Raw genomic sequence first — 72,089 nt, 5'->3', positions numbered from 1 at the left:
ATTCTGTCACAATATCTGACGAACAGGGTATTATGACTGTCTTCCATTTTCTCACTAATAGACATTTGGCGGCGTTTAGAATATGTCGTACTACCGATCGTTTGTACGCCTTCAAAGACCACTCATTATGATGCAGCAGATAAAACTCTGGTGTAAATGGGGTGTCTCTTTCTGTTACGTGTCTAATAAGTCTCTCTATTTTGGCCCAGAAATCTTTAAGAAGCGGGCTTTCCCATAAGATGTGTAACAAGGTTCCAGTTGCCATCTGGCATCTCCAGCATTTGTCGTCTACATTTGGGAACTGTAATGATCAGTAATGGATCTGATAATCAGTACTAGCTTTTTCAGTACAGAAGTCAGTATTTTATTCAGAGTGTGATCACATGTGATTAGGTGCACCGTAATAATTCAGTAACTGAGTAAAGTGATAGCCCTAGTGGCAGGGGCTATCACTTTAGCAGAGAGTGGTCGTACGGTCCGAGTCGGTAACAGATCGATCATATAACAGTACAAAATCGTTAGGCAAAATCGTAGTGAGTATACAGGCAAGAGTCGGCAGCAGATCAGATAGGCAGAGGTACAGAATCGTAAGGCTAACTCAAAGTAGGTATTCAGGCAGGAGTCAGCAACAGATCAGATAGGTAAAGGTACAGAATCGTAAGGCAGAGAGTAATCAGAGGAACAGGCAAAAGGTCATACACATTCCTAATATTTGCCCACATATGCGATCTAGCTCCATACTGCACTGGCATGTTTGGGTTGTCCATTGGAGAGAACATAGGTGATGGCCAGGGAGATACATCTGGGAGTGAGCATAGTTTAAGAAAGATCTGTGCTGTATGTCTACACAGAGGAGGCAGATCAAAACCCGTTGGTAGGGACTTTGTAGACCAAAGCAAATTAGTTCATTTTCGTTTGGACATCTCTTGTGCCATAGTCGTCCATTGTTTATACTCCCCATGTCTACACCAGTCAATCACCCTCGTCAAAACTGCAGCGTAGCAATATAGCAATTGTAATACCAGTCCGACCATGCATACCTGTTCATGTGCGTGACAGCATGTAGTGTTAGATAATACCAGTCACTGCATAAGCTATACTAACGGTTCATGAATCATCCGGTTCTTTTTAATGAATCAGTTCTTTTTTAATGAATCGGCTCTTTTTTCTTTGAAACTTTGAAATAGATTTTCTGAAAAAGTATAGGGTCTTTTTGAAAAAAAAAATCTTCTTGTAGTCACTGCCCTCCTCTACATACCCTGCAAATTTGGTGTTTTTACTATGTAAGGGGACTTTGCTATTAACCGCTAAAGTTGGCGGGCATTAAAGTCTATGGGCGAACCAAACTTTTTTTGAAAAAAGTTCCTGGTTCACTGCTAACACGAACCACCGAAGTTCGTCGGGAACCGTTCGGGCCATCTCTATCCACTTGCAGTGGCAGAGAGATCTATAAAGGTAGGACTTTGCAGCCAAATCAAAACAAAACCGTGCAACACAGCACAGAATGCATTATAAAAAAACCTGTATATCAACAAACAAATAAAAACTTGCCTGCTCATTCAGAAGTTCCTCCGCGAATGACAGTTCATACAGCCCAGGCAGATATTTCTCACGAATTTCTGGACGCCCTTGGAGCTCTGAGACCATGCTCAGTGGATCCATGTGTTCCCCTCACAGCAATCTGCCTGGCCGTGCACGGGATTCTCCTTTTCTGGATCCTGTTTTGGCACTAACTGTGTGTACGGCACAGTTTCTGATGTCCTAGAGATTCGCCGCTGTATTACTCGAACTTCATTCCGTGCTCCGGGCTCCTTGTAGCCCCGCACTCACTTATCTTTCTTGATAAGCCTTCCAGCGGCTTCTCCGCTTTTTCTGCTGTAAAAGTCCTTGATATATCTGGCCCCGGACCTTTTCTGCCTTTTACTGCGAGACAGCACTGGGTTTCACAGCACCAATTGTAATAAATTAAATACTAACAGTCACACACACACACAAAAAAACAGATCAGAAGAATATTAGCTCTCAAAAGAGCTTTGGTGGGGTGATTTCAGCAACAACATTGAGCGAGGAGCAAGCTAACAAAAGCCTAACTAACGCTTTCCCTATCTCCAAATGTCTCTCCCTTCCTCTCACTATAGCAAGATCAGCAGTCTGAAAACATGGCCGACGCTGCTGCGTTTTTATAGGGGGGCGGGGGTCTGTGTGTGAGTGCAGCCTGATTGGCTGCCATGTGTCTGCTGACTGTGATGTAGAGGGTCAAAGTTAAACCCAATGAGGAGGTATAAGAAGTGGGTCGAACATGCTATTTGTCCACTACCCGCTGCGGGCGTTGGTAGCTGATATCCGCGCGGACTACCCGCCGGGTGAACCATATGAGCCATCTCTATAAATGAACAGCATAAGACATCTCATCTTTTATTTCTGCATAAAGCTAAATATGCGTTTAACATTAAATATGCCCGTCTTCCAGCACACTATGCCCCGGCTTTTCCAAGTGCCCTTTTCCAAATGCCAATCTAGTACACTTTGTATGGAACTGCTACATAATAGGCCACTTTTGGGACAAGGTAATTAGATATGCTAATAAGCAGTGGTGCTCAGCAGAGCTCGAATATTCGAGTAGCTCGAATATTCGAGCTCTTTTTCAGCTATCCGAGCTCGGTATTCGAGCTCCGAATAGCTGTAGCTATTCGAATGGGCTATCCGAGTACACTCGAATAGCCCATTCACTATTCGAGCTATTCGAGCAAACGGCGCTATTCGAGCTCGGTACCGAGCTCGAATAGCGTCATAGCCCAGATTGATGTCCTTAGAGCCAATCAGAGGGCTCCCAGGCCCTCTGACGGCAGCCAATCACAGAGGGGGACCCTGGCCAGCCCCTACCCTATAAATAGCGGCCGCCATGTTCCGTTTCTCCATGCTTGCCTGAGACTTGTACAGAGAGAGAGTTGCTCCTTTGTGCTTTGGCTTAGCAAGTGCTCTATTGTGATCATTTACCTAGCGTTTTTGCTCACCTACACCTGCCATATACACCTATATTGTTGTTAGTTAGATAGACATTGTATTTTAGTTAGTAGCTTGTGTGTTACATTAGAGACAGGCAGCTGCTGCAAGCTTACAGGTTTAGGCCTCAGGGGGGCCTTGCCTCTGTGGGCAGCTGTCCTCTGTTTATTTCTCTCATCTATACCAGTATTTCTGCTGTCCTTTACTAATAGTATTGTAGTTATACTGTACTAGGAGTAGGACACTCACTGACTGTCACTGTTTATAGGCTACTAGCTAGCTCCTGCGTGTGTGCACTCACTCACTGTCTGTCTACACACACTCTATTTCCTTCTGATTACTGATAGATTATTGTTAGTTAGTTGTACTTACTGTTACTACTTACTCTTACTGTACTAGGAGTCTAGGACACTCAGTCAGACAGTCACTGTGTTCATAGGCTACTAGCTCCTGCGTGCGGTCACTCACTGTCTGAGTGTACACACACCACCCACACTCCATTTCCTTCTGATCGCTGATTGATTATTGTAATTAGTTAGTTCTACTTACTGTTACTACTTACTCTTACTGTACTAGGAGTCTAGGACACTCAGTCACTGTGTTCATAGGCTACTAGCTCCTGCGTGCGGTCACTCACTGTCTGAGTGTACACACACCACCCACACTCCATTTCCTTCTGATCGCTGATTGATTATTGTAATTAGTTAGTTCTACTTACTGTTACTACTTACTCTTACTGTACTAGGAGTCTAGGACACTCAGTCACTGTGTTCATAGGCTACTAGCTCCTGCGTGCGGTCACTCACTGTCTGAGTGTACACACACCACCCACACTCCATTTCCTTCTGATCGCTGATTGATTATTGTAATTAGTTAGTTCTACTTACTGTTACTACTTACTCTTACTGTACTAGGAGTCTAGGACACTCAGTCACTGTGTGTTCATAGGCTACTAGCTCCTGCGTGCGGTCACTCACTGTCTGAGTGTACACACACCACCCACACTCCATTTCCTTCTGATCGCTGATTGATTATTGTAATTAGTTAGTTCTACTTACTGTTACTACTTACTCTTACTGTACTAGGAGTCTAGGACACTCAGTCACTGTGTTCATAGGCTACTAGCTCCTGCGTGCGGTCACTCACTGTCTGAGTGTACACACACCACCCACACTCCATTTCCTTCTGATCGCTGATTGATTATTGTAATTAGTTAGTTCTACTTACTGTTACTACTTACTCTTACTGTACTAGGAGTCTAGGACACTCAGTCACTGTGTGTTCATAGGCTACTAGCTCCTGCGTGCGGTCACTCACTGTCTGAGTGTACACACACCACCCACACTCCATTTCCTTCTGATCGCTGATTGATTATTGTAATTAGTTAGTTCTACTTACTGTTACTACTTACTCTTACTGTACTAGGAGTCTAGGACACTCAGTCACTGTGTTCATAGGCTACTAGCTCCTGCGTGCGGGCACTCACTGTCTGAGTGTACACACACCACCCACACTCCATTTCCTTCTGATCGCTGATTGATTATTGTAATTAGTTAGTTCTACTTACTGTTACTACTTACTCTTACTGTACTAGGAGTCTAGGACACTCAGTCACTGTGTGTTCATAGGCTACTAGCTCCTGCGTGCGGTCACTCACTGTCTGAGTGTACACACACCACCCACACTCCATTTCCTTCTGATCGCTGATTGATTATTGTAATTAGTTAGTTCTACTTACTGTTACTACTTACTCTTACTGTACTAGGAGTCTAGGACACTCAGTCACTGTGTTCATAGGCTACTAGCTCCTGCGTGCGGGCACTCACTGTCTGAGTGTACACACACCACCCACACTCCATTTCCTTCTGATCGCTGATTGATTATTGTAATTAGTTAGTTCTACTTACTGTTAATACTTACTCTTACTGTACTAGGAGTCTAGGACACTCAGTCACTGTGTTCATAGGCTACTAGCTCCTGCGTGCGGTCACTCACTGTCTGAGTGTACACACACCACCCGCACTCCATTTCCTTCTGATCGCTGATTGATTATTGTAATTAGTTAGTTCTACTTACTGTTACTACTTACTCTTACTGTACTAGGAGTCTAGGACACTCAGTCACTGTGTTCATAGGCTACTAGCTCCTGCGTGCGGTCACTCACTGTCTGAGTGTACACACACCACCCACACTCCATTTCCTTCTGATCGCTGATTGATTATTGTAATTAGTTAGTTCTACTTACTGTTACTACTTACTCTTACTGTACTAGGAGTCTAGGACACTCAGTCACTGTGTGTTCATAGGCTACTAGCTCCTGCGTGCGGTCACTCACTGTCTGAGTGTACACACACCACCCACACTCCATTTCCTTCTGATCGCTGATTGATTATTGTAATTAGTTAGTTCTACTTACTGTTACTACTTACTCTTACTGTACTAGGAGTCTAGGACACTCAGTCACTGTGTTCATAGGCTACTAGCTCCTGCGTGCGGGCACTCACTGTCTGAGTGTACACACACCACCCACACTCCATTTCCTTCTGATCGCTGATTGATTATTAGTTAGTTCTACTTACTGTTACTACTTACTCTTACTGTACTAGGAGTCTAGGACACTCAGTCACTGTGTTCATAGGCTACTAGCTCCTGCGTGCGGGCACTCACTGTCTGAGTGTACACACACTAAATTTACTTGTGATTACTACTGATTATTGTAACTGCTAGTTGTACTTCCTGACTGTTACTACTTACTTACTGTACTAGGGGACACTCACTCAGTCACCTCACCAACCAACCCACTCCATTAAAGTACCCCACTTTTCACCCGCCCTTTTAAAAAACTTTTGTCTATACGCCCAAAACATTGAAGATGTCTGGAAGTGGCAGCCAGCGCGGTTTGGGCAAGGGGAAGGGCAGCAAGGGAATCAGGAGGAGAGGGAGCAGCATTGTGGCAAGCCGCGGCCGCGGGCGCGCCACCATGCACAGTTCCGCAGCAGCAGCAGCAGCGTCAGTGGCTAACATTTCTCCCATAGCCACTGGCCGTGGACGCCTTGGGCGCCGCCCAGCAGGAGCATCTGCAACTCACGCTGCAGAGACACAGCAGCAGCAGCGTGTAGCACCTGCTCCCATTTTCCTCCAGCCGGGTCGGAAACGTCCCATTGAGGAAAAGGATGCAGACACTGTGGTGCAACTCATGACGGAGGATGAGCAGCCCGCCATCAGCTCTGCATCCGAGGCCTCCACCCTCACCACCACCACCACCCCTGTTCGCAGCAGCCGCCCAGCAGGGTCTGGGGAGGAGGCCAGTTCACCGTCACTCGCCGACCTGTCATTCAGCAGTCTTTTGACCCCAGGCATCATGAGTAAATTGTCTGCTGTTGTTGGCGATCTTGAGGAGGAGATGCTGATGGGCACTTTGGGGGATGAGGGATTGGACAGCAAGACTGTGGCGACAGTCAAGCAGCCCATCCATGCATCAGGAGAGGAGTTTGGGGGGTCCTCATCCCAGCAGGACATGTTTCAGGAGGGGGAGGATGATGATGACCCGGTGACAGACAGAGACTGGGTGCCACCACCTCCAGGGGATGTCGTCCTCAGCAGCTCTGAGGAGGAGGAGGAGGATGCGCTTGTGGGCCTTGCAAGTAGGCGCATCATTGCAAGCATTGGCAGCGTCCCACACCCTGCTGGTGTCTCAGGCTCAGCAGCAGCAGCATCAGCCAGTACCACCACCAGCCGCACCCAAGCCCCCCCCCCCCAACCACCACAGGGAGACAGGCAGCAGCGCTTCCATGCCGTAGGGGGATGTTTCTGTCACCAATCTGGCGCTTTTTCACCATGCCCACTGTGTACAGCAAGTACGCCACTTGCAACCACTGTCAGCGGAAGTTGAGCAGAGGTGCAGACCCCTTAAAGTTCAGCACCAGCTCGCTCATCAACCACCTTGCGGCTAAACATTTCCACCAGCATGAGGAGTTCCAGAGGCTGAAGGCATCTGGTGCTGGCAGTGGCACCACACCCATCACTGCACAGCCTTCAGCAGCAGCAGCAGCAACAGCAGCCACCCGCCCTCCTGCTCCTCCAGCAGCACCAGCAGGAGTGCGGAAACGCACTGCTCCTCCCCCCTCTGCAACTCCTGCCGCCGACACTGAGGCCTGTTCTGGCAGCCAGTCCTCAGTGGCCTCCTCTGCTGTGTCTGCTGATTCCCGTGTCAGCAAAAGGCCACGCCAGAGCCTTTTGAGCGAGTCCTTCCAGGGGGTGGTTAGGGCTCTGCCTCCCAGCAGCCGTCGCGTGCGGCAGCTGAACGGCTTGCTGGCACGGGCCATGTGCTCCCAACTCCTGCCGTACACGCTCGTGCAGGAGGGGAGCGACATTCGTGCGCTGCTTGCTTGCGCAGCCCCAGACTGGCAGCTCCCCAGCAGACACTTTTTCTCCCGCAAGGCCATTCCTGCACTGCACCGCTTTGTGATGGCCAATGTGGAGCGAGGGCTGGAGCACGCGGTTGGTGAAAGGGTCCACGTCACCATGGACTCCTGGAGCAGCCGCTTCGGGACAGGCCGCTACCTGTCCTTCACTGTCCACTGGGTCAGCTTGGTGGAAGGGGGTGAGGATGGGAGAGCAGCAGCGGGCACAGCAGCAGCAGCAACACAGTGGGTGGTGCCACCCCGCAGGGTCAGGGGAACTGCAGCAGGTTCCTCCGATCCTCTGCCATCCTCCGGCACACCTGGCCAAACCCCCCGCCTCAGCAGCAGCGTGAAGGCCCGCCACTGCCAAGCGCTGCTGCACTTGGTCAGCCTTGGGAAGACCAAGCTGACGGCAACTCATGTGTTGGCCAAACTCCAGGAGCAGGAGAGGATTTGGCTGACCCCCAGAGGCCTCAGAGTCGGAGAGGTGGTGGCCGACAATGGGGCCAATCTGGTTGCCGCAATACACAGGGGAAACCTGACCCACATCCCCTGTCTTGCCCACGTGCTGAACCTGGTGGTGCAGAAGTTCCTGCGCACCTACCAGGGGATGGGCGAACTGCTGGAAACGGCAAGGAATGTTGTGCGTCACTTCCGGCGCTCGGCTGCAGCCTGTGCGAGCCTGGAAGACGTGCAAAAGGAGCTGGATCTGCCACGCCATCGGCTGATCCTTGACGTTCCGACTCGCTGGAACTCCACCCTGGCGATGTTGGAGCGTCTGGTTGAACAGAGGCACGCTGTCAAACAGTACCTTGCCCTGGCCACTGTTTCCGCAGCTCTGAGAAGGGACAAGACCAGCAACTTCCCGTCCATCGTCCCCGATGATGACTGGAGGCACATGCAGCAGGTGTGCTTAGTGCTGGCTCCCTTCCTGCAGGCCACAAACATGGTGAGCAGGGACCATGCTATGGTCTGCGAGTGGGTGCCCCTGGTTTCTCTGCTGAACAGGGCCCTCGATGCTTTGCTGGAACAGGGAGCGGCAGCCTTGGACCAGCAGGAGCGGCAACCAGCTGCGCAGTCCACCTCTGAGGGGGAGGAGGAGGAGGACTTGGTGGAGGTCCCTGACCTGGCTGCTGATGAGGGGGATCAGCACAGCGCAGCTGAGTTGGTGCGGGGGTGGAGAGAGGATGAGGCGGCAGAGGAGGAGGATGAGGACAGCACTGACGTCGATGTGCCAGCAGACGTGGCCCGCCTCTTCCCAATGGCAGCGCACATGCTGACGTGCCTGCGCAGGGACCCCAGGGTGATCCAGATGAAGCAGAGGGAGGACATCTGGATCAGCATGATGTTGGACCCACGCCTCAAGGGGAAGTTGAGCCAGTTCCTGCCGCCTGCAGGAGGAGACCCAGCGCAACAAATAAGGAGCTTGCAGCAGCAGGCCCTTGTTGAGCGCTTGGAGGAGACTGACGTTTCTCAAGATGAACCAGGCGTGGGTGGAAGGCGAGTTCCTGGCCCCTGTTGTCGGCGAGAGGGGGACATGAACTGGCTGCCGGAACCATCGTTAATGTGCCTTACCACCCTTTACCACCTCCTGGCTCCTGCTCACTAAGCCAGCCTGGTTCACTTTGACTATTACGTCGCCTGCAGCCACACATTTTACACCTACAGTGGGCTGCTGTGTACTGCCCTTCTGCTGTCTGTCTGTGTTTCCCACTGCCAGGGTACACAGATGATTTACCTTCTGCTGCCACTCTGCCACCAGCTATTACGTCAAACAATAGCTATATTGGTTGCAAAACCAAAAACCAAAAAACCATAAAAAAAAAAAAAGGTTTAATTTTTCTGAGGTGCCCGGGTTGAAAACTGTGTTGTCCCAGTTGTGTATTGGACACAATGTGGGCTGCACGACCGCTGTCTGGGACCTCCTGTTGTGTTTATTTACAGCCCTGGTATCACCGCTAGGTACCAGGGCTATTATGTCACGCTGCCTACCTGCTGCCACACTCACACTGCTCCTCCATACCTCCTCCTGCTGCTGCTGCTGCTGCTGTCTGTCTGTGTTTCCCACTGCCAGGGTAAACAGATGATTTACCTTCTGCTGCCACTCTGCCACCAGCTATTACGTCAAACAATAGCTGCTCGCCTACTCCTCCATTCCTCCTCCTGCTGCTGCTGTCTGTCTGTGTTTCCCACTGCCAGGGTACACAGATGATTTACCTTCTGCTGCCACTCTGCCACCAGCTATTACGTCAAACAATAGCTATATTGGTTGCAAAACCAAAAACCAAAAAACCATAAAAAAAAAAAAGGTTTAATTTTTCTGAGGTGCCCGGGTTGAAAACTGTGTTGTCCCAGTTGTGTATTGGACACAATGTGGGCTGCACGACCGCTGTCTGGGACCTCCTGTTGTGTTTATTTACAGCCCTGGTATCACCGCTAGGTACCAGGGCTATTATGTCACGCTGCCTACCTGCTGCCACACTCACACTGCTCCTCCATACCTCCTCCTGCTGCTGCTGCTGCTGTCTGTCTGTGTTTCCCACTGCCAGGGTACACAGATGATTTACCTTCTGCTGCCACTCTGCCACCAGCTATTACGTCAAACAATAGCTGCTCGCCTACTCCTCCATTCCTCCTCCTGCTGCTGCTGTCTGTCTGTGTTTCCCACTGCCAGGGTACACAGATGATTTACCTTCTGCTGCCACTCTGCCACCAGCTATTACGTCAAACAATAGCTATATTGGTTGCAAAACCAAAAACCAAAAAACCATAAAAAAAAAAAAAAAAAGGTTTAATTTTTCTGAGGTGCCCGGGTTGAAAACTGTGTTGTCCCAGTTGTGTATTGGACACAATGTGGGCTGCACGACCGCTGTCTGGGACCTCCTGTTGTGTTTATTTACAGCCCTGGTATCACCGCTAGGTACCAGGGCTATTATGTCACGCTGCCTACCTGCTGCCACACTCACACTGCTCCTCCATACCTCCTCCTGCTGCTGCTGCTGCTGTCTGTCTGTGTTTCCCACTGCCAGGGTACACAGATGATTTACCTTCTGCTGCCACTCTGCCACCAGCTATTACGTCAAACAATAGCTGCTCGCCTACTCCTCCATTCCTCCTCCTGCTGCTGCTGTCTGTCTGTGTTTCCCACTGCCAGGGTACACAGATGATTTACCTTCTGCTGCCACTCTGCCACCAGCTATTACGTCAAACAATAGCTATATTGGTTGCAAAACCAAAACCAAACAAACCATTAAAAAAAAAAAAAAGGTTTAATTTTTCTGAGGTGCCCGGGTTGAAAACTGTGTTGTCCCAGTTGTGTATTGGACACAATGTGGGCTGCATGACCGCTGTCTGGGACCTCCTGTTGTGTTTATTTACAGCCCTGGTATCACCGCTAGGTACCAGGGCTATTATGTCACGGCGAGCTGCCTGCCTCATTGACTGCCTGCTGCCACACACTCATCCTCCTCCTCCTGCTGCTGAATTTACCTCCTGCTGTCTTTGTGTTTCCACTGCCAGGGAGCACATACAATGGCGCTTCCAACATGCGTGCGCCCACCAGCTATTTGTTACGCTCAAAAATAGCTGCATTTCTTTAAAAAAAAATTGAAAAGAGAAATACGTGAAGAAGAAGAAGACGATATTGAAAAGGAAGGAGAAGATGAAGAAGAAGAAGAAGAAGAAGAAGAAGAAGAAGAAGAAGAAGAAGAAGAAGAAGAAGAAGAAGAAGATATAGAAGAAGACGATATAGAAGAAGACGATATAGAAGAAGACGATATAGAAGAAGACGATATAGAAGAAGAAGATATAGAAGAAGAAGATATAGAAGAAGACGATATAGAAGAAGACGATATAGAAGAAGAAGAAGAAAGATAAAGAAGAAGAAGAACAAGTATATACAGTAACACTACTGAACAAAATTAAGGACACAACTTCTCTTTCCACATTTTTTTTTAAAGGAACATCCCCACATAATCACTTGCTGTTGTTACTTGGAAAAAAAGAGGTTTCTTGCATCATTCACCCTCAAAACAAGTGTTGGAAGCTATTTAAGGCCAATTCGAATAGTCAGCTCGAATAGTTAGCTCGAATACCGACTCGAATAGTGAGCTCGAAGTCCGAGGTCGAATCGAATAGTAAAAATTATTCGACTCGAATATTCGAATGACCTCGAATAATTTACTATTCGAATTCGACCAAACTCGAATTTTAAAAAGGGGTATTTGAGCACCACTACTAATAAGATGTATAACAAAAAAAATCAAGAAAGACTACCAATTATGTCTGTTCCACTATCACAATGGGCAAGGTAATGACAAACAGGAAAAACCATCAGCACTCTTCCATATTATTCTGGCTATGGCAAAGTGAATCATCTTTCAAGTCTGGATTCAGTCATATTTCCCCACACCGGATATGCTCCAGAATTTTTTTTAGCACTATTTACCTTGGAAATACTGCAAGTGTATCAGAATCTAGAGAAATAAAAAGGTTTTTAAAATCTGGAGGATATACATTTTAGAGACATTTACTCCCGCAGAAATCAATGACTTAAAGTGGACCCAAATTAAAAATACAAGATTTCAGAAATAAAATCTATTTTCTAAATTATAATGATAAATAGCAGCCTTTTTTTCAGCTGCATGATGACAAATATAAAATATTTTACATTTATTGGAGGAACCCCTCCCTTCCTTTCATATTTCCGGGATTTTTCCAGCAAACTGGTGGAGGAGATAAAAAACAAAAACAAAACACAGGCTGCTACTGATGATGTCACAGCAGAGGTGATCTCAGCTTGTGTGAGATTTCACATAGACGATGCCCCTGTGAGGGAGGGTAGCTGATGACAAACACACCCATGATCTAAAAACTCCGACTAAGCTCAGAAGTAATGGCTGCCACCTTTATAACCCTAGTTATAAAAAGAGGAGGGTGAAAAGTAGTGTTGGGCGAACACCTAGATGTTCGGGTTCGCGAACGTTCGCCGAACATCGCCGCGATGTTCGGGTGTTCGCGCCGAACTCCGAACATAATGGAAGTCAATGGGGACCCGAACTTTCGTGCTTTGTAAAGCTTCCTTACATGCTACATACCCCAAATTTGCAGGGTATGTGCACCTTGGGAGTGGGTACAAGAGGAAAAAAAATATTTGAAAAAGAGCTTATAGTTTTTGAGAAAATTGATTGTAAAGTTTCAAAGGAAAAACTGTCTTTTAAATGTGGAAAATGTCATGTTTCTTTGCACAGGTAACATGCTTTTTGTCGCCATGCAGTCATAAATGTAATACAGAGAAGAGGTTCCAGGAAAAGGGACCGGTAACGCTAACCCAGCACCAGCAGCAGCACACGTGATGGAACAGGAGGAGGAGGCGCAGGAGGAGAAGGCCACGCTTTTTGAGACACAACAACCCAGGCCTTGCATGAGGACAAGAAGCGTGCGGATAGCATGCTTTTTACCGCCATGCAGTCATAAATGTAATAAAGATGAGAGGTTCCATAAACAGGGACCGGCAACGCTAACCCAGCAGCAGCAGCAGCACACGTGATGGAACAGGAGGAGGCGCAGGAGGAGAAGGCCACGCTTTGAGACACAACAACCCAGGCCTTGCATGAGGACAAGAAGCGTGCGGATAGCATGCTTTGTACCGCCATGCAGTCATAAATGTAATAAAGATAAGAGGTTCAATAAACAGGGACCGGGCGGCAACGTTAACCCAGCAGCAGCAGACGTGATGGAATAGGAGGAGGCGCAGGAGGAGAAGGCCACGCTTTCAGGCGCAACTCAGGCCTTGCATGAGGACAAAAAAATGTGTGCGCAAAGCAATGCAATGAGTAGTTTTCAGGACACAATGGGCTATTCGGAGGAGCTATTCCCACCCCCACAATCTTCTACCTGTGAAAGGTCAATGGAACAGCCACAAATGTTGTGCCCGGATTCACAACCTTTTTCTGTGGAAAATGCACCTCGCACTGAAATGCAAGGCGAGGCCAAGGATGAACATGACGTCAACAACTCAACATGACGCAAAATGGGGGCAGAACAGAAAGCTGCTTTCAATGTTTTGAAGGCCTTAATTGCCTCCGGTGGCCAGTTAGATGCATCATTCATCACACCCAAATCCCAGAGCAATGTGTGCAGGAATTTGAATCGCAGGAGGTGTACCGAGATCATCTGGACAAGTGACCAAGTGACCAAGTGACCAAGTGACAAGTGACCAAGTGACAAGTGACAAAGTGAAAAGTGACAAAGTGACCAGTGACAAAGTGACAAAGTGACTGACAAAGTGACAAAGTGACAAAGTGACAAGTGACAAAGTGACAAAATGACAAAGTGACAAAGTGACCAGTGACAAAGTGACAAGTGAGAGGTTGTTCTGGGGAGCTCTACTCCACTGCACACAGTCACATATGAGGAGAGGTCTCGTCGGGACTGCTGATCCTCCTCAGCTTGCTCAAAGCCTTGAGGGTTCCTGAAGATCCTCTGCTTGGAGTTCGCCGGGGTTCAGCTTGGTGTCGGGGTCGGCGGCGTCCTCCTCACTCCAACGTGGCAGATCTTCTGTTGAAGGAAAAAAAACAAACATTTTTAAAAGTCCAGTACCGCTTCTGAAGGACTCACCAAGAGATGCAGGAGCGCTTCAATCTAGCGCACCATCGCTCGCTGGGTGATGTCCCTCCCTACGCGCTGGAATTCTACGCTGCACATGCTAGCACGCTTTTGCGCAGTGCCGAGGCGCATTCCAGCAGCTAGCTACCAAGCTTCTGTGGATCTGATTGGGCCACCATGTTGGATCTCTACCAAGTCCTCCAAAATTTTGAGCAATCCACGTTGCTTGTGAATGAGCAGTGACAACTCTACAGTCAGCATTACAATACCACTGCTGTGTTTACTGAAGAAATCAATGTTGAAGATGGAAACCGCTGGCATGATGCAAGTGGGGGAATCTGAAGATGAAAACGATCAGCGTGATGATACCAACATCAGGCAACCTGCCTCAGGAAACGCTGGTCCCAGCTATGACAAAGAACAGGACGAGGAACAGCTGGAGTTGGAGCAGGAATTGGATGCCCCCACTGCCGAGGGACAGAGCGGTGCACGTTGGACTTCCACAATTTAGCGGGAATGGACAGCAGAAGAGGAAGAAAGTGATTCTGGTGACGAATATGGTGCATCACAACAATCACAACGCTCACAAGAACATGAAGACAGAGGAGTCTGGCAGGATTCTCTGGCACACATGGCTCAATTCATGCTAGACTGCATTGAACGCGGCCCGCGCATTATTCACTATTCATTATTATTCATTATTCTGGACTACACCAATTACTGGGTTTATACCCAGTTTATACAAACACAATGTTAAAAAACTGATTGAAGAAAGTGTCAGACAGGTCAAAAATGGAACAATTCCAGCAGGCCCTTGAGGATGGAGACTTTAGAGAGGAGATTGACATCCTCCTCCTTCTCTAGCCAGTTGTACGCCGACAGACTGACTTCAGCAAACCCAGGAGGACCAGGAGGGCAGCAAAGAACACAAGCTGCTGCTAGTGCCCAAAAGGGAATGGTATTGGCAGTGTCCTTGGAGTGGGAACATTTTCTGACACCCATGCAGCAGCCCACAGAACAGCAATCGGGCAGTTCCACGTCCTCCAACACCAATCGCCTGGAGAAGATGGTCAAGGACTACATGTCAGATGGCGTAGCTGTGTTGAACAATCCATCTGCAGACAGACGGTGAGTGTGACAGCACAGAAGGACCATGGCAACTCACTCATAGTACCACAGTTTGATAGTGCTGCCCAAAAAATTATATGGATCCGTGGACCCGGGCAGTACTGGGAAGTGGGAACGCAGATTTTAGTACCTAAACACACGATACAACATGTTTTCCGGGGTCGGACTCTGAGGCACATACAGATGGTCCCAATCATCATCCTCATCATACAACTCTTCTCCTGAGTCTGACCCACCCACCACCTCTGCCACCCCAACATCCCCAGACACAGACCCCTCATCGTCCTCAACATTAACTTGGGATGCTGGCCTGAGCCCGACCTCCTCCTCCACATCAGGCCCCATCATCTCCTCAATGGCAGCCCTCAATAATCGCTCTGGCGCCGGACCGATGGACACAACGTTCTCCTCCGGGGAGGGCTGCTGCTGACCACTGGCTGCTGGGGTGGATGTTATAGCTTGCGTGGGGCGTTGGCTGTTGCTGTTGTTGGGAGTGCTGCTCACAGCGGAGGTCTCTGAGGAACTCATGGTGAGCTCATATAGTGGTTGACGTTGAGGGGAGTATTACTGATCCCAGCAATATACACAGTGACTGGTAGTACAATGGTATGGGTGGGTGAGCAGAGTACTACAGATCCCAGCAATGCTATATAGTAATGGGGTGACTGAGTGAGCGGCAGTGTACTACTGTTCCCAGCAGACACAGAGTGGCAGTAAACACAATGCTATATAGTGTGGCTGAGCGAGCGGTGTGCTACTGTTCCCAGCAGACACAGAGTGGCAGTAAACACAATGCTATATAGTGTGGCTGAGCGAGGTACACAGAGTGGCAGTAAACACAATGCTATATAGTGTGGCTGAGCGAGCGGTGTAGTACTGTTCCCAGCAGACACAGAGTGGCAGTAAACACAATGCTATATAGTGTGGCTGAGCGAGGTACACAGAGTGACAGTAAACACAATGCTATATAGTGTGGCTGAGCGAGCGGTGTACTACTATTCCCAGCAGACACAGAGTGGCAGTAAACAGAATGCAATATAGTGTGGCTGAGCGAGGTACACAGAGTGGCAGTAAACAGAATGCTATATAGTGTGGCTGAGCGAGCAGTGTACTACTATTCCCAGCAGACACAGAGTGGCAGTAAACAGAATGCTATATAGTGTGGCTGAGCGAGGTACACAGAGTGGCAGTAAACAGAATGCTATATAGTGTGGCTGAGCGAGCGGTGTACTACTATTCCCAGCAGACACAGAACAGTAAACAGAATGCTATATAGTGTGGCTGAGCGGTGTACCACTATTCCCAGCAGCGACACAGAGCACAATGCTATACAGTGGCGGGTGAGCGGTGTACCACTATTCCCAGCAGCGACACAGAGCACAATGCTATACAGTGGCGGGTGAGCGGTGTACTACTATTCCCAGCAGACACAGAGTGGCAGTAAACAGAATGCTATATAGTGTGGCTGAGCGAGGTACACAGAGTGGCAGTAAACAGAATGCTATATAGTGTGGCTGAGCGAGGTACACAGAGTGGCAGTAAACAGAATGCTATTTAGTGTGGCTGAGCGAGCGGTGTACTACTATTCCCAGCAGACACAGAACAGTAAACAGAATGCTATATAGTGTGGCTGAGCGGTGTACCACTATTCCCAGCAGCGACACAGAGCACAATGCTATACAGTGGCGGGTGAGCGGTGTACCACTATTCCCAGCAGCGACACAGAGCACAATGCTATACAGTGGCGGGTGAGCGGTGTACTACTATTCCCAGCAGCGACACAGAGCACAATGCTATACAGTGGCGGGTGAGCGGTGTACCACTATTCCCAGCAGCGACACAGAGCACAATGCTATACAGTGGCGGGTGAGCGGTGTACTACTATTCCCAGCAGACACAGAGTGGCAGTAAACAGAATGCTATATAGTGTGGCTGAGCGAGGTACACAGAGTGGCAGTAAACAGAATGCTATATAGTGTGGCTGAGCGAGCGGTGTACTACTATTCCCAGCAGACACAGAGTGGCAGTAAACAGAATGCTATATAGTGTGGCTGAGCGAGGTACACAGAGTGGCAGTAAACAGAATGCTATTTAGTGTGGCTGAGCGAGCGGTGTACTACTATTCCCAGCAGACACAGAACAGTAAACAGAATGCTATATAGTGTGGCTGAGCGGTGTACCACTATTCCCAGCAGCGACACAGAGCACAATGCTATACAGTGGCGGGTGAGCGGTGTACCACTATTCCCAGCAGCGACACAGAGCACAATGCTATACAGTGGCGGGTGAGCGGTGTACTACTATTCCCAGCAGACACAGAGTGGCAGTAAACAGAATGCTATATAGTGTGGCTGAGTGAGGTACACAGAGTGGCAGTAAACAGAATGCTATATAGTGTGGCTGAGCGAGCGGTGTACTACTATTCCCAGCAGACACAGAGTGGCAGTAAACAGAATGCTATATAGTGTGGCTGAGCGAGGTACACAGAGTGGCAGTAAACAGAATGCTATATAGTGTGGCTGAGCGAGCGGTGTACTACTATTCCCAGCAGACACAGAACAGTAAACAGAATGCTATATAGTGTAGCTGAGCGAGGTACACAGAGTGGCAGTAAACAGAATGCTATATAGTGTGGCTGAGCGAGCGGTGTACTACTATTCCTAGCAGACACAGAGTGGCAGTAAACAGAATGCTATATAGTGTGGCTGAGCGAGGTACACAGAGTGGCAGTAAACAGAATGCTATATAGTGTGGCTGAGCGAGCGGTGTACTACTATTCCTAGCAGCGACACAATGACTGGGGGGACCCTGGCTAGCGTGGCTGGAGCGCGAACTACCCTGCCTGCCTACCCAAAGCTAAACCTACAGACAAATGGCGGAGATATGACGTGGTTCGGGTATTTATTTACCCGAACCACGTGACAGTTCGGCCAATCAGAGCGCGTTCGGGTCCGAACCACGTGACCCGTTCGACCAATCACAGCGCTAGCCGAACGTTCGGGGAACGTTCGGCCATGCACTCTTAGTTCGGCCATGTGGCCGAACGGTTTGGCCGAACACCATCAGGTGTTCGGCCGAACTCGAACATCACCCGAACAGGGTGATGTTCTGCAGAACCCGAACAGTGGCGAACACTGTTCGCCCAACACTAGTGAAAAGCATGCACTGAAATGTTCATAGGCTTAAAGGAGTGTTTATTTATCTTTGTATGTGTCAGAGTGGTGCAACTAAATATTTTGAATTAAAAAAATGTTTGGTTTGGGTCCGCTTTGGGGAATTTGGGGAATTTTGTACTAATTTCATGGTATTTTTTGGAAGACATTGGTGGCTCTTAAGGAGCACTTAAATACCCTCCCCCATAGTGAGGCCTAATAGGAAATGATATTCATGCAATTTTTCTGGGATAACTTAATGTTCACTCTGGGTCGTAAGAACTCATAAATCAAAGCATGGTGCTGAGAGGATGGGGTTGTTCTGTTTTTATGGGGGAAGGGATGTTTTTTCTCGGGATCTATGTTATACTGGCAAGTTTGAAATGCAATCATTCTTAAGTCTGAATGTTATATATATTTTTTTGCTGATTGTGCAACTGCATTTGATCCTTATGTTATGGGATAAAAATGAAAACTACCAATAAAATTTATTTTAAAAAAAAGAAGAATCCAAGGATGGTGATCCAAGTCCATAATCCAAGGCCAACCTGGTGAATCTGGGCTCTGCTGGTGGCAATGTCTCAAGGCAGACAATTTAAAAGACACTGCACACTGCTGGGTTCCACAGATGCAGACCAAGGAGGACCCCACACTTCTCCAGATAAGGCACATAAGCTCGCTTGGCTTTTGCAAATGCTCATCTGGACAAAGAAGACTTCTGGTCTTCTGTGTTATGGTCAGATGCAGTTGAAACAAAAATGAATTGTTTGGTCTCACTGATGTTTCCTTCATGTGGCATAACAAAAGGAGAAGCCTTCAACCCGAAGAACACCATCCCCACTGTCAAACATGGTGGTGGGAACCTAATGCTTTGTGGGTGTTTTTCAGCCAATGGACCAGGGAACCTAATCACAGTAAACGGCACCATGAAAAAAGAGCAATACATGAGGATTTTCAGTGACAACATCAGGAAGTCTGCAGAGAAACTTGGCCTTGGGCACCAGTGGACATTTCAGCATGACAATGACCCAAAACACACAGCAAAAATGGTGACAAAATGGTTAGCAGACAACAACATTAATGTTTTGGAGTGGCCCAGCCAAAGTCCTGTCTTGAATAGAGATGGTCCGAACGGTTCACCCATGAACTTATTTACGCAAACTTCAAACTTTATGGCGGTTCGACCCACCCCCTATACTACATCACTAGAGTCAACTTTGACCCTATACATCACAGTCAGCAGGCACAGAGTAGCCAATAAAAAGCAGGAAGCGTCACCCATTTCACTCAATCGTGTGGCTGCAGTAATTAGAGAAGGGAGAGGTGCTGCAGAGACATTAGGGTAAGCTTAGTTACGCTTGTTAGGTTGCTCTTTCTTGCTGATCCTTATTGCTAAAAATCACTCCTCATATTCAGCAGCTCTTTTGAGAGCTAATGTTGTTCTTGTGATCTATTTTTTGTGTGTGTGTGTCCCACAGGCATTGTTGCATATACAGCCCTGTCAGTCAGTCTTAGCTGCTGGTCCTTGGCCCCTTGGTAATTCCTACTGTGCCACTGCCAGGCCCAGCACATTCATTGACTACCTGTGTGTGTGACAGCTGTACATTTGTAATACTCATCACTGCATATACCTACCTGTTATTCACAGTGCACCCACCTACCTACGTGAGCACACGCAGTGTCACTGTACCTGTTCAGTACCTGTGTGTGTTTGAAAGGTGCACATTTGTAATACCTATCACTGCATATACCTACCTGTTGTTCACAGTGCACCCACCTACCATAAGTTAGCACACAGTGTCACTGTACCTGTTCGGTACCGGTATGTGTGTGTGTGTGTGTGTGTGTGTGTGTGTGTGTGTGTGTGTGTGTGTGTGTGTGTGTGTGTGTGTGTGTGTGTGTGTGTGTGTGTGTGTGTGTGTGTGTGTGTGTGTGACAGGTGCACATTTGTAATACCCATCACTGCATATACCTACCTGTTGTTCAGTGCACCCACCTACCTACTTGAGCACAAGCAGTGTCACTGCACCTGTTCACGGTACCTGTGTGTGTGACAGCTGCACATTTGTAATACCAGTCATTGTATAATTGTTCACAGTACCTGTGTGACCGCACGCTGTGTAAGATACCACACCGTGCATACCTGTTAACTGCACCTGTGTGACAGCTGCACATTGTATTGTATTGCACCTGTGTGACTGCACATTGTATTAATCAAGTCAGTGCATACCTTTCACTTCATCCCCCCCGATATGGACAAAACAGGTAGAGGCAGAGACAGGGGCAGACCCAGAGGCAGGCCACCTGGCAGGTCTGTTTGAGGTCATGCTGTTGTGATTTTGTGCGGCCCTGGATCAATGTACAGTGCTCAGAAGAAGGCACGTCCCATCAACTCCCAAGATTGTCAGGACATGGGTGACTATTTAACACAGAACACCTCTTCTTCCACAGCCACCAGTGCAACTACAAGCACCACATCCGCTGCATTTACACTTTGCAGGAGTTATTTGGTGGGGAATTAACTGATTCACAGCCATTATTGTTACAACAAGATGAAGGCGCTAAGCAAGTTACACCACCTCATATGTCTGAGTTAGGCGACACTATGGATGTAATGTGTGAGGAGGAGGATGATGAAGTACCTGCAGTTGGTGCAGTTTATGAGGTGTCTGGGGCAAGCGAAGCTGGGGAGGATGATTATGATGATTATGATAATACTGATGCCACGTGGGTTCCTAAGAGACAAGATGAACAAGGGGACAGTTCAGAGGGGGAGTCAGAGAGGAGTGGGAGGAGACGAGTTGCTGAAAGAAGCAGGGGGAGCTCATCGCCAGAAACAACCGGTGGCAGTGTCTAGCGCCATGTATCGCCACCTATGTACAGCCAGCCAATATGCCCTTTAACGTCAGCTGCTGATGCCACCATAGTGCCATTACCCCAGGGGGGCTAAGCGGTTTGGAAATTTTTTAGTGTGTCTGCCTTAGATCAGAGCAATGCCATCTATTCTCTCTGCCTCCAAAAATTGAGCCATGGAAAGGCCAACAGCTACGTAGGGACACCTGCCTTACGAAAGCACATGGAGAAAAGGCACAAATTGCAATGGGAAGAGCATCAGAGGAAAAGCAGCACACAAAAGAAAAGCCACCCTCCTTCTCCTCTTCCTCAATGCATCATCTTCAGCCTCTTTCTCCCTTGCACCTTCATAATCACAGCCACCCTCCTCCACTCCGCCTCTCACCTTGAGCGGTTCCTGCTCCTCTGCCCACAGCAGCAGTCAGGTGTCCGTGAGGGAAATCTTTGAGCGGAAGAAGCCAATTTCTGCCAGTCACCCCCTTGCCCGGCTTCTGACAGCTGGCTTGGCGGAACTGTTAGCTTGCCAGCTGTTACCATACCAGCTGGTGGGACACTGCAGTGGAAGATACCAGGCTGCAATTATTTCTCCAAAAAGGTGATACCCAAACTGTACCATGAAGTTGAAAGGCAAGTGGTGTCATCTCTGGCACACAGCGTTGGGTCAAGGGTCCATCTGACCATGGATGCCTGGTCTGCCAAGCACGGTAGGGCAGGTACCTTACTTACACAGCCCATTGGGTCAACCTGGTGACCCCTGGCAAGCAGGGAGTATGTGGCTGTGCAGCGGATCTAGTGACACATCCACGGCTTGCAGGCAGGCCTGCTGCCACCTCCTCTCCTCCTGCTACATTTTCTTCGCTGTCGTCGTCCTCCTCCTCCTTGGCTGAGTGGCAGTTCAACTGTACTGGTGCTGCGATCTCCTCTCCAGCTACACAGCCCCAGCTTCCCAGGGCCTATGCTGTATGCCAGGTACGACGTGTCTTAGACATGTCTTGCCTCAAAGCAGAGAGTCACACTGGGGCAGCTCTCCTGGCTGCTCTTAACAAACAGGTGGATCACTGGCTGACCCTAACTGGAGATCGGCAACATGGTGTGTGACAATGGCAGCAATCTCATTTTGGCTTTGAATTTGGGAAAGTTGACACATGTACCCTGGATGGCACATGTGCTGAATATCATAATTCAGAGATTTGTGTTTAAGTACCCAGGCTTACAGGACGTCCTAAAGCAGTCCAGGAAGGTATGTGGGCATTTCAGGTCTTACACGGCCATGGCACACTTTGCCGATATTCAGCGGAGAAACAACTTGCCAGTGAGACGCTTGATTTGCGATAGCCAAACTCGCTGGAATTCGACCCTCCTGATGTTCGACCGCCTGCTACAACAGGAGAAAGCCATCAAACAGTATCTGTACAACTACAGTCAAAGGACACAGTCTGGGGAGATGGGGATGTTCTGGCTGAAGTACTGAACACTCATGCGAAATGCCTGCAGGCTCATGTGGCCGTTTGAGGAGGTGACAAACCTGGTGAGTCGCAGTGAAGGCACCATCAGCAACTTGATCCCATATGCTTTCTTCCTGAAGCGTGCCGTGCGTAGAGTGGTGGATCAAGCTGTGGAGGAGCGTGAACAGCAACATGAACAGGAGGAAGAGTTGTGGGATCAATTCTCATCAGAACCAGATGTTTCCTCAACACCTGCAGCAGCACAGAGGGGGAGGAGGAAGAGTCGTGTGGGGAAGAGGAGTCAGATGATGATGAGGAAGGTGGTTTTCTTTGGAGGAGGAGGCAGCAGAACAACCACAGCAGGTATTGCAGAGGGCTTGTGCTGCTCAACTTTCCCATGGTATTGTTCATGGCTGGGGGGAGGAGCAGGACTTAGCTGACATCACTCAGGAAGAGCAAGAGGAGATGGATAGTACGTCTGCATCCAACTTTGTGCAGATGGCGTCTTTCATGCTGTCCAGCCTGTTGAGGGACCCCCGTATAAAAAAACTCAAGGGAAATGAGCTGTACTGGGTGGCCACACTACTAGACCCTTGATATAGGCACAAAGTGGCAGAGATGTTTCCAAATCACCAGAAGGCAGAAAGGATGCAGCACTTGCAGAACAAGCTGGCAACTATGCTTTACAGTGCATTTAACGGTAATGTCACAGCACAATGCAATAAAGGTACCACTGCCAGTAATCCTTCTCCCATGTCCACGCAGGCAAGGACAGGATGCTCCAGCGATCTCATGGTGATGTTGGACATGTGGACATTCTTTAGTCCAACGCCTTACCCTTCTAGATCCAGGCTCCACCAACGCCTGGACTGGCAGGTAGCCGACTACCTGGCCTTAAGTGTGGATGTAGACACTGTGAGCAGCGATGAACCCTTGGACTACTGGGTGCGCAGGCTTGACCTGTGGCCAGAGCTGTCACAATTTGCCATCCAACTTCTGTCTTTCCCTCACTCAAGCGTCCTGTTAGAAAGGACCTTCAGTGCAGCTGGAGACATTGTCACTGAGAAGAGAAGTTGCCTAAGTCACAAAAGTGTTCAGTACCTCACCTTTATCAAAATGAATGAGGCATGGATCCCGGAGGGCCACTGCCCACCCGAAGACTAAGTCAGTCCTCGCACACAGCATCTCTGCCTGCACGCCGTGTGACTGCCTGCCCCATGACTAAGTCGCTCCTCACACAGCATCTCTGCCCGCAGGCTGCTTGACTGCCTTCTCCTCCACCACCAACAGGGTCCAGGACTCCAGACGGATTCCTCAATTTTTAAGGCCGCTGCTAGCATAATTTTTCTGGTGTGTGTACATGTTTGCCTAATTTTTCTGGCTGCACTGCAGCTGCAAAAACAAAACAAAAGGCATGTACATGTGCCAATTCTCCTGCGTGATTGTTACCTTGCCGCGGTGAATGGGCTTGCATATCACAATGAAGCAATGACCGCCGGCTATATGAGTGTTTCGAGGGGCGGTGGGGGGGGCACACCCAAGATAATAAGGTCGTTGCTTCATTGTGGATAGACCAAATTCGATCAGCTGGACACTCAGTCACTTTTGTTCTGTCATTGAGCTACCTTAGCCTGGCGACCATATGGGCTGGAAAGCCACCATCACCTGCAGTCTCGTCATGGTGCGCACCAGTCCAGCACAGTCGTCACTACACAAACAGCTTTTTGCAGTCACTACATACCTTTCACTGCATCTGTGACTGCACATTGTATTATATCTGGCAGTCAGTGCATACCTTTCACTTGAATGGATGGCAGACTTGCCCTCCATAACAGATTGTCGTTAAAATATTTAAAGTTGATTCCTCTCATATACAGCAGGGCCTCGAAAGTCCTCCTGTATTGTTATTTTTCGTCACTACCTCAGGACTTGCATGCCATGCCTGCTGCCTTCGTTGGATGTGTGGTGGTAGCCGTTCCTGCTTCTTTACCCACAGCATGCCTGCTGCCTTCCTTGGATGTGTGGTGGTAGTAGCCGTTTCTTAGGCTCCCACTCCGGACCGGAATCGAACCAGGATTCCCCGGCCATTACCCGTGGTCACTATGGTACTGAGAAAGTACCATCAAAAGCTTCACACAGTTGAATGAATGGCAGACTTGCCCTCCATAACACATTCTTGGCAAATGCTTTCGATTTGGTTTGTCTTGCGCTGGGTCAAGGGTCCATCTGACCACAGATGCCTGGTCTGCAAAGCACGGTCAGGGCAGGTACATTACTTATACAGCAAATGGGTCCTTATTTGGATGTGTGGTGGAAGCCGTTTCTCAGGCTTCCACTCCAATCGAACCCTGATTCCCCGGCCATTACCCGTGGTCACCATGGTACTGAGAAAGTACCATCGAAAGTTTCACACAGTTGAATGAATGGCAAACTTGCCCTCCATAACAGATTCTCGTTACAGGTACTGAACAGCCAGCAGAAAAAGTAATTTAAAAAAATAGATGTAAGCTTTAACTATGGTAGAGAAAGAACCATTGAAAGTTGATAAGGCAGTCAGACATTACCTGACATCACTGAGTGAGGAAGAGCAATCTCGCCATGGTGCGCAGTAGTCCAGCACGGCCGTCACTACACAAACAGCTGTTTGCGGTGCGTTACACAGTGAGTTTGGTCTGTCAGTGTGAAGCAGTACACTAATTACACTCCCTGATTGATGTATACACATGCAAGATGTTTTAAAGCAATTTAGGCCTCCAATTTAGCAATAAAATGTGATTTTTGCCCTTAAAACGCTGCTGTGCGTCAAATCCGGATTTTTTCCCGGGACTTTTGGCGTCTATCCCACTCTTTCATGCAAAAACTCAGGTGTTAGACCCCTTGAAACATCTTTTCCATCACTTTTGTGGCCACCATAAATGTTTCTAGTTTTCAAAGCTCGCCTCCCCATTGAAGTCTATTGTGGTTCGCGAAAGTTCACGCAAACCGAACTTTTGCGGAAGTTCGCGTTCGAGGTTCGCGAACCGAAAATCGCAGGTTCGAGCCCTCTCTGGTCTTGAAACCAATTGAGGATCTGTGGAGGGGGCTAAAGATCAGGGCGATGGCAAGAAGACCCTCCAACCTGAAAGATTTGGAGCTCATTGCTAATGATGAATGGGCAAAAATACCTGTGGATTCATGCAAAAAAGCTGGTCTGCAATTATAGGAAGCATTTGATTGCTTTAATAGCCAATAAAGGCTTTCTATTGATTATTGAGACTCAGACGTAAATAAAAGCTAAAGCTGTCTTATTATCTTTTGAGAGACACCTATGTCATTTCCCGTCATAAAATTACTTGCTGGTTAAATAGAAGTAACTTTAAGTCAAAATTTACCAGTGGTATGAATAATTATTGGCAGCGCTGTACATATTAATTACATACATTATTATTAAATACAGTATGCCTCTGGAACGGGAACAGTACTCCCTGCAGTACTCCCATGGGGCGTAGATATACTGCCTTGGGAACAGCAAGTGGTTAAAGGAATGTAATTTTTAGAAAGAGGTTTTTGTCTAATCTAAAATAATAGTAATGTATTGTTTAATCACTTTCTCCTAAGAGTTAAGTTGGAGCCAGACGTTTGTAAAACCTAAAAAACAAGAAAAAGTTCTTATTTTTCACTCCAGCAGAGGTGCGACGTCTTTATAAATAGTAAAATGGCTCGGCAGATGTTCCAGACTGAGAAAAACAAGTCGGTATGTGTTGGTGTCTGAAATAAAGATAACACATGCATCCAGCGTGTTCATAATTAGCTCATAACAAACAGTAAGCCACTGGCTGCCTGGAAGCTAAGGTAACTGAAACAAGGCCTCAAGTGGGAGCTGGATTAGGTGAAGTTGGCATCGGCAGTGTTACAGAAAGCCAAACAACAGCAATAAACTGTACATTACATGGCCCCTGTATTCTGTCATGTTACATGAGGTGGAAAAGTTGTTGTGCACGCAATAGCACCGCATGTTAACCCTTTAGTGCCATGGGAGTTACTACATATTACCTTAACAACGCGGGCGTTAACCCAATAATGCCAGTGGCCCTAAAGGGTTAACATGCAGAGCTCCCCTGGCGTTAGCTAGGGTAAGATTGCAACTTTACCACACTGCTGTGCATCAGGCCCCTTGTGTTAAAGAAAATATTCAAGGTCAATGGAGGCTGCAATATTTATTTTATTGACTACAACTGGAGTGACGCAAATGTATTGTTATACATCCATTATGGGGTCCTGATGCTCACAGGTCCCCTGGTTACAACTGCCTCCTAACAGTCTCCACACTCACTTACATTTTTCTTACAAGCAGTTCCAGCAGTACACTCTGTGCTTCGTTACTTTACTGCCACTTGGCTAGGTTCACAGTGGGCCATTGCAGTGCATCTTAACAACCGGCCATATTGTAATGCAGAATGTCGCACTGCAATGCAAAAGCAATGCAATGTTCCCAGTGTGGTCATTGGGGTTCGTTCTGACGGAGTGCGATACTCCAACACACTGCATGCAGTGTGTTTACGCCTGCGTTAACTGTGCAATATGCTTCACGCACTATCTTCAACGTGCAGATAACATGCAGTGCCGTTTTTACTTTTCCGAAACTCTTACTGTGTAATCTAGCCGAACACTGATCAAACAAAACATACAAGTGGAAGTGAAAAATAATGCCTATAAGGTTCTAAAACAGTAGGGGACCGAGGCTGCATTAAAGAGAGTCTGAAGCGAGAATAGATCTCGCTTCAGACCTCATAGCTAGCAGGGGCATGCGTGCCCCTGCTAAAACGCCGCTATAGCGCAGCTTAACGGGGGTCCCTGTCCCCCCAAACACCCTCCGTGCAGTGGGGGAGCGCTTCCTGGTTGGGGCAGGGCCAACCGCCGCAGCCCTGCCCCATGCGCGTCTGTCAGACGTGTATCTCCGCCTCTCCCCCGCCCCTCTCAGTCTTCCTTCACTGAGAGGGGCGGGGGAGAGGCGGCGATGCGCGTCTGATAGACGCGACTGGAGGCAGGGCTGCAGCCGTTAGCCCTGCCTCCAGGAAGACAATCCCCACGACCAACTTGCCGACCATCTTTTGCGGGGGGTGGGTTGGGGGTGAAGGGACCCCCGTTTAGCCGCGGGATAGCGGCTTTTTAGCAGGGGCACACGTGCCCCTGCTATATATAAGACCTGAAGCGAGATTTAGTCTCGCTTCAGTGTCTCTTTAAGCAATTATAAGGAGTGCAATAAAAGTTTTAAAAAAGAAATTAAAGGAACACTATCAATACCCAAGTGTTCTAACATGACAATGTACAAATAATGTCTAAGTAACTACGTAAACATTTTCCTACTTTTTTATCTTAAATATCAGAGGCAAAAGCTTTAATTAATTGTGTGTAGGATTTAGCTCTATTGGGGCAAATCATTTGCAGTGCGGGTGTCAGCTTCAATGCACAGCCAGTGTTTTTTTTTGCTTATCATACTACAGAGTGTTTCCACCTGAAAGCAAAAAAAGTATGAAAAGCTGTGGAGTCACAGACTATTACAAATGTTTTAAATAAGTTCCATTTCCTCTGCTCTCCTGCAGAAAGCTCAGAAACACAGGTAGCTTCTGAGAGCTTTCTCACACACACAGAGTTAACAGTGAGGGAATTACACATTGAGGGAATTCCCCCCTCCCCTCATTGTTCACTCTCCCCTCAGAATTCAGCAGACTGCCTCAGTTCAGAGTGAAAGGAATTTGTTACAGTAAACAAAAGAGATAAGCAAATGAAAAAATATACATCATTTTTTACCAGCACTTCAGGAACTCTCTCAAACTCAGGTTAAAAAACACACGTTAATCGATGGTGTCCCTTTAAGCTGGCAAAGACTGAAGCTGAAAATCAAATTGCTAGAGATATCAAATCTAAAGCAAAGAAGTTTTACAAGTACATCAACTCTAAAAAAAGAAAGGTTGACTGTATTGGACTCCTAAAGGATGAGGGTGGGAACTCAATGGTGGATGACCAAGGTAAGGAGGCGTTATTAAATGCTTTCTTTACTTCCGTCTTCACAAGGAAAAACATCACTGTTGCAAATTACAAATACAAAAGAGTCTCAATCTTCCGATTGTAATATTAAATACTTAACGCAGGAAGAAGTGTAGGCAAGACTAAATAAATTAAAAACAGACAAGGCACCTGGCCCAGATGGCATGCATCCTCGGGTCCTAAGGGAATTAAGTTCAGTTACCAATAAACCCCTTTATCTTATCTTTTGTGACTCTCTTTCAACTGTCAGAGTTCCAGTAGATTGGGGTACAGCCCACATTTTCCCATAAATTAAGAAGGGCAAGAAATCAGATCCGGGAAATTATAGACCTAAGCTTAACATCAGTTGTGAGCAAACTATTCTAATCTAGGGGTTACTAAGAGATACTATACAAAACTTCATAGTAGAAATAGAGATGGGCCGAACCTCCGATTTTTGGTTCGCGAACCGGGTTCGCGAACGTACGCAAAAGGTTCAGTTTACGCGAACCTTCGCGAACCGCAATAGACTTCAATGGGGAGGCTAATTTGGAAAACTAGAAACACTTATGCTGGCCACAAAAGTGATGGAAAAGATGTTTCAAGGGGTCTAACACCTGGAGGGGGGCATGGCGGAGTGGAATACATGCCAAAAGTTCCAGGAAAAAATCTGGATTTGACGCAAAGCAGTGTTTTAATGGCAGAAATCACATTGAATGCTAAATTGCAGGCCTAAAGTGCTTTAAAACATCTTGCATGTGTATACATCAATCAGGTAGTGTAATTAGTTTTCTGCTTCACACTGACAGACCAAATTCACTGTGTAATGCACCGCAAGCAGCTGATTGTGTAGTGACAGCCGTGCTGGACTAGTGCGCACCATGACGAGAGTGCAGGTGATGGTGGCTGTACAGCCCATATGGTTGCCCTCGCCCGGGTGATGTAGCTGAATGACAGAAAAGTGACTGTCCAGCTGATCAAATTTGGTCTGACCACAAGGAAGCAACCACCTTATTATCTTTGGTGTGCCAACCCCCGAGACACTCATATAGCCGGGGGTCACTGCTTCATTGTGATACGCAAGCCCCGTTCACCGTGACAAGGTAATGATCATGAAGGGGGATGGGCACATGCACATGCCTTTTGTTTTGTTGTTGCAGCCGCCCGCAGTGCACCCAGAAAAATTAGGCAGCCATGTAGACGCCCCAGAAAAATTATTATAGCGGCTGCCTGGAGTCCTGGACCCTGTTGGTGGTAGCGGAGAAGGCAATCAAGCGGCCTGCGGGCAGAGGTGCTGTGTGGGGAGAGACTTAGTCTTGGGGCAGGCAGCCAGTCACACGGCAGTGCAGCCAGAAAAATTAGGCAGGCATGTAGACGCCACAGAAAAATTATTATAGCGGCCGCGGCTAGCAGCAGCCTAAAAAATTCAGGAATCCGCCTGGAGTCCTGGACCCTGTTGGTGGTGTCGGAGAAGACAGTCAAGCGGCCTGCGGGCAGAGGTGCTGTGTGGGGAGCGACTTAGTCTTGGGGCAGGCAGCCAGTCACACAGCGTGCAGGCAGAGATGCTGTGTGTGGGGACTGATTTAGTCTTTGGGCAGTAGCCCTCCAGAATCCATGCCTCATTCATTTTGATAAAGGTGAGGTACTGAACACTTTTGTGACTTAGGCGACTTCTCTTCTCAGTGACAATGCCTCCAGCTGCACTGAAGGTCCTTTCTGACAGGATGCTTGCGGCAGGGCAAGACAGAAGTTGGATGGCAAATTGTGACAGCTCTGGCCACAGGTCAAGCCTGTGCACCCAGTAGTCCAAGGGTTCATCATCGCTGCTCGCAGTGTCTACATCCACACTTAAGGCCAGGTAGTCGGCTACCTGCCGTTCCAGGTGTTGGTGGAGGGTGGATCTGGAAGGGCTACGGCAAGTCATTGGACTAAAGAACGTCTGCATGTCCGACATCACCATGAGATCGCTGGAGCGTCCTGTACTTGCCTACGTGGACATGGAAGAAGGATTACTGGCAGTGGTACCTTTATTGCATTGTGCTGTGACATCACCCTTACACGCATTGAAAAGCATAGTTGCCAGCTTGTTCTGCACGTGCTGCATCCTTTCCGCTTTCAGGTGAGTTGGTAACAGGTCCGCCACTTTGTGCCTGTACTGAGGGTCTAGTAGCGTGGCCACCCAGTACAGCTCATTCCCCTTGAGTTTTTTATACGAGGTCCCTCAACAGGCTGGACAGCATAAAAGATGCCATCTGCACAAAGTCAGATCCAGACGTACTATCCATCTCCTCTTGCTCTTCCTGAGTGATGTTACGTAAGTCCTCTTCCTCCCCCCAGCCACGAACAATACCATGGGAACGTGGAGCAGGACAAACCCCCTGTGACAGTTGCTGCGGTTGTTCTTCTGCCGCCGCCTCTTCCTCCTCCACAGAAACACCTTCCTCATCATCCCAGTCTGACTCCTCTTCTTCCCCACATGACTCCTCTTCTTCCTCCTCCTCCCCCTCTGTGCTGCCGCAGGTGTTGAGGAAACATCTGGTTCAGATGAAAATTGCTACCACGACTCTTCCTGCCGTAACGGTTCCTCTTCACGCTCCTCCACAGCTTGATCCACCACTCTACGCATGTTATCACACACCACGTTGCCGATCTCCAGCTGGTGCGGGGTCAGCCAGCCAGTGCTCCACCTGTTTGTTAAAAGCAACCAGGAGAGCTGGTCCAGTGTGACTGTCCGATTTAAGGCAAGACATGTCTAAGATGGCGTGACACCATCGTACCTGGCATGCAGAGTAGGCTCTGGGAGATGGGGCTGTGTAGCGGGAGAGGAGATGGCAGCACCACTAGATTTTAACTGCCACTCAGCCAAGGAGGAGGAGGAGGACGACAGTGAAAAGGATGTAGCAGGAGGAGTAGGAGGAGAACGAGAGGAGATGGCAAGAGGCCTGCCTGCAAGCCGTGGAGGTGTCACTAGTTGGTCCATTGCGCAGCCACGTACTCCCTGCTTGCCAGTGTTCACCAGGTTGACCCAATGGGCTGTGTAAGTAATGTAGCGGCCCTGACCATGCTTGGCAGACCAGGCATCCATGGTCAGGTGGACCCTTGACCCAACGCTGTTTGCCAGAGATGACACCACTTGCCTCTCAACTTCACGGTACAGTTTGGGTATCGCCTTTCTAGAACCATAAGTGCAGCCTGGTATCTTCCACTGTGGTGTCCCAATGGCCACAAATTTACGGAAAGCCTCAGAGTCCACCAGCTTGTATGGTAACAGCTGGCGAGCTAATAGTTCTGCCATGCCAGCTGTCAGACGGCGGGCAAGGGGGTGACTGGCAGAAATTGGCTTCTTCCGCTCAAATATTTCCTTCTTGGACACCTGGCTGGTGTGGGCAGAGGAGAAGGTACCGCTCAAGGGCAGAGGCGGAGTGGAGGAGGGTGGCTGTGAAGGTGCAAGGGAGAAAGAGGCTGAAGATGCTGCACCTGATGGAGGAAGAGGAAAAGGAGGGTGGCTTTTCTTTTGTGTGGTTTTGCTCAGGTGTTCTTCCCATTGCTGTTTGTGCCTTTTCTCCAGGTGCCTTTGTAAGGCACTTGTCCCTACGTGAGTGTTGGCCTTTCCACGGCTCAATTTTTGGAGACAGAGAGAACTCCGATCTGAGGTAGACACACTAAAAAATGTCCACACTGCTGAGCCCCCCTGTGACACTGCACACAGTATGAATTATAAACGCTGTCGCCGCAACACAAGTGCAGTGATAATGGGTATTACACAATGTGCAGCTGATACAATTAGAGTTGGGCCGAACCTCCGATTTTAGGTTCGCGAACCTGGTTCACGAACTTCCGCGGAAGGTTCGGTTCGTGTTAACCACTTGAGGACCCACCCTTTACCCCCCCTTAAGGACCAGCGCTGTTTTAGGTGATCTGTGCTGGGTGGGCTGTGCAGCCCCCAGCACAGATCAAAGGGCACTCAGAGCGATCAGATCGCCCCCCTTTTTTCCCCACTAGGGGGATGATGTGCAGGGGGGGTCTGATCGCTCCTCCTGGCTGGCATTTTGCGGGGGGGCACCTCAAAGCCCCCCTCCGCGGCGAAATCCTCCCCCTCCCTCTCCTACCTGCTCCCCCGGGAGATCTGGGCTGCACAGGACGCTATCCGTCCTGTGCAGCCAGTGACAGGACGTCCCCTGTCACATGGAGGCGATCCCCGGCTGCTGATTGGCCGGGGATCGCCGATCTGCCTTACGGCGCTGCTGCGCAGCAGCGCCGTACAAATGTAAACAAAGCGGATTATTTCCGCTTGTGTTTACATCTAGCCTGCGAGCCGCCATCGGCGGCCCGCAGGCTATTCACGGAGCCCCCCGCCGTGAATTGACAGGAAGCAGCCGCTCGTACGAGCGGCTGCTTCCTGATTAATTAGGCTGCAGCTGGCGACGCAGTACTGCGTCGCTGGTCCTGCAGCTGCCACTTTGCCGACGCACGTTATGAGTGTGCGGTCGGCAAGTGGTTAAAGTTCGCGAACCGCAATAGACTTCAATGGGGATGCGAACTTTGAAAAAAAAAATAATTATGCTGGCCACAAAAGTGATGGAAAAGATGTTTCAAGGGGTCTAACACCTGGAGGGGGGCATGGCGGAGTGGGATACATGCCAAAAGTCCCGGGGAAAAATCTGGATTTGACGCAAAGTAGCGTTTTAAGGGCAGAAATCACATTGAATGCTAAATGACAGGCCTAAAGTGCTTTCAAACATCTTGCATGTGTATACATCAATCAGGTAGTGTAATTAAGGTACTGCTTCACACTGACACACCAAACTCACCGTGTAACGCACCGCAAACAGCTGTTTGTGTAGTGACGGCCGTGCTGGACTGGTGCGCACCATGGCGAGAGTGCAGGTTTTGGTGGCTTTACAGCCCATATGGTCGCCTGGCTGATGTAGCTGAATGACAGAACAGTGACTGTCCAGCTGATCAAATTTGGTCTGACCACAATGAGGCAACGACCTTATTATCGTGGGTGTGCCCCCCGAGACACTCATCTAGGCGCCGGTCATTGCTTCATTGTGATACGCAAGCCCCTTCACCACGGCAAGGTAATGATCACGAAGGGGAATGGGCGCATGTACATGCCTTTTCTTTTGTTGTTGCAGCTGCCCGCAGTGCAGCCAGAAAAATTAGGCAGTCATGTACACGCACCAGAAAAATTATTACAGCGGCCGCTGCTAGCAGCGGCCTAAAAAATTCAGCAATCCGCCTGGAGTCCCGGACCCTGTTGGTGGTGGCGGAGAAGGTAGTCAAGCGGCCTGCAGGCAGACATGCTGTGTGGAGGGACTGGGAGCGACTTAGTCTTCTTGGGGCAGGCCAGGCAGCCAGTCACACGGCGTGCAGGCAGAGATGCTGGCAGCAGCCCTCCGGGATCCATGCCTCATTCATTTTGATAAAGGTGAGGTACTTAACACTTTTGTGACTTAGGCGACTTCTCTTCTCTGTGACAATGCCTCCAGCTGCGCTGAAGGTCCTTTCTGACAGGACGCTTGCGGCAGGGCAGGAGAGAAGTTGGATGGCAAATTGGGACAGCTCTGGCCACAGGTCAAGCCTGCGCACCCAGTAGTTCAAGGGTTCCTCATCGCTGTTCACAGCAGTGTCTACATCCACACTTAAGGCCAGGTAGTCGGCTACCTGCCGTTCCAGGCGTTGGTGGAGGGTGGATCCGGAAGGGCTACGGCGAGGCGTTGGACTAAAGAACGTCCGCATGTCCGACATCACCATGAGATCGCTGGAGCATCCTGTCTTTGACTGCGTGGACACGGGAGGAGGATTAGTGGCAGTGGTACCTTGCGGGCGTTGTGCCGTCACATCACCCTTAAAGGCATTGTAAAGCATAGTTGACAGCTGGTTCTGCATGTGCTGCATCCTTTCCACCTTCCGGTGAGTTGGTAACAGGTCCGCCACTTTGTGCCTGTACCGAGGGTCTAGTAGTGTGGCCACCCAGTACAGGTCATTCCCCTTGATGTTTTTTATACGGGGGTCCCTCAACAGGCAGGACAGCATAAAAGACGACATCTGCACAAAGTCGGATCCAGTACCCTCCATCTCCTCTTGCTCTTCCTCAGTGACGTCAGGTAAGTCAACCTCCTCCCCCCAGCCGCGAACAATACCACGGGAAGGTTGAGCAGCACAAGCCCCTTGCGATGCCTGCTGAGGTTGTTCTCCTGCCGCTGTCCCCTCCTCCTCCTCTTCCTCCTCCTCCCCCAAAGAAACACCTTGCTCATCATCCTCTGAGTCTGACTCATCTTCTGCACACGACTTCTCTTCTTCCTCCTCCTCCCCCCTCTGTGCTGCCGCAGGTGTTGAGGAAACAGCTGGGTCTGATGAAAATTGGTCCCATGCCTGTTCCTGCCGTAACGGTTCCTGGTCACGCTCATTCACAGCTTCATCCGCCACTCTACGCACAGCACGCTCCAAGAAGTAAGCGTAGGGAATTAAGTCATGATGGTGCCCTCACTGCGGCTCACCAGGTTGGTCACCTCCTCAAACGGCCGCATGAGCCTGCATGCATTTTCCATCAGTGTCCAGTTGTCAGGCCAGAACATCCCCATCTTCCCAGACTGTTTCATTCTAGTGTAGTTGTAGAGGTAGTGGGTCACGGCTTTCTTCTGTTCTAGCAGGCGGGAGAACATGAGCAGGGTCGAGTTCCAGCGAGTTGGGCTATCGCAAATGAGGCGTCTCACCGGCATGTTGTTTTTGCGCTGAATTTCCGCAAAGCGTGCCATGGCTGTGTAAGACCGCCTCAAATGCCCACAGAACTTCCTGGCCTGCTTCAGGACATTCGCTAAGCCAGGGTACTTTGCCACAAATCTTTGAACCACTAGATTCATGACATGTGCCATGCAGGGTATGTGTGTCAGCTTCCCCATATGCAAAGCGGCAAGCAGATTGCTGCCGTTGTCGCACACCACGTTGCCTATCTCCAGGTGGTGCGGGGTCAGCCACTCATCCACCTGTTTCTTAAGAGCAGCCAGGAGAGCTGCTCCAGTGTGACTTTCCGCTTTGAGACAAGACATGTCTAAGATGGTGTGACACCGTCTTACCTGGCATGCAGCATAGGCCCTGCGGAGCTGGGGCTGTGTAGCTGGAGAGGAGAACTGCCACTCAGCCAAGGAGGAGGAGGACAGCGAAGAGCATGTAGCAGGAGGAGAGGAGGTGGCAGGAGGCCTGCCTGCAAGCCGTGGAGGTGTCACAATTTGGTCCGCTGCGCCCTGCTTGCCATCGTTCACCACCAGGTTCACCCAATGGGCTGTGTAGGTAATGTAGCGGCCCTGCCCGTGCTTGGCAGACCAGGCATCCGTGGTCAGGTGTACCCTTGACCCAACGCTCTTCGCAAGAGATGATACCACTTGCCTCTCAACTTCACGGTGCAGTTGGGGTATGGCCTTTCTCGAAAAATAAGTGCGGCCTGGCATCTTCCACTGCGGTGTTCCGATGGCCACAAATTTACGGAAGGCCTCAGAGTCCACCAGCCGGTATGGTAACAGCTGCCGAGCTAACAGTTCCGCCACGCCAGCTGTCAGACGCCGGGCAAGGGGGTGACTGGCCGAAATTGGCTTCTTCCGCTCAAACATTTCCTTCACGGACACCTGACTGCTGCTGTGGGAAGAGGAGCAGGAACCGCTCAAGGGCAGAGGCGGAGTGGAGGAGGGTGCCTGTGAAGGTGGAAGGGAGAAAGTGGCAGAAGCAGATAATGCACCTGATGGAGGAGGAAGAGGAGAAGGAGGGTGGCTTTGCTTTTGTGTGCTGCTGCTGCTTTTGCTCAGGTGGCCATCCCATTGCTGTTTGTGCCTTTTCTCCAGGTGCCTTCGTAAGGCACTTGTCCCTACGTGAGTGTTGGCCTTTCCACGGCTCAATTTTTGTTGGCAGAGCGAACAGATGGCTTTGGTCCGATCTGAGGCACACACATTAAAAAATTTCCACACCGCTGAGCCACCCTGGGATGTGGGCACTATGGGGACCTCAGCAGCTGATGCTGAAGGGCAAGTTGGCTGGCTGTACATAGGTGGCGATACATGGTGCCAGACTCTGCCACCAGCTGTTTCTGACGAAGAGCTGCCCCAGCTTCTTTCAGCAACTTCTCTCCTCCTACTACTCTCTGACCCCCCCTCTGAACTGTCCCCCTCTTCATCTCCTCTATTGGGAACATACAGAGGATCCCTATTACCGTCATCATCATAGTCATCCTGCCCAGCTTCGCTTGCCTCAGACAAATCCAAACTTGCACCATCAGTAGGTCCTTCATCCTCCTGACACGTTACATCCATAGTGTTGCCGCGTAACTCAGACATATGAGCTGGTGAAAATTCATCTGGCTGTAACAACAATGGCTGTGCATCAGTGATTTCACCACTAAATAATTCTTGCGAAGTGTCAAATGCAGCGGAAGTGGTGGTAGTAGAAGCGCTGGTGGCTGAGCAAGATGAGGTGTTCTGTGTCGCTAAATACTCAACCACGTCCTGACAATCTTGGGAGGTGATGGGACGTACCTTCTTCCGAGCACTGTACTGTGGGCCAGGTCCAAATGAAATTACATTTACACGACCTCGCGCAGACCTGCCGGGTGGCCTTCCTCTGGCTCTGGCACTACCTCTTCCTCTACCTGTTTTGTCCATATCGGGTATGCACGGAGTGGTATATCACACTGCGTGCACTCACGTAGGTAGGTGGGTTCACTTAACTGCACAGGTATGCGCACTGATGCGGTGGGTTCACTGAACAGAACAAGTATACAGTGGCGGGTTCACAGAACAGGTATGCAGTGGCAGGTTCACTGAACACAACAGGTATGCAGTGGCGGGTTCACTGAACAGGTATGCAGTGGCGGGTTCACTGAACAGAACAGGTATGCAGTGGCGGGTTCACTAAACAGAACAGGTATACAGTGGCGGGTTCACTAAACAGAACAGGTATACAGTGGCGGGTTCACAGAACAGGTATGCAGTGGCAGGTTCACTGAACACAACAGGTATGCAGTGGCGGGTTCACTGAACAGGTATACAGTGGCGGGTCCACTGAACAGAACAGGTATGCAGTGGCGGGTTCACTAAACAGAACAGGTATACAGTGGCGGGTTCACTAAACAGAACAGGTATACAGTGGCGGGTTCACAGAACAGGTATGCAGTGGCAGGTTCACTGAACACAACAGGTATGCAGTGGCGGGTTCACTGAACAGGTATACAGTGGCGGGTCCACTAAACAGAACAGGTATGCAGTGGCGGGTTCACTAAACAGAACAGGTATACAGTGGCGGGTTCACTAAACAGAACAGGTATACAGTGGCGGGTTCACAGAACAGGTATGCAGTGGCAGGTTCACTGAACACAACAGGTATGCAGTGGCGGGTTCACTGAACAGAACAGGTATGCAGTGGCGGGTTCACTGAACAGGTATACAGTGGCGGGTCCACTGAACAGAACAGGTATGCAGTGGTGGGTTCACTGAACAGGTATACAGTGGCGGGTCCACTGAACAGAACAGGTATGCAGTGGCGGGTTCACTAAACAGAACAGGTATACAGTGGCGGGTCCACTGAACAGAACAGGTATGCAGTGGCGGGTTCACTAAACAGAACAGGTATACAGTGGCGGGTCCACTGAACAGAACAGGTATGCAGTGGCAGGTTCACAGAACAGAACAGGTATACAGTGGCGGGTCCACTGAACAGAACAGGTATGCAGTGGCGGGTTCACTAAACAGTTATACAGTGGCGGGTCCACTGAACAGAACAGGTATGCAGTGGCGGGTTCACTAACAGAACAGGTATACAGTGGCGGGTTCACTAAACAGAACAGGTATACAGTGGCGGGTTCACAGAACAGGTATGCAGTGGCAGGTTCACTGAACACAACAGGTATGCAGTGGCGGGTTCACTGAACAGGTATACAGTGGCGGGTCCACTGAACAGAACAGGTATGCAGTGGCGGGTTCACTGAACAGGTATACAGTGGCGGGTCCACTGAACAGAACAGGTATGCAGTGGCGGGTTCACTGAACAGGTATGCAGTGGTGGGTTCACAGAACAGGTATGCAGTGGTGGGTTCACAGCACAGGAATGCAGTGGTGGGTTCACAGCACAGGTATGCAGTGGTGGGTTCAATGAACAGGTATACAGTGGCGGGTCCACTGAACAGAACAGGTATGCAGTGGCAGGTTCACTGAACAGGTATGCAGTGGTGGGTTCACAGCACAGGTATGCAGTGGTGGGTTCACAGAACAGGTATGCAGTGGTGGGTTCACAGCACAGGTATGCAGTGGTGGGTTCAATGAACAGGTATACAGTGGCGGGTCCACTGAACAGGACAGGTATGTAGTGGCAGGTTCACTGAACAGGTATGCAGTGGTGGGTTCACAGCACAGGTATGCAGTGGTGGGTTCACAGAACAGGTATGCAGTGGTGGGTTCACAGCACAGGTATGCAGTGGTGGGTTCAATGAACAGGTATACAGTGGCGGGTCCACTGAACAGAACAGGTATGCAGTGGCAGGTTCACTGAACAGGTATGCAGTGGTGGGTTTACAGCACAGGTATGCAGTGGTGGGTACACTGAACAGGTATGCAGTGGTGGGTTCACAGCACAGGTATGCAGTGGTGGGTTCACAGCACAGGTATGCAGTGGTGGGTTCACAACACAGGTATGCAGTGGTGGGTTCACAGCACAGGTATGCAGCCAGACAGGAACAAGTTAAGCCCAACTAATCTTTCCCTGAGAGACAGTCTGCAGCAGCTCGCCCTACTCTCACTAACGCAGGCAGCACACGAGTGACCGTAATGGCCGCCGCTGCCTGCCTTATATAAGGGGGGGTGGGGCTCCAGGGGCTAGTGTAGCCTAATTGGCTACACTGGGCCTGCTGACTGTGATGTAGAGGGTCAAAGTTGACCCTCCATGTGCATTATGGGGCGAACCGAACTTCCGCAAAGGTTCGCCTGCGGGACGCGAACGCGAACCACTGAAGTTCGCATGGAACCGTTCGCAGGCGAACCGTTCGGCCCAACTCTAGTCACTGAATGTGCTGGGCCTGGCTGGCAGTGGCACTGCACACAGTATGAATTACAAAAGCTGTCACCGCAACACAAGTGCAGTGATAATGGGCATTACACAATGTGCAGCTGATACAGTTAGTCACTGAATGTGTTTAGCCTGGCTGGGCCTGGCTGGCAGTGGCACTGCACACAGAATGAATTACAAAAGCTGTTGCCGCAACCCAAGTGCAGTAATAATGGGTATTACACAATGTGCAGCTGATACAGTTATTCACTTCATGTGGTGGGCCTGGCTGGCAGTGACACTGCACACAGTATGAATTACAAAAGCTGTCATCGCAACACAAGTGCAGTGATAATGGGCATTACACAATGTGCAGCTGATACAATTAGTCACTGAATGTGCTTAGCCTGGCTGGGCCTGGCTGGCAGTGGCACTGCACACAGAATTAATTACAAAAGCTGTCGCCGCAACACAAGTGCAGTAATAATGGGTATTACACAATGTGCAGCTGATACAGTTATTCACTTCATGTGGTGGGCCTGGCTGGCAGTGACACTGCACACAGTATGAATTACAAAAGCTGTCGGCGCAACACAAGTGCAGTAATAATGGGTAGTACACAATGTGCAGGTGACTGACACAGGTGGTCAGAGTCACTAGTCACTGACTCACTGTCTGACTGTGCTGGGCTTGGGCTGGCACAAACACAGTATGAATTATCAAGGCTGTCTGTAATGCAACACAAGTGTCAGTGACACACATAAAAAAATAAAAAAAAATCACAAGAACAGGATTGGCTCTCAAAAGAGCTGTTGTGGGGTGCTATTATAGCAATAAGAATCAGCCAGGAGCAAGCTAACAAGCCAAGAGCCTAACTAATCTTTCCCTAGGACAAACAGTCTGCAGCAGCTTGCCCTACTCTCACTATAGCAGGCACACAAGTGAGTGTAATGGCCGGCGCTCCCTGTCCTATATACAGGGGGGAGTGGCTCCAGGACTGAGTGTATCCTGATTGGCTACAATGTGCCTGCTGACTGTGATGTAGAGGGTCAAAGTTGACCCTAATGGAGCATTATGGGGGCGAACCGAACTTCCGGGAAAGTTTGCCTTCGAAGGCGAACCACCCAAAGTTCGCCTGGAACTGTTCGCGTGCGAACCGTTCGGACCATCTCTAAGTAGAAAGTAATCTTATTTCTCAGCATCAGCATGGGTTTACTAAAGACAGGTCCTTGCAGAAAATAAAAAAGGGATGGACACCGAGAGCCCAATAGTGAAGTACATATTGGTGATGAGGGAATGTGTAAAGTAAGTAGGGTTACCCTTCAGGCAACCACTGTGTAGGCAGGTGGGGAGAACAAGCCTGTCACCACTAGAGTGGGGCCGAACCTCCGATTTTAGGTTCGCGAACCGGGTTCGCGAACTTCCGCGGAAGGTTCGGTTCGCGTTAAAGTTCGCGAACCGCAATAGACTTCAATGGGGATGCGAACTTTGAAAAAAAAAAATTGTGCTGGCCACAAAAGTGATGGAAAAGATGTTTCAAGGAGTCTAACACCTGGAGGGGGGCATGGCGGAGTGGGATACACGCCAAAAGTCCCCGGGAAAAATCTGGATTTGACGCAAAGCAGCGTTTTAAGGGCAGAAATCACATTGAATGCTAAATGACAGGCCTAAAGTGCTTTAAAACATCTTGCATGTGTATACATCAATCAGGTAGTGTAATTAAGGTACTGCTTCACACTGACACACCAAACTCACCGTGTAACGCACCGCAAACAAGTGTTTGTGTAGTGACGGCAGTGGCGGGTTCACTGAACAGGAATACAGTGGCGGGTTCTCAGAACGGGTATGCAGTGGCAGGTTCACTGAACAGGTATACAGTGGCGGGTTCACTGAACACAACAGGTATGCAGTGGCGGGTTCACAGAACAGGTATGCAGTGGCGGGTTCACTGAACAGAACAGGTATGCAGTGGCGGGTTCACTGAACAGGAATACAGTGGCAGGTTCACTGAACAGAGCAGGTATGCAGTGGCGGGTTCACTGAGCAGTACAGGTATGCAGTGGCAGGTTCACTGAACAGGTATGCAGTGGTGGGTTCACTGAACAGGTATGCAGTGGTGGGTTCACAGAACAGGTATGCAGTGGCGGGTTCACTGAACACAACAGGTATGCAGTGGCGGGTTCACAGAACAGGTATGCAGTGGCGGGTTCACTGAACAGAACAGGTATGCAGTGGCGGGTTCACTGAACAGGAATACAGTGGCGGGTTCACTGAACAGAACAGGTATGCAGTGGCAGGTTCACTGAGCAGTACATGTATGCAGTGGCAGGTTCACTGAACAGGTATGCAGTGGTGGGTTCACAGAACAGGTATGCAGTGGTAGGTTCACAGAACAGGTATGCAGTGGTGGGTTCACAGAACAGGTATGCAGTGGTGGGTTCACAGAACAGGTATGCAGTGGCAGGTTCACTGAACAGGTATGCAGTGGTGGGTTCACTGAACAGGTATGCAGTGGTGGGTTCACTGAACAGGTATGCAGTGGCAGGTTCACAGAACAGGTATGCAGGTATCCAGTGGGCTCACTGAACAGAGCAGGTATGGTGGGCTCACTAAACAGAACAGGTATGCAGCCAGGAACAAGCTAAGCCTAACTAATCTTTCCCTATGAGAGACAGTCTGCAGCAGCTCGCCCTACTCTCACTAACGCAGGCACACGAGTGAGCGTAATGGCCGCCGCTGCCTGCCTTGTATTAGGGGGGGAGTGGCTCCAGGGGCTAGCGTAGCCTAATTGGCTACACTGGGCCTGCTGACTGTGATGTAGAGGGTCAAAGTTGACCCTCATGGTGCATTATGGGGCGAACCGAACGTCCGCAAAAGTTCGCCTGCGGGACGCGAACCACTGAAGTTCACATGGAACCGTTCGCAGGCGAACCGTTCGGCCCAACTCTAGTCACCACTCAGGAATAAGAAGTTGCTCTCTGTGGATAGGAAGAAATATAGGAGAATTTCCGCACTTCCACCAAATGTGGATTGGCACTGTATTACGGTAAAACAGAGGCGCCAATGGGATAAGATGAGATAAAAATTTTAAAACATGGAAGTGGTGGAGGTGGATCCTTACCCACTCCAAAGAACAAGACAAGAAAGAGCGTGTTGAAGTATAACACAAACATTTATTTATACACTCCACAAGGGTTTGCACCGTGTTTCACGGGAGTGACCCCACTTCTTCAGGCAGTAAGGGAAGGAGTATACAGCTGTTGGGTCAGAGACAACCGGGTTTTAGACGAGGAACATGCTACATAGATCAATTAAAACAACCAAATATAGTTACAGGTGTTAATTAAGAACAATCTGTAACATTGCATAAAAACAAAGTTTAGTGGACAATGGCCAAATGTATAATATATGTGGTATGGCATTATTAGTGACATTATAAATGGGACGTCAAGTCATTGGTAGAGATTGTAGGTGCTGGGATTGGTGAGGGAAGAGGGGGAGCCAGGAGGTAATGGAAAAGGTGGGTGGTTAGGCTGAAGAAAGGCTGGGAAGGAGGGTTGGGGGAATAGTGGGTGAAATCATCAGGGGGACCATAGTATCAGTCAGGGGTGGAGAAAAAGGTGTGTAAAAACAGAAAAAGGGCTTTAGTATAGGACAGGGATGGGGACAGCAGAGAAAAAATTACGTCAATTGAAAGTGTTAGGTTTAAACTCGCCAAAAGTTGTCCCGGTCTAGGAAGAGCGCCTCTGTGCTAGTAACTGGTGTGATGGTGCTTTAAATACAAGTATGGCTGTTTGTTAGCCAATCAGAGGATCGCAGGGCTTGATTACGTGTGAGTCGTGCACCGCATGACGTCATGCGCAGGCGCAGTGGAGATGGCAGCGACCATGTTTGAATTGGGTATAGGAAGGGATATTGGGGGAGAGGATGGTTAGGGGATTAAACTATGTAGTTAATCAACTGGGCAGAGGAGAGAGAGGTCGGGCAAGTGGTGGGGACATGGGTCAGTTAGGACCAGCCACAACCGCAATGTTTTATGTCTGGGAACGCTGCTCTGCTGCATTCTGCGCATGCGCGGTGATAGACGGAGGGGCTGTATAGCATGGACATCTTATTTTATTCTATTTGTGCCTCTGTTTTACCGTAATAAAGACAGGTCCTGTTTGACTAACATGCTCAGCTTTTATGAGGTACTGTAGTGAACGCAAATATGGATATTGGGAATGCTGTAGATGTGATATACTTGGACTTTGCAAAGGCCTTCGACACTGTTCCCCACAAAATTCTGGTGCAAAAGTTGAGGATGCAAGGACTGGGGAAGAATCTGTGTGCATAATAGGGAGCTGGCTAATGGACAGAAAACAAAGAGTTGTGCTCAATGGATCATATTCAAAATGGGTGACTGTTAGTGGAGTCCCACAGGGGTCAGTACTGGGTCCAGTGGTCTTCAATTTATTTATTAATGATCTAGTAGATGAAGCAATGAGAAGAAAGCAATGTTGCTATTTTTGCAGATGATACAAAATTGTACAGAATCATCAACTCTCAGGAAGATAGTGACATATTGCAACAGGATACGGATAGGGTGGCTATATGGGCACATAAATGGCAGATGAAATTCAATGTTGAAAAATGTAAACATCAAGTTAAATAATCGTATTCAATGCCAGGCTGCTGCAGCGAAAGCTAATAAAATTTTGGGATGCATTAAAATGGAAATAAAAACTTGAGATGCTAGCATAATAATGCCCCTGTTTAACTTTCTAGTAAGACCACATCTGGAATATGGAATTCAGTTTTGTGCACCACATTACAGGAAAGATATTGCAATTTTAGAGCAGGCGCCGAGACGAGCAACAAAATTGATACAAGGGATGGAAGGTCTCACTTACCAAGAAAGGTTAGATGAACTCGGTTTATTTAGTTTAGAGAAAAGACACCTTAGAGGGGATCTAATTAACATGTGTAAATACATCAGAGGGCAATATAAAAGCTTGACAGATGAGCTTTTCGTCCCTAGGCCTTGACAAAGGACTAGAGGACATGATCTGCGCAGGGAGGAAAAATGTTTTAGCCATTTATTTAGGAAAAGGGTTCTTTACAGTAAGAGTAACTAAAATGTGGAATGCATTGCCACAGAAGTAGTTATGGCAAATTATTATTATTATTTATTTATTTTTAAAGCGCCAACATATTCCGTGGCGCTGTACAATGTAAGAAAACAAACAAGGGATACATAATGATACAGACAATGATATACATCAAATATGAACACTGATACAAGATACTGCACTGCTGATTACAATTTGATTTAACATGATGACTAAAATGTATAAATGTCTAACAGTGTGCAAGCAATTAAATTAATAACAGTCCATGACACAAAAGGGTGAAAGCCCTGCCCTTACTGCTTACAATCTAAAGGAATGGGGTGGAAACAAGAGGTAGGGATGTATACAGTATATGTACAGGCAGTGCGCAATTAGGTTATTTAGTGGGTGCATGGCCTATATCTGCATTTGGAGCTTAGATGCTTTCCTTGCATTGAAAGATATCCATGGCTATAATTACTAGGTAATGCCCGGTGATGTTTATCCAGGGATTTTAATTGATTGCCATCTGGAGTCGGGAAGGATTTATTATGCAGAGAATGGCTGCATGTAACAGAGTGCCTGTTCTTATTCCTCCTTCCTTGTTAGGCCTCTTTTCCACAGGAGGCTGAACTGTGTGCTTGTCAGCCTCCTTGCTACTGGACATAAGTGCCTTTCAGCTGCAATTACATGTAGCCAAATGGCAGGGTTTAGTAACTCTGCATGTGCCAGGTTTGACATGCGGCTGCGTTACCTGGCAGCCATAAAACTTCTCATGTCATATTTGCAGATGCCTAGCTATGTGGAGGCAAGGGGGAAAATGCCCCCGGGCGCTGGGACTAGAGGGCGATCAGCTGTCCTCGCTGTCTCCCGAGAAGCATCAGTTTAACAACACTGATCCAGAAATGCTCTGTGCCTTTAGCACAAGAGCATCATGACCCTGGTAAGTTCCAGGGAACTTGCTTCGGAAGAGAAAGGGTTAAGCTCGAGGGAGGGAGGAGTGGTGAGACAGGCAGGGACGGGCTGGGGAGGAGCTAGGAGGAGCTATAGGAAGTACAGTGGGGGGAGGTCATTACCTCCTTAGCTTGGCAGCCAGAGTAATCGTACGTTACTCTGCTGCCCGGAAAGTAGCTTAGGCCTGGTAGGGATGGCGGAAGAGGAGATGGCGGCGATGGCTCGGCGCCTCCAGGAGGAGGCTGCTCTGCGGGGAGACGGATGGCTGCATGAGTTGATGGCGGCGGCCGCCCGGGACCCAGCTCCGTTGGAAGCGGGCGCACGCCCGAAGCGAGCCAAGAAGGCGGTGGATCGGCTCTCGCCATCCCCGCCAGAGTCGCGTGGGGGACAGGCGCAGGAAGGTGCGGGCAGCAGCAGCGGCGGGCAATCGGCGGACAGAGTAAGTGTGGCGGGGGCGGGCAGGAAAAAGAAGGGGAAAGGAGGAAAGCGTGGGACCAGCGGAGCAGCCAATGGCGGCCAAAGGCTGCAAGATGGCGGCCGCCCGGCGGGAGGGAGGGGTGCTGGGCCTTCAGGGGTCGGGCCACACACTGGGGCTAATAGCGGTGGGGGGAGGCCGCACAGGGGCGTATCTGGGTAATATAGAGCCTATGGCAAACACTGAAATTGCGCCCCCCCCCTCCTAGTCATAGCTTCTAAAAACAGGATCTTTTCTCATGTACATGTGTTATGGTTACCTGTGTTTTTTTGGCTCGGGATATTGCTGAAGTTAATTTCTGGGAAATATCTCTTCTTATTTCCTCTCTGTCCTCTTTTCTAACACGAAGCCAAGTGAGCCCTACATACATAAATTAATTAGCCATGTTCCTCAGATAACAATTATTCTGCTCTGAGTCTGAGGCATGGGGCCTGGCGCCCCATGGTGCTGTGGCGCCCATGGCACAAGCCATGCCTGCACCCCTCTAGATACGCCTCTGAGGCCGCAAGCTGTATCGGCAGGGGATCAGGCTGGAGCGTCCCGCTCTGCAGCACAGGATCAAAGTAGCGGGGCGGGCGGTGGGGTGGGGAGGGAGGGGGGTCAGCACAGCCAGCTACTGTTGTCTGGCACAGGGGACAGGCAGGCCGGAGTTGGGAGTGGAGGAGTGCAGGGGGCAGGATTAGGGGGACAGGCTGCAGTTCAAGTTGCAGGATTGCAGGGCATAGGGGGAGGCGGGTCAGAGTGGATGCCAATGGGGGGTCCATTCATGTTAGTGCAGGGCCCGGGGGGGTTAGTCCTACAGCCGGTGGGGACAGGGGTGGGCCAGGTTAGTGCAGGCAATAATAGCTTAACGATGGGTGGAAGCGGGGCTTGGACTGTCGGCCCGCTGCAGGGGAACATGGGAGGTCATTCGGCAGGAGGGATGGTGGGTTCGGACAGTGCTGCCATACGGCCTGGTCTTTCCTCTTCTGCTTCTTCACAGGATGGTGCGGCGGGTTCAGTCAGCGGGAGGAGCAGCACGCCCTCCCCGGCACTGGCCCAGATCCCAGCCAGGAACGAGGGGACTTCAGAGGGGGTTCGTGACGAAACTACTTCGAGCGGCAGGATTGATACCCCTGCACGCTCTGCTGGTGAGTCATTGCCACTTTCGCTATCGCACCTTACACGGGGTCACGGGGACAGTGGGGAGTCGATTCACGGGTTTTTGCTCGGGGTGAGATCGTTATTGGAGCGTTTGGGGGGGAATGGTGATGCTGTCGCAGGGACCAGTGGGGGTTTGGAGGCGGTTTGGCAGCCGCATGGGGAAACGGTGGCAGTCAATGGTGCAAACTCCGCTGGAGCGGCGGTGAATGTGGGGTCGGTGGGGGTTGGGGCATCAGCTAGCTCGGCTCTGGAGGTGGCCGCAGCGGATGGGGGGGTAGTGGGGGACAAGACAGAAAAGAATGATAAGGCAGAAAAGCAGCACCCTATTTCTGATCTTGCAAGAGGGCATGCCTACACATGCTTTGAGGGACCTCTGGGAGCACACGTCAAGAAAGAGGTTCGGGAAAAGATATGGAGATGTGAATATGTGGACATATTCACTCTGCTGCCTTTGGAGCGCTTTAACATCGATAGATGGGTTAAAGGCAAAGAGCACAGGAAGGAGGAGGATGAGGATCGTCGGCGTTATAGACTGATTCCTAGGACTTTTGGAAATTGGTCTCAGGCCTTTAACATAATGGCGAGTATCATAGCAGAGAAGGCATCGGATAAGTGCGCTGCCTTATTCTGCTATCAAGACACAATTGGGGAGGCTTACAGGAACTATGGCGGTTTGTCCTGGCTGCGCTACGATGAACAGTTTCGTCAGCGCATGTCCGTGCAGCCTGACCTGGATTGGAGCCACAAGGATATTGGTATTTGGCTCCGGGTCATGACAGGTAAGGGAGGGTCCTACTCGACAGGAGGGGGGTGGCAAACGTCGGGAGGGCAGGGTGGTTCACAGCCCTTTCAGGGTAGCATCACCCCAGCGGGTGCTGGGGGGGCCAGTTCAGGTAGAAAAGGGGTCTGTTGGGCCTATAACGAATCACAATGTCGATTCGTCGGAACATGCAAGTTTAAACACGAATGTTCAGTCTGTGGGGGAATGCATCCTGCCTTCAAATGTTTCAAGCGGGGGAGGGGTACTAGCTTCACAAAGCGACCGGGGGAGGGCGCTAACAAAAGGGAGGACACCGGTGAGGCTAGAGGCGATGCAGCCATGGCTAGACCGTTATGAGGATAGACGGGCAGCTGGATTGTTGAGGGAGGGGTTTGATGTGGGCTTCCGTATCCCATCTTCGGCGGAAGCCGGCCAGTTGCACACAAAATTTTTTAAATCAGCCAGGATTCATGCTGGGGTGGTCAGGGAAAAGATTGCAAAAGAGGTGGCTTTAGGAAGGATGTCAGGTCCTTTCCCGGAGCCGCCGGTGCAGGGATTAATTGTTTCCCCTCTAGGGGTGGTTCCCAAGAAGGAGCTGGGCAAGTTTCGCCTAATTCATCATTTGTCATACCCAAAAGGGGGTTCAGTTAATGACGGTATTGATCGGGAACTGTCTTCGGTCCAGTATGCAACTTTTGATATGGCCCTGGACATGGTAAGGGTGGCGGGGCCGGGCGCGTTGATGGCAAAGACCGACGTGGAAGCGGCCTTTCGGTTATTGCCCGTGCATCCTGATAGCATGCATTTGTTGGGATGCTTCTTTGACGGAAGTTTCTATATGGACGCGTGTCTGCCAATGGGATGCTCAATTTCTTGCTCGTATTTTGAGCTTTTCAGCTCCTTTTTGGAATGGGTGGTTAGGCAAAGGACGGGAATATCGGCCATCACTCATTACCTAGATGATTTCTTTTGCATGGGTCCCAAAGGATCACGGTTGTGTGAACTGGCTCTAAACGGTTTGATGGGAGTGTTCGGGGGATTTGGAGTTCCAATCGCTCAGGAAAAAACGGATGGTCCAGCGTCCGTTATGAGGTTTCTGGGCATCGAAATTGATTCGGTAGCTCAGGTCTGCAGGCTACCTGCGGATAAGGTGGAAGATCTACTGGATTTGGTGGGGCAGGTTTTGGGGGCAAAAAAGGTGACGCTGAAGCAGTTGCAATCGTTGCTGGGCAAGCTCAATTTTGCCTGTCGGGTACTCCCCATGGGGAGGGGTTTTTCGCGGCGATTATCACTGGCTACGTGCGGAGTGGTGGAACCACATCATTTCATACGTTTGAGAAAGGAGCATCGGGAGGATCTGGCGGTTTGGAGGGAATTCCTGACTCAGTTTAATGGGCTGGTTTACTGGCTGGACCCGTGGCGCGACATGGAGAGCATTGAGCTTTTCACGGATGCCTCAGGTTCAGTGGGTTTCGGGGCCTTTTTAAGGGGAAAATGGTGCGCGGGGCGTTGGCCTTCGGAATGGCTTCAAATTGACATAGTGCGGAATTTGGCCTTTCTGGAATTATTCCCATTATGGGTAGCGGTGGAAATTTGGGGGGAGGAATTGCGGAATAAGGCGGTTAGCTTTCGGTCAGATAATATGGCGGTGGTTGCGGCACTGAACTCCATGTCTTCATCCTCTCCTCCAGTGATTCGCTTGCTCAGGCGCTTTGTACTGGCTTGCTTGAAATACAATGTATATTTTAGGGCGGTACATATTGCGGGAGCCAAAAATGAGATAGCTGACGCGTTGTCTCGTTTACAGTGGGATCGTTTCAGGAAGTTGGAACCGCAAGCACAAGGAGTGGGGGAACGATGTCCGGAATATGTGTGGGACATACTATAGGGGATCTGCAACATTGGATCCGAAAATCGGTAGCGCCAAGCACGTGGACGGCCTACAATAAAGTATGGTCTGATTGGTATGAGTGGCAACAGCGGTGGCCTCTGGGCAATGATGCAGAAGGTAGGAGGGATCTATTTCTTTGGCTGGTCGGATTCTGGATGGAATCTGCAGTCTCACCCGCTAGCATGGATCGCCGGGTTGCAGCTTTGGCATTTTTGGCAAAGCTACAGGGGTGGGAGGACTTTACAAAGGGTTTCGTAGTGAGACAAGCTTTAAAGGGGTGGAGGAAAGAACATAAGGGGCGTGATAATAGGCGACCGGTGACATGGGAGATAATGAAGGGGATGTGTGAAGAGCTAACAAAGGTTTGTTTTTCCACATTTGAGGTTCAATTGTTTCAGCTGGCCTTTGGTTTGGCCTTTTATGGGGCACTACGGGTTAGTGAGATAGTCAGTGCAAGTAGGCGCGGGGGTGGGGGACTTCATTATGACGATGCATGGGAGCAGGATGGAGCGTTGCAGATGAGGATACGTAGGTCTAAGACGGATCATTCGGGAAAAGGGGTACAAATAGCGCTGTTTCCCTTGGTGGGCAGCCCCACTTGCCCTGTGAAGCTTTGGAAGGAGCTTATGGTGGTCAGACCGGGGGAGTACAAAGGGAGTTTGTTAATTCATAGCGACGGGTCGGCGTTGTCGCGCTTTCAATTTGTTTCAGTTATGAGAAAGTGTTTGGGGAATTTGGGTTTGCGGGATAAGGAATATGCTTCACATTCTTTTAGGATTGGGGCGGCAACTGAGGCCGCTCAGTTGGGTTTGTCGACTGACACACTGATGAAGATTGGTAGATGGCAGTCTGGCAGATTTAGGTCCTATGTGCGTCCGGGGCGGGTGGAGCAGGTGTGAGGGGCAGATGGGAGTAGGAGAAATGATTGGGCCGCGTTATGAAAATATTTTGTTCAATGGGTGTTTGTTTTGTTTGTTATTGCAGATATCGGCCAGTGTGTTGTCTGGATCATGGACCACTCCTATGTGCGCCGGGCAGAACAAAGGGCGGCAATTAGGCAGAGCGGCCTACAACTGGGACTGGATGTCAGAGCTACGCAAATATTTTGGTTCGGGGTGGGGGGTATGTGTTGGCCGAGGTTCATGTCTTATTTTAAGGAACAGTTGGTTTTGTTTCCATGGCCGCACATTTTAGTGTTGCATTTGGGGGGAAATGATATGGCGCAGGTTTCTTTTAGGGCCTTGTTACGGGCCATGAAAGGGGATTTGATGGAAATCCGCACTTTGATCCCAACGGTCAGGATCCTGTGGTCCGAAATGGTTCCACGTCGGGCTTGGCGTGGTGCTCGTAACCACAGGGCAGTGGAAAGGGCCAGAGTTAAGGTTAGCAGGGCTATGGAAAAATTTTTGGTTCAGACGGGGGATATGGTGGTAAAACACGTAGAACTGCGAGGGCAGGAAATGTATAGTGCAGCGGATGGTGTTCACCTGAATGAGGTTGGGACGGATATCTTTAATCTGGATATTAAAGATAAGCTTGAGGGGGCGGTGGAGGTTTAGCGGGCGCGCCCGCAGTAAGGGGTCACTGCAGGCTTGCGGTGGCGGTCCCCTCTTCTGGTAATGGTGGCTAAATGGGGCTGAGGAGCTGGAATTGGTGCTGTGGAGATTAAACTGCATGATTGGTACAAATTGATGGGGGACAACATTGGTTGGGAGGTTTATGGATGGTGGAAGTAACTTCCAAATCGCATGTTAGCCCAGGGAACTTCTGACATGGTTTGGGACGGCCGTTGTTTGGTTTTCATGCGGATGGTGAGTGGAAGTTATTCAGGATGGGGGGCTCCTCAGTCGCCACCGGCCAGTTCTTAAAGGGGGGATGAAGTCTTTACAAGAATTTATCGTAAGAGAAACAGAGGCGCCAGCAGGATAAAAGGTAATAAAAATTTTAAAATTTGCTGGGAGGCAGTGGTGGACTTACCTCCGGAAGGCAGACTCAAAATACTGTCTGAATTAAACAAATAAATGTATTATTGGTACCCCAAAAGATGCAACGCGTTTCGCAGGCACAGCCCGCTTCATCAATTTGCATGATACTACACACTTTGTTAATTTTATGTGGCTCGCTACAGCAACGTCTTTTGTCTTTGTCCACAGTTTGTCCCCTATCTTATTGCCTGATGAAGCGGGCTGTGCCTGCGAAACGCGTTGCATCTTTTTGGGGTACCAATAATAAATTTATTTGTTTAATTCAGACAGTATTTTGAGTCTGCCTTCCGGAGGTAAGTCCACCACTGCCTCCCAGCAAATTTTAAAATTTGTATTACCTTTTATCCTGCTGGCGCCTCTGTTTCTCTTACGATAATACTGTGTCCACCCCTGGTGGAGGGGTGACCTACCCCTACTTTCCTGATCTACAGAGAGCGACATCTTAATCCTGAGTGAGGACAGGTCTAATCTCCTCACCTGCATCTACAGTGGTTGTCTAAGAGGTAACCCATGTTTGTGAGTATATTCATCTCACACTTACATTTATCCACGGTTTCCAATACATACTACACTATATTGGGCTCTCGGTGTCTCCTATTTACAAGAATTTAGAGTGTTATGTTTACATTGTTGTATTTAATGTGTTATTGTTAATTTGTCATGGTTATTTATTTTCCTGTTCTGTTGTCATTAAGCTGTGGCTGACATTAAATATCACTCCAACGAAAAGAAAGGAGTTTGTGCATTATTTGGAATGAGTGTAGAAATAGAGTCGGTCATGGCTGAAAGAAAAAAAAAATGGGGGGGGCGGGGTGTAGGAATGTAAGGGGTTGGATGAGTGGTTTTAGGTCAGTGTTAGCGGGTGAGCTTTGAACGCTGCCGGGTCATGAGAAGAGACAGCATGGGGACAGCTACATGCTGCTTCCTTTTCCAACCCCTCCCCTCTGCTGTGCCTGTGTGATGATTGTTTGAGTCACGCTGGTGAGAGGAGGGAGAGGAAGAAGGGCGGCAGCAGCATTTCATACTATAACAAGGAGCCAGCCTGGGAACAGCACGAGGACTGGTGGTGAGACTGGGGCAGCTGCTGCTCTGACTGGGGTGTGAATTTACACAGAGGCTGAAGGGCTAACAGTGCCCCCCTCCTCTCCTCTGTGTAGCCACACTGACGGTAACAGGAAAAAAGGGCGCTGGCAGCTAATGGGCAAAAAGGCCGCCGCCATTCACTCCCATAATAAATATAGTTTAATAGGCGCCGAACAGGAAAAAAGGGTTTATTATTAGATTATTAACGTTTTACAAACGGCGCCCGGAGATTTTTAATGTTTTATAACTGTGCTTGTGATGAAGTTTAGAAAATGCGCCCGTGACGAATAACGTTTATAAATATACTAAACATATGTATTGTACTTAACTAAAACATTATTTAAAATGTTATCCCTTTCTGTTTGTAAAACATTATTATTTACTAAATAAAGCGATCAGTACATAACATAAATTGCAATATATTTTTTACAGTCACTATTTGTAAAACATTATTATCCACACAATAAAATTATTTAAAATTTGTATTCCTTAATGTTTGTAAAACATTATTATTCACAAAAAAAAGTGATTAGTACGTAAAGTAAATTGCAATATATTTTTTACAGTCACTATTTGAAAAACAATATTATCCACATAATAAAGCGATCAGTAAGAGGGGTGTTAGGGTTAGGCACCACCCGGGGGGGTGGTTAGGGTTAGGCACCACCAGGGGAGTCTTAGGGTTAGGCACCAACAGGGGGGTCTTAGGGTTAAGCACCACCAGGGGGGTCTTAGGGTTAGGCACCACCAGGGGGGTCTAGGGGTTAAGAATAGGTACAGGGAGGGTTCTGTGTGAGAGTAGGGTTAGGTATAGTTTTAGGAACATTTTAGTAATACTTACTAATGTTTTACAACACTTATTACGAACGTAGTTATATTTATATCATCGTTATAAACAATATTTTCAGATTTTATTATAAGAAGAAACGATAAATTAAGGTTATTCACAAGAATATACAATTATAACGATTAAACATATATTATCGTTTTTTAACAAACGTAATTATAAGTTTCACTTTTGAAACAGGGAAGATTAACGTTTTCACAATTGCCGATTTCATACACATTATTTAATGATTTATAAATTTGTAAAACATTATTTGTAAAGGAAATACAACACAATATTTTTATAAACGGTATTACTGCTTATCGTTTACACCCCTCGCCTTTTTTTCCCGACGCCCTTTTTTGATGTACGCCACACTGACAGCCTCCTGTGTGTGACACACGCTCTGCAGAGCTTTCCAGGGCGCTGGCAATAGCACACAGTACACACAGGATTGAAAAGCCCTGACCCTGGTCACTGGTGAGAGGACTCCCTGACAGGCATTATTTGTGCAGTATATTGATCATTCATTTTGTGTGACTTGCAGTGTAAACATTGTCTTTCTGTTACAATCAGCCATATTTATGCAATTAGCAGTTGTTTACTAATTGCACTACTTTTGAAGGAGCTTTGTGTGCTTTGATCTGCTTGCTGTTTGACCTGCCGGGGCTATCATTTTAATATATATAAATATACATAGCCTGCTACCTGCATGCTTACTTCTGCTTGCTGCTACACTTTCACCTGCTGGGATTGTCTTTTGCCTAAACTCTGATATATGAAACCTCTGGCTATAGTAATCTTAGTCCCTGGATCCCAGCCATGTGCCTGTATGAATATATACACTGTATGACCAATCCTGATACAGTAGCAATCCAATACAATGTATGGCCAATCCTGATCAGGGATGCTCGGGTAGTGCTTTTTATTACCCGCCCGGATCCGGATCCGGGTACCCAGATCTCCGGATCCGGATCCGAGTATCCGGATCCGACCTTGCGGATATCCGGTTCCGTTCCGGATATCCGACCAAATTACCCGCAGCTACTTGACCTATTCGGTATCCGGATAGAAAACCCGGACGTGCCCTTTAAATAGCTTTAAAATGGTTTTTATGGTAAATAATGCATTAGCATCATGTTTTTTTTAAAGGGAAATACTAATTAATTATTTGGTGGACATAAAATGAAAAAAAAAAAAGCTGTCAATTAACATCAGGACTAGGTTCCAGACAGCGGTCGTGCAGCCCACATTGTGTCCAAAGTCCAATCGCACTACACCTCCAAAAAAATGACACCGCAATTGTGTTTTGGGTTAAATATAGGTGGCGGTATCAGCAGCAGTGGCCTGTGGCACCGTGGCGGTCAGATTGGGGAGGTGAAGATTCTCCTGCGGCCAGAATGGGATGCTGCGGCTTTTCTCCCTCTGGCGGTTGGGGGTTGAGTGGTGTGGCTGGTGGTAGCGGCAGAAGGATGTGGTGGGTCCCGCATTCCACGGCCACTGTCTGCAATGCTGATCCTCTGTGCCAAACCCACCGACGCATCCTCCTCCTCAGAGTCAGAGCTGACATCCCCATCCTGTGGATGGTAGTCACGGTCCTTCATCCCATCATCAACATCATACCCCCCCTCCTCAAAACCCAGAACATCCTCCTCAAACTCCTAGCGGCTAACAGCCCTGAGTTCAATCGCAGGCGCCTGGAGCGAAAAGCTCGCTGACTGAGGGTAGGCTGCTCGCTGGGGTCGACACTGACACGGCAGACCTTCTGAGGGTGGCTGTAATGTTGCTCCCTGTCCTCTTGCCCTTGCTGCCCCTCCCCCAGCTGCCAGTGCCAGCAGAAATAGTACAACTTATACGTGAGGATGTCACCAGATGATGTGGGGTGCTTTTACTTTAATAAAATCGGGGTTGGACTTTACATCAAATCAGCACGGAGTGACAGACCACAGCGTAGAGGACAGACAGTGCACACTGTGTTATGGTAGCGGCCTGGCGGGTACACACGGTGCGTTCCTGCACTCAATTTCCCATTCGATTCCCGTCGACTCGATTATTTCCGTCATGTCCGATTTGCGTTTCGATGGATCGTTAGGTCGATTTGCCATACTTTACATGCGAATCGACCTAACGATCCATCAAAATGCAAATCGGACATGTCGGAAATAATCGAGTCGATGTGAATCGAGCGGGACCGCACCGTGTGTACCCGCCAGGCCGCCGCCATAACAACTAACTGTAGTACTAACTACAATACAATAACACAGTAATCCTCCTATTCCCTATACTGTCCTGCTGGCCTACACAGACACAGACAGGACCTAACTGAGTGAATGAAAGCAAACAATTACAAGCTAGCTAGCTAAAAAAAACAGTAGAACAATAGCGTAGTGAAGATGTTTAGCACTCAAAGCTTTAGGTTTATCACTGTATACAGCACTTGCTAAGCCAGCACTGGAGCAAGTCTGTCAGTGACCAGCCAGCCACACAAGCAAGGACGATCTGTCTTATCATGCCAGCCCTCCTTACTATACAGGGGGGCTGGCCAGGGTTCCCTTCTGTGATTGTGTGCCAGGACTTAGGCTGGTAGGCCTCTGATTGGCTCAATGAGGTCAGGTGGGGCTGGCCAGGGTTCCCCTCTGTGATTGGTTGCTAGGGCTTCTGCTGGGAGCCCTCTGATACCCTCTGATTGGCTGAATGACATCATCTCCTTACTAGTTACACTATCCGGATCCGGATATCTGGACTGATACCCACGGGTATCCGAATTATGCAGCTAGCTATCCGGATCCGACCCAGATAGCGGAAAAATAGTCAGATACCTGGGTTTACCCGGGTACCCGGATCCGGATGAGCATCCCTGATCCTGATATAGTAATCTCAGTCCCCAGGTCCCGACCCTGTACCTGTATGACTATACAATGTATGACCAATTCTGATATAGTAATCTCAGTCCCCAGGTCCCGGCCCGGTACCTGTATGACTATACAATGTATGACCAATCCTGATATAGTAATCTCAGTCCCCAGGTCTCGACCATGTGCCTGTATGACTATACAATGTATGGCCAATCCTGATATAGTAATCTCTGTCCCTGGGTCACGAAAAGTAGTTTGAATAAATATACAATGTATGCCCGTTTCTGATGTAGTAAACTACTTAGCTTTGTCCCTTGAAGTTCACTATAAAGGGACTGTACTGTATATGGAGCCTGCTGTTATACAGATAGACTAGGTATATTTTGCTCCACCCATAAGCACACCCAAATTCTTATGCATGACCACACCGCATGACCACCCGTTGGGGGGCGTTAAGACGGTCTTTGTCCCCTGGCGCTGAAAACCCTAGCTACTCCACTGCATATCTGAGGATTACAACTGCCGTGCTCAGTAGAGATGGGCCGAACGGTTCGCACGCGAGCGGTTCCAGGCGAACTTTGGGTGGTTCGCCTTCGCAAGCGAAGGTGAACTTTCCCGGAAGTTCGGTTCACCCCCATAATGCTCCATTAGGGTCAACTTTGACCCTCTTCATCACAGTCAGCAGGCACATTGTAGCCAATCAGGCTACACTCAATCCTGGAGCCACTCCCCCCTGTATATAAGACAGGGAACGCCGGCCATTACACTCACTCGTGTGCCTGCTATAGTGAGAGTAGGGCGAGCTGCTGCAGACTGTTTCTCCTAGAGAAAGATTAGTTAGGCTCTTGGCTTGTTAGCTTGCTCCTGGCTGATTCTTATTGCTATAATAGCACCCCACAACAGCTCTTTTGAGAGCTAATCCTGTTCTTGTGATTTTGTTTATTTTTTTTCTCTGTGTCACTGATACTTGTGTTGCATTATAAACAGCCTTGATAATTCATACTGTGTTTGTGCCAGCCCAAGCCCAGCACAGTCAGACAGTGAGTCAGTGACTAGTGACACTGACTACCTGTGTCAGTCAGCTGCACATTATGTAATACCCATTATTACTGGACCTGTGTTGCGGCGACAGCTTTTATAATTCATACTGTGTGCAGTGTCACTGTCAGCCAGGCCCACCACATTCAGTGACTAACTGTATCAGCTGCACATTGTGTAATACCCATTATTACTGCACTTGTGTTGTGCCGACAGCTTTTGTAATTCATACTGTGTGCAGTGTCACTGCCAGCCAGGCCTAGCACATTCAGTGACTAACTGTATCAGCTGCACATTGTGTAATACCCATTATTACTGCACTTGTGTTGTGGTGACAGCTTTTGTAATTCATACTGTGTGCAGTGTCACTGCCAGCCAGGCCCACCACATTCAGTGACTAACTGTATTAGCTGCACATTGTGTAATACCCATTATTACTGCACTTGTGTTGCGGCGACAGCTTTTTTAATTCATACTGTGCGCAGTGTCACTGCCAGCCAGGCCCACCACATTCAGTGACTAACTGTATCAGCTGCACATTGTGTAATACCCATTATTATTGCACTTGTGTTGCGGCGACAGCTTTTGTAATTCATACTGTGTGCAGTGTCACTGCCAGCCAGGCCCAGCACATTCAGTGACTAATTGTATCAGCTGTACATTGTGTAATATAATCCCAGAGAATCCCAACACAACTGGGATTCTCACAATTTCTCAGCATGTTACAGGCAGCTCCCTCCCCCCTCAGCCTCACAAACTGCATCACAGACAAGCTGAAACTGAGAGCAGTCTGTGAGGATTAAACAAAGCACACAGAGCCTGCAGGGGGTGTGCATAACTTGTTCAATACAACAGAGGCAGCCCATTCCTCCCTGGGTTCACAATGCTTGACAAAGAAAAGAAGATTAGATATATTACAGAGACAGTGCAACTAGAAAAGGCTGCAGTAATCCAGACCACATTAGAACAGGTATAGGAATTTATAGGACATAAGAAATAAGGCTGAAACTTTTGTTACAGAGTCTCTTTAAGGTAACTTGATTCACTCCTTACAATGAAGGGTAAGGATGTCCCTGAGCACAGGTGCTGCACACAAAATTGAATGCAAAAAGAGATCACATCGTTATCCCCCATCTGGGGCTGTTTTTGTCATAATGAGGTCTGTCACTATTCCTAGCCCTTTAGTATGCCTTTCTAATGGTACTATTGTGATAATCCTTAGCCAAGAATCTATGATGCAGAGAACCTGCCTCAGATTAATCTGACTATTCAAAAAGGCAATTATTTATTATGTTATTATTATTATTATTATTAATATCACAATAGAATGTAAGTCAAATAAAAGGGTAAGTTTTAAATTGTTGTTTGCATTAAGCAAAAATACAAATCTGATTATCTCAGCTGAAGACCCGGTCCACAGTATGAGGATGTCGTCAATGTACCTGTGCCATTTAAAAAAGTGACAAAAAACATGACAAAATGCTCATCTGCAAACTCCCCCAATTAAGTGAGAAGAAAAGAACACCAAGAGCCCAATATAGTGTAGTATGTACTGGTAATGGAAGATTTATAGAGTAATTTCAAAATGTAATACTCACAAACCAGGGTTACCATTAGGTAACCACTGTCAAGGGAGGTGGGGAGATTGTCCTGACCTCACTCAGGATTAAGAAGTCGCTCTCTGTAGTAGAAGAAGGAAGTGGGTACAACCCTCCACCTAGGGTGGACTCAATGTAGCAATAAGATAACAGAGGCGCCAAAAGTTTAAAAGGGACTAAATGAGCTTAAAAAACAATTTGGTAATAGAGGAGGCAGTGGTGGACTTACCTCCTCCAAGCAGAACACACGACTGTAGATTTTCAGTCAAAAAACATTTATTGGGTACTCCAAAATAAAGTGCAATGCATTTCGCAGGTTAAGGGCTGGTTCAGACGGACGTCTGCGTGGCGTCGCATTTGGGGGCGTTGCGGCGGCTGCGCGGTCAGGCTTTCAGTAGCCTTCGCATCACGTTCTGATGCGGTCACGTTTTTTCTTCCCCTAGGGGGACATTAGCCATCGCGGTTGGCCGCCCCCTGGAAGCTACATGTCGCTTCCAGGGGCAGCTCGAACGCTTATGAAAATCGGGACCCGAATTCCGCGTTCGTGTAAACGCGCGCAAAAGCTCGGTGTAAATGCTCCCATTTACTTGAATGGGAGTGTTTACCGCAACGTTCCAAACGCTTGCGGTAAATGCTCCGCAAGCGTCCGTCTGAACCAGCCCTTAACCTGCTTCCTCGGGCAACACAGATAGGAGTAAAAAAGCTGTGAATCAGAGACCATGGAATCAATGTAACTAGAATGCTTGCATAGGAATCAATATTGTTATAGATAGTTCATAAAAATATTACAGAACAATGGTGATGTATAGAGATATACATACTGTATATCTGTCATATATCCAATGATGACGTATAGAGATATACATATATATTGTGTATTAAACACACACATATATGATTACACAATATAATCCCAAATAAAGAGCATGATGTATAATGGTGATTTGCACAGCCGTGATTAGCTGTTATTATTAGCCCATGTGAAATTATTACAAGTAACAATAGTATTCATGTGTAAAAACAGGGCTATCAGTAGTAGGTGAGAAGAGGAGACAAGGATTGCAGGGATAAATATCCAGGATATTTTTTCAAAAAAAAAAAGCAAGTATAGTGTATTTGGGTGGAGAGGAAAAGGTAGTGAAATGGTCACATATTCAATAGTGCAGCAACACCTGTAATGGGGACTTAAAAGGAACAGGAGACTTATCATCTGCTAGTAACATCAATACAACAAAAAGCCACCAATACAACAACATTTTCTGTTACAATGCACTGAATTTATTCTAAATAACAACATCTTTTCATTTCAAGACAATTTCTATCATCAAATCAATGGCACTGCCATAGGCAGCTTCTTTGCACCCTCGTTCACTAACCTCACTATGGGTTTAGCTGAACACCAACTCATCCATCAGGACCATCCATTTAAGAACAATATTATACTTTACAAATGTTACATAGACAATTTACTCTTTATCTGGAAAGGTGACACCACCTTAATCCCATCATTTCTACAGTTCCTCAATTCCAATAAAGCAGGGTTAGAATTCACTTCACAACACCACTCCAACTCCATTGATTTCCTGGACTTAACTGTTTTTGTTGAGAATAACCAAATTAAGACAAAAACCTTTTTCAAATCTGTCGACTCTAATAATTACATACATTTCCGCAGCTTTCATTACCGGCCATGGACTCAGAACACACCATACAGCCAATTCAGAAGAATCCACAACAACTGCACCGAAATACAAGGCTATGAGGACCAATCAAAACTGCTTACCAAAAAATTCACCGCACATAAATACCCCAAAAAACGTATCCGTGATGCCTGCTATAAAGCCAAGTTCTCTTCCTCCTCTCGCCCACCTCCCACCACTGATAAAGACAATAACCCACCCCCCAGATTCATCACACGCTACAGCAAAGAACACCAGGGCATAAAATCCATCTTGAACCAAAGATGGGAAATCCTATTACAGGACCCTTTCCTTAAACCCATTTTGCCACCTAAACCCCTCATTACCTTTAGGAGAGCTCCTAACCTCCGCAGCATTCTTGCTCCCAGCAGACTCCGAAACCACTAAACCAAGGGTAACACTGACTCTACCCCTTCCACACATGGCTCCTGGTCATGTCATCATATCCATGATGCCTAGCCTGTAGCTGTGTCACCAATACCTCCTCTTTCAGCTCCTCGGCCACCAATGTACAATATACAATCAAAAAAAAACGATCTCCTGTGAATCAAAATTTGTCATTTACGTTAAAACCTGTGCCTGTTGTCTCCAATACGTCGGCAGAACCAAACAAGCAGCCCGTAGCCGCATCGGGCAGCACAAGAGGAACATAATAAATAAATACCCTTTGCACAGCGTTTCACGTCACTTCCACTCTGAGCACAACAATAACCCTGACACCTTCACCATCACTCTAATAGATGCCATCAACGAAACAGAGCCTGATGCCCTTAACAAACTAAAAAAGCTTGAGATCCAGACACTTAAGACCCTGGTTCCACTAGGACTCAATGAGGTCCTAGAAAAAATATATTGAATTCATCTACTTCAAAACATTCAGTTTATTAATTTTTTAATCAGTCCTCTCTTTTAATGTCAATTTTATTTCTTTCTTAAAATACCTATTTTAAGCAATTTAATACTTGAAATATGTTTTAACATTCAAATATGTTTACTCTTATGTTCTTTTAAGGATTATTGCCATACCTTTTAACGCCATTATGACACTACGGCCCATTTGCAATTCACTTTTTCTCCTGAGTTTTCTCCTAGGTGATATTTTTAAACTTGTCAATAAAATGCCTTTTAAGCCCACAGAAGGCAAGAAACTGCTCAAAATAATTTTGATAGTACTTTTTCACCAACTTTTTGGTATTTTTTTAGTTGAAAAGTGCTGGAAAGATATTTAAAATCAAAGATGAAAAATGATCTCCTAGGAGAAAACTCAGGTGAAAAAGAGAGTTGCATATGGCCCTATGTTGTCATGGTAATGTGCAATATCTTACCTTATCATTCCATAATAATGTGACGTGCCAATATCAGTTAATAATTGATCGACCATTAATATACCCTATGGTGGCCCAGGACACAATAAGTGGAGGGTTGACCATCAACTTTCACGAATAATGCTTACAAACTATTTTTATTAATAATTTTTATTAATGCCTTCTATTAATGTTTTTTTCATACTATGCTATTAATTTGGAATCTTCTGTGATAAAGACCATATGTTATATGTATTGTTGTCTTATTTATCTGCATTTTTATTCTCCTTCTTGTGGTTTAATCTAGTCTCAATTCCTATTTATACATTTGTTCCAATTTTATGCGGTTTATGTCTGCACATAGAATTGTATGCATATTATGCACTATGTCTGCACATAGAATTGCACCATTATACCTATATGTTTAGTCTGGTCTTAACTCTTATCTGTACATTTGTTCTAATTTTATACTTTTTATGTCTGCACATGGAATTGTATGCATATTATGAACTATGTCTGCACATGGAATTGTATGCACACCATACATCCCTTATTTATAGATGTGAAAAAATAACGAATTCCTCCATACACAGCCCTACCCTTACCCACGTGTCCTCAATATAATATCCTCTTACCTCTTTAAACTATTACCCTCCCCCCTTCCTGCATTCCTCCCCCCCACCCCTCAACATATCGCCATTAGACAAATATTCATTTTTATTGCCAATCCACAATCGACTCTATTCTATCCCTTAACCACCCGCTAGGGGGTGCTGTAACAGCCTTCCATCCAACTTACACTGCCACTAAAAATATGGCTGAACACACCACCCATCTTCTACCCTGCCCCTAGCAATATGGCCGCTAATACCTCCAATGCACATGTGCAGACAATTTGTTTTCCCCTAACTTGTGACATCACTTCTGGTTTGATTGTGGCACCCTCCCATTTTCTCCTGCCCTTCACCTGGCTGTATTTAACAAGCTGGAGTGTCCTCACTCCTCACAGAGGCGCTCAGCTTTGATGTTACTAGCAGATGGTAAGTCTCCTGTTCCTTTTAAGTCCCCATTACAGGTGTTGCTGCACTATTGAATATTAGAGATGGCCCGAACGGTTCGCCGGCGAACGGGTCCCGGCGAACCTTCGGTGGTTCGCGTTAGCAGGGAACCAGGAACTTTTTTCAAAAAAAGTTTGGTTCGCCAATAGACTTTAATGCCCGCCGACTTTAGCGGTTAATAGCAAAGTCCCCTTACATAGTAAAAACACCAAATTTGCAGGGTATGTAGAGGAGGGCAGTGACTACAAGCAGAATTTTTTTTTTCAAATATACCTTATACTTTTTGAGAAAATCAATTTTAAAGTTTCAAAGAAAAAAGGGTTGATTCATTAAAAAAAAAACTGATGCATTAAAAAGAACCGGATGATTCATGAACCATTAGTATAGCTTAGAATGCGTCCTGAGCAGGACGTATAGTTGCCGGCTCCCGCTGTCTCTCCCCACCTGCCTTCACCTGTCACCCTCACCTAGGCTGGCACCCGGTGCACCCATGGGTGCACCAGGTGCCAGCCTAGGTGAGGGTGACAGGTGAAGGCAGGTGGGGAGAGACAGGGGGAGCCGGCAGCTATGCGTCCCAAAGGACGCATTCTCTGCTATGTGGGGGGGGGGGGGGGGCGATGGAGATCTTCAATCAACTTAATTGAAGATCGCAAGATAAGAGGATACTGTATTTGTTGGATTGTTTACTGAGGATATTGGCGTGGGATTTTTTTTTTTAAAGGTACAAGTAAGTATTTATGGTTAATTTAGAATAATAAAATACTTTTCCCGTGGTTGTGTTTTTATTTCATTTAACCCTTTGTGGAAATGGGTAAGGGGTACCTATACTCATTTCTCCTGGTAGGGGGGTGGGCATCTGAGGTCTCCTTCTTAAAGGGGACTCCCAGATGTCACCATGAACCCCCCCCCCAGGAAGTCGTTGCCCCCACCTCCTTCTGGGGCACCGGAGGTGGGGAAGAGCCCCTTGTCCATGGATTGAACAAGCGCTCGGGGGGGGGGGGGGGGGAAGGCTTGGCCGCCCCTCCCCCCAGAGCCCCCCATACCATGGACCATGCGAGCTGGTATAGCTCAGGGTGCAAAGCCCCAGTCGTCCGGGGCTCCGCATTCTGGCTATCCCAGCCTGCATGGGGGACAAGGGGTTACATAGGCTCGGGAGGGGGGACCCCACGCCATTTTTTTTACAGATTTCCCACACTCAGCACATAAAAAAAATAAAACAAAATTTTTTTTAAAGGACTTCCGAGGCCACAAATGTGAAAAAAGTTAAATCCAGATCCATGGAGGATGCCGTCCGCGCCCTCCCGTTCATTCCGCCATGGCTCCCGCAGTAATATCGGCCCCGGTCGGTTCCTGACCCCTCCGAACGGGTCGGGTTCTTATTTCCTCCTCAATATGGCCGCCATAGATTGCCGTGGCTGCGCAGCTCTAGGGCTCTTCCCCACCTCCGGTGGCCCAGGGGGGTTCATGGTGGCATCTGGGAGTCCCCTTTAAGAAGGGGACCCCAGATGCCCACCTCCCTCCCAGGAAAAATGCCACGCCATTTTTTCACAAATGGTTAAATGAAATAAAAACACAACCACGAGAAAAGTATTTTATTATTCTAAATTAACCATAAATACTTACCTGTATCTCTAAAAAAAATATTTAGTCTGAAGAAAAGACGCCTTAGAGGAGATCTAATTAACATGTATAAATACATCAGAGGGCTATACAAAAGCTTGGCAGATGAGCTTTTTGTCCCTTAGCTTTTGCAAAGTACTAGTGGACATTATCTGCGCATGGAGGAAAATAGTTTTTGCCATTTATTCAGGAAAGGGTTCTTTACAGTAAGAGTATTAAAATGTGGGATGTACCGTATTGCCACAGGAAGTAGTTGTTGCAAATTCTATATCTGTGATTTAGGCTTAGATGCTTTCCTTGCATTGAAAGACATTCTTGAATATAATTTCTAAGTAATTTCACATTGATTTTGATCCAAAGATTTTATCTGTTTGCCATCTGGAGTCGGGAAGGCATTTTTTCCCTTTAGGGGCTGATTGGACCATGCCTTGTAAGGTTTTTTCGCCTTGCTCTTGATCAACAGGGATATGTGCAGGCCAGTGTTGTACTTTATTTTCTGTGTGAACTTAGTGGACGTATATCTTTTTTCAACCCAAAGAACTAAGTAACTATGTAATAACAGGCTGTTGGATTTCATCCTGTTTTTATGAAATAATGTCTGACGTATATGTTTTATATATTTAACTGTTGTTCATTTAACACCTGTTTATACTAAAAGTAGAGCATTGCACACCACTTACAATTACCTCTTAACTTGTATACAGTATATGCTGCATTTCTTGCTTGCAATGTGGTACAGCATTATAAAAAGTGTCGAAGCTCATTTTGGAGACAAGCAGCATCTTTAACTTGTATTCCCCTACAGCCTACAGCTGTTCTAAGCAGTGCACACTTCTTGGCACTGTTGATAATGGTAATACAGGCTGCAGATGGTGCTGCATTAACTCAAAATGTTAGTTAGTTTGGTCAGTGTAATAGCTAGCAGCCTTCTGCCATGCCTTCCTTCTATGAAGATGTCAGAGAGGAGATACTGATATATACTGTATTTGACAGCTGGAACAAAGTCATTATGCTGCATCTTTAGGGAGGTTGCCCAAGGTTGCAGCTGTGTCTCTATTACACAGGAGGAAATTGTCGCTTATTAGCGTAATGCATCTCATTGCTTCCGGGTCTTACAAAGACCCAGGACGCAGTTCAATCAATACGCCACAGTCTTTAGGTTAGCCTTTTGTTGGCAAGGAAATGTTGCACAGTTGATAAGATGTCATAAAGTAGGATATAATGATGATAGTAATATTTAGTACAATAGACAGGAAGTAAATAATAACATAGCAATTAATTGCATTCTGGTTGTTATGGAGAAAACACTCATATGTAAAGTGGCCCTTCTCTTTAAAAAAAATGTTGGTTTCATGAATGGCATGTTCTCCTATGATTTTTGTCCCCTTTCACACAGGCAGCTGACATGCAGTGAAGTCACCGCCTGTCAGCTGCTTTCCTAAACTGGCGCACCTGGTTCCGGCACTGTACAGACGCCCCACACGGAGTAATATCTGAGCGTGGCCACAGCTGCGCTCAGACTTGCCATGTCACGGTTCTCTGCCACCCAGTAAGACCACCACGTGTCAACGCTTGACACGCATGGTGTAGCAACCACTGCAACTCAGCTGCATTTAAATTGCACTGGCAGTCGTCAGACAGGGGGCAGGCCCAGCCCACCCATGATGCCAAGTAAGGCGTCTTCCTCAGGCAGCGGAAATCTGGGGTGGCGCCAGGCAGGGACAGGGAGTGTGCCTGGCCTGCCACCACCCAGCTTACAGCTGCCCGCCTGGCCATGGGAGGGCTCGCCGTGTGGTGAGCTGGAGGGGTAGCAGCCAGGAAGGGGGGGCAGCGAGCACAGCATTGGGGGGGTGGGACCTCCCCTCACCTGGGTCCCCCCATCCATGTTCCACTGCGTTCCACAGCTCCTCACTTCTTGCAATGCCTCCCACTGTAGTTCCGCAAGTACAGTGGGCGGCATTGAGGAGGAGACTAGCTGTGGCATGCAGTGCTTGGAACGCAGAAGGAGGTGAGTCATTCCTTCCCCGCCCACTGCCACACACTTATGCTGCGCTAATAGCTGGATGGGGAACACCTACAGGGGGCCCAGGTAAGGATTGGAGGGTCCGACCCCCTCCCCACCGCTGTGGCCGCTACCCCCCCTTCCTGGCTGTTATCCCCTCCAGGCTACCTTTACTAAGGGCAATTATACTACCTATATGGGGGGCAACTATACTACCTGTACAGGGGCAACTATACTAGCTACCTATACTTGGGCAATCATACTACCTATACGGGGGGGGGGGGGCAATTATACTACCTAATATGTGGGGCAACTATACTGCCTGTACTGGGGGCAACCATACTACCTATACTGGGGCAACTATACTATGTATACTGGGGGCAAATATACTACCTATACTGGGGGCAACTATACTAGCTATCTATAATGGGGCAACTATACCTGGCTACCCTATACAGGGTTGTATATAAGAGGATGAATTCTGATATTGAAACTACATGATATATATTCTTGATTCTAAGGTTCAATATTAGACTTAATTATATCAAAAATTGCAAAAAAAATTGTAAAAACTTCTTGTCAACAAAGACTCTTCAGAGCAGAAATACAGGAGATCACTCTGTTTTGACAGACGATTATAATAAACATATTGTGCTTTGTTAGATGAAAAATGTATTTCAGTCAATGACACTAGTCTGTTTCGGGTTGATAACCCTTCATCAGGGTGACTATACCTCCACTGTAAAGACTACATAACATAGGAGAAAAAGTGTATAGGGGCATCTGCTCCAACCACATACAACCCGACACCTTACTGATGGCTGGCAAGTGTAGACCCAGCTGCAAAAAACTGTCTCATCTTCTAACCATGAGTCTCTTTTGACTCACTCCCAATAGTATTGAAATATACCCTATATAGGGGGCACCTATACCTGGCTACCTAACTATAGTGAGGGTGAAAGTTTTTGGGTGCTGTGCGATCGTTCCAAATATGGGGAGGGGAAGGGCGCGTCCTCACAAGTTTGCCTCAGGCATCAAAAAGTCTAAAACTGGCCCTGACAGGGGGCTGAACTGCAGTTCAGCCGTCCATCTGAAAGGGGCCTTACTCTTTAACCACCAGAGCAATTTTCACCTGTCAGCACTCTTCCCTTTTATTCACCAATAACTTTTTCAATACTTATCACAACAGAATGATCTATACCTTGTTTTTTTGCCACAAATTAGGCTTTTTGGGGGTGATATTTGTTTTCAGTAATTACTTTACTTTCTATGCATTTTAAAGGGAAAAAAATTAAAAAATACACAATTTCTCTAATTCCATCCCCTATAGTTTTAAAATTAAACAATGCTACCGTACACAAAAACCACACATTTAAATTATGTCCCTAGATCAAAGTATGGTGACAATATATTATTTGGAAATAAAGGTGTGTTTTTTCTATGTTGTGGTTTTCATTTTCTCATTGCACACTACCAATGATTACAAGCCCTTATAAGCAAAAATAAGAGTAGTACACCCTCATGACATACATATTTAACCACTTAAGCCTATCTGGATGAACATTCTCATCCAGATAGGCTGCGCGCACTCCTGCCGCTAGCCATTGGCCCAGCGATCAATGAATGGGATTATAGATCCCATTCATTGATTGAAAGGACGGGAAACTTTTTCTGAGTTACAAAAAGTTTCCTGTCCTCCTAATGCTTCCTGGAAGCGTATGATCATGCTTCCAGGACTTTTTGACTGTGGCCATCTTGTCGCCAAATAGTAAAACTACACCCACATCCATTTTTTATTAAATAAATACATTTTTTACATTGAATATTAGCTGTTTACCTCCAACACCAAAAATTACCCAAATACATTTTTAATAAAACATTTTTTTTAAAATTACAATTAAAAAAAAAACATAAACAGTTACCTAAGGGTCTGAACTTTTTAAATATGCATGTCAAAGGAGTATATTAATATATTTTTTTTAATTATGGGCTTGTGAATAGTGATGGATGCAAATTGAAAAAAATGCACCTTCATTTCCAAATAAAATATCGGCGCCATACATTGTGATAGGGACATAATTTGAATGGTGTAATAAGAGGGACAAATGGGCAAATAAAATACATGGGTTTTAATTATGGTAGCATGTATTAATTTCAAACTACAATGGCCAAAACTGAGAAATAATGAATTTTTTCCATTTCTTTCTTAATATTCCTTTTAAATGGATTTAGAATAAATTAGTTCTCAGCAAAATGTATCACCCAAAGAAAGCCTAATTGGTGGCGGAAAAAGCAAGATATAGATCAATTCATTGTGATGAGTAGTGATAAAGTTATTGGCAAATGAATGGGAGGTGAAAGTTGCTCAGATGCAAAAATTAAACAACCCTGTGGGCTTAAAGAGACTCTGTAACCAAACCTCGGTAGGGGGAAGCCTCAGGGTCCCAATGAGGCTTTCCCCTCCACTATAGCTGCAGGCAGTCCGCTGGCTCCTACGAAGTGTCTGGCAATCCTCCCTCGACAAGCAGGGATGCTCGGATGTGCCTCATCCACGAATTCAGTAATCCGCGTGGTTGCAAAAAAAAATCCGCATTCGGCCCCGCCGCATGCGGATTTTCGTCCGCGTCCACGCAACCACGCGGATTTTCTGCCGTGAATGGCGTAATCACGCGTGGATTCCCGCCCGGAGGCGGATTTTCTTTTAACGTTAATAACAAAGCCCCCATACATGCTACAATCCCCCAAATTGCATGGATTATCGAGGTGACAAGGGGCAACATAACTTCAACATAAATTTTTTTTTTTTTTTAATGGCTTTTAAAGACAAATCACCACTGTAAATGGGGCTATTAATTGGTAATACGTGGTTTTAAAAAGGGATATACGCGTTAAGCAATCAAAGAGGTGAAGGCGAGTTCCAATGGCACTTGGCGGCGAAGGTACCGCTGGAGGAGGATGAGTGGCTGAAGCCAAAAAGGCCCCAGAGAGGTTTTTGTAATTTGTTTTTTTGTTTTTTTTTTGCAGCAATTAGCAATGACATCGCAGCAGAGTTGTCAGTGGACACGGGCAGTGTGAATGCAGAGTGCAGTGGTGGTAGCGACTGAGTCAGGAGAAGGACTATGCGGGCGGTCAGTTCAGCAGCACAGAAGGACCACGGCAACATACTGGTAGTAGTAGTAGCAGAACAGCGTCATAGTGCTGGCCAAAAAATTAAATGCACCCGGTGACACGGGCAGTGTGAACGCAGACAGAGTACATTGGTGGAAGCGAGTGAGTCAGGAGGAGGAGGACAATGCGGGCGGTCAATTCAGCAGCACAGAAGGACCATGGCAACATACTGGTGGTAGTAGTAGCAGCACAGCGTCATAGTGCTGGCCAACAAATAAAATGCACCCGGTGACCCGGGCAGTGTGAACGCAGACAGAGTACATTGGTGGAAGCGAGTGAGTCAGGAGGAGGAGGACAATGCGGGCGGTCAATTCAGCAGCACAGAAGGACCATGGCAACATACTGGTGGTAGTAGTAGTAGCACAGCGTCATAGTGCTGGCCAAAAAATTAAATGTACCCAGTGACCCGGGCAGTGTGAACGCAGAGCAGTGGCGTAGCTAAAGAGCTGTGGGCCCCGATGCAAGTTTTACAATGGGCCCCCCCCAAGCACTCTATACATAACAAGTGATACGGCGCACCAAAACCTGCCAATGGCAACTACAGTGTCAGAGGTGCAAGAAAGGGATGGGAAATGGCTTGTTAATTATCACCACTGTTCAAAGTATCTATAGAAGTGATTATTATGAGCACAGGACCAATAGAGAGCTAATACTGTAGTTAAAGGAGGGCCCTTTGGGGCCCCTCTGGTCCAAGGGCCCCGATGCGGTCGCTACCTCTGCACCCCCTATTGCTACGCCCCTGACGCAGAGTGCAGCAGCGGGAAGCGACTGAGTCAGGAGGAGGAGGACAATGCGGGCGGTCAGTTCAGCAGCAGCAGCACAGAAGGACCATGGCAACATACTGGTGGTAGTAGTAGCAGTACAGCGTCATAGTGCTGGCCAAAAAATTAAATGCACCCGGTGACCCGGGCAGTGATAACGCAGACAGAGTGCATTGGTGGTACCGTGGTAGCGACTGAGTCAGGAGGAGGAGGAGGACAAAGCGGGCGTTCAGTTCAGCAGCAGCAGCACAGAAGGACCATGGCAACATACTGGTGGTAGTAGTAGCAGCACAGTGTCATAGTGCTGGCCAAAAATTTAAATGCACCCGGTGACCCGGGCAGTGATAACGCAGACAGAGTGTATTGGTGGTACCGTGGTAGCGACTGAGTCAGGAGGAGGAGGAGGACAAAGCGGGCGTTCAGTTCAGCAGCAGCAGCAGCACAGAAGGACCATGGCAACATACTGGTGGTAGTAGTAGCAGCACAGCGTCATAGTGCTGGCCAAAAAATTAAATGCACCCGGTGGCCCGGGCAGTGATAACGCAGACAGAGTGCATTGGTGGTACCGTGGTAGCGACTGAGTCAGGAGGAGGAGGAGGACAAAGCGGGCGTTCAGTTCAGCAGCAGCAGCAGCACAGAAGGACCATGGCAACATACTGGTGGTAGTAGTAGCAGCACAGCGTCATAGTGCTGGCCAAAAAATTAAATGCACCCGGTGACCCGGGCAGTGATAACGCAGACAGAGTGCATTGGTGGTACCGTGGTAGCGACTGAGTCAGGAGGAGGAAAAAGCAGGCGTTCAGTTCAGCAGCAGCACAGAAGGACCATGGCAACATACTGGTGGTAGTAGTAGCAGCACAGCGTCATAGTGCTGGCCAAAAAATTAAATGCACCCGATGACCCGGGCAGTGATAACGCAGACAGAGTGCATTGGTGGTAACGTGGTAGCGACTGAGTCAGGAGGAGGAGGAGGACAAAGCGGGCGTTCAGTTCAGCAGCAGCAGCACAGAAGGACCATGGCAACATACTGGTGGTAGTAGTAGCAGCACAGCGTCATAGTGCTGGCCAAAAAATTAAATGCACCCGGTGACCCGGGCAGTGATAACGCAGACAGAGTGCATTGGTGGTACCGTGGTAGCGACTGAGTCAGGAGG

Source organism: Hyperolius riggenbachi, chromosome 9, assembly GCF_040937935.1.
Source record: "Hyperolius riggenbachi isolate aHypRig1 chromosome 9, aHypRig1.pri, whole genome shotgun sequence".
NCBI classification, from domain to species: domain Eukaryota; kingdom Metazoa; phylum Chordata; class Amphibia; order Anura; family Hyperoliidae; genus Hyperolius; species Hyperolius riggenbachi.
Note: the sequence above shows the minus strand (reverse complement) of the source record.